The sequence below is a fragment of the Ptychodera flava genome, chromosome 17, assembly GCF_041260155.1.
Source record: "Ptychodera flava strain L36383 chromosome 17, AS_Pfla_20210202, whole genome shotgun sequence".
In the NCBI taxonomy this organism is placed as follows: domain Eukaryota; kingdom Metazoa; phylum Hemichordata; class Enteropneusta; family Ptychoderidae; genus Ptychodera; species Ptychodera flava.
Genome location: NC_091944.1, coordinates 21,124,422 through 21,189,173, shown reverse-complemented (window position 1 = coordinate 21,189,173; position 64,752 = coordinate 21,124,422). Strand labels below are relative to the sequence as shown.

Sequence of the window (64,752 nt, the reverse complement as noted above, 5' to 3'; positions counted from 1 at the left end):
GAAAATACGTCCTTGTGTTATTATTTGCATCATAGCTTTCCTCTGTCACAATGTTCAAATAGTGATGAAAAAATCATTTTGTTTTTATGGGGAGAATCGGTCAGAATAAATGCGAGTTCAACAGTACAAAAATGTCCTGTCTTTTATCCAATTTAATGCTTATTAATATTTAATTTCTTTCTTTTCTGAATTCCATCAAAGCTTTTGGAAAAGCTTACATTTTTATGTTATCTCTGTTGATGTACAGTCTTGTATTACATCACATTCCTGTATATTTGAATCTAAGTATATTTTTCATGATGAAAAATTACAACGAATTCGACAAATATAATGTGCGGCACGAAATAGTATTTCTAAAAGATGAGATATTTACACACTTTTATCTACAATTTGTTTTAACAGAATAATTGACAGCTAATTCTTTTTACACCGACAGCTACCGAGCGCCATTTTTTGAAAAATTTTGCGCGCCTTAGCTATCGTCTATTTCAAATTTGTAAACGAATTTCACAAAAACTTGAAGAATTCTGTAAAACCATCATTAGCCCTACATGATCAAAAGTAAGGCAACGCAAGTGCAAGTCTGTCAAATTGTTATTAAAAAATTTGAGATTCCAAATATCTGTTCCCTGGGGCGCAATTTAATCGAGCAGAATTAGAGCGACACCTGGGTTTCCCATAAATTACTTTCAAAGACAAAAGAAATAGGACCTGCAGAATGCCCTCAGTTGATTGACATGTTTAATTGTCCCTGTGGGATTGGAATTGTTGGATTTCTTTAGATGGGAATTATAACAGGCGTGTTTGGAGATTGTTCCCCAAGGTTATCGCCACATAACTGTATGTACAATGTGTTAATGATATTGTGTTAAGTTAATATTTTAAAAAGTCATGCAAACTTTGGCACCAGTCCAATACACTTAATACCAATGATGTCAAAGTAGGCCATATGTTCCCCGGATCAACAAAAAATGACAAAATGCCAGTGTATAGGCGTGCTGTGGCTAATGACAAGACGATTATGTCGTGCTATGAATTGAAACTTTCTAAGCTGGTACTTCACTTCAGAGCAACGCGAGTGAACTCTGTGTCTTAAGTCAACTCAAAATTGTGACAGGTATTAAACAAAGTGACGTGGGATGAAAACACAATTAGGCCTACAGACAGTCTAACGGAAATTCGAATTGTTTTTATGTGAACGTTTTCCCGTAGTACTCACTGAATGCACATTTCATTTACAGTGGGAATATGTGTGTGTGTTGCCAGGGTAAATAGACCATTTATCAGTCACCTTGACCTCGTACCAATCAACATTTGCGTCTCTTCTATCAATTTCAAATTTCTTTGTTATTTTAATTTGCCGAACATTGCCAATTAAGGGAATTTATGCAACATGTTTTTGTGTTTTTTACCGGTTTAGTAAAATAGCTAGCAGCCATTTTAAATTTAAACTTCGGTAAATTTTAGGTAACTCGTTTCTCTAAAACCAAACTTTGTGATCCCGATTCTTTGCTAGAATATGAAAAAGAATAGTTTTCAGGTTCCTTTAGAAATAATAAAAAAAATGTTTACAGCGTAATACCTTGAAATTAAAACTTTACTTGCAATAATGTAGAACATCTCTCCTTCAGGAAATGCACTCTCAGAATAGAATGCTACTCGGCGACAGATATTCTGACTCTCAAAATTTTGCAATACTTTAAAATTTTGCAATACTGATCTAACCACTTGGTGGGAGGGGGTGGCTCAAAATAAGCTCTTGGAGTAATTTCACTGGCTTATTTTTTTGTGAAAATCGAAAATTTATTTTTCCCTATAGAGTTAATACAGGCAACTATATTGAATTTCGTGTGTCTGTAAATATCGGGTTTATTTGTTTCTCTAGAACCAAATTTTGCCCGGTAACCGCTGATTTTGATTTTTGATTTCGGAAAGGGAATTGTTTAAAGTTTAATTCCTGCGAAAATTTTGAGGAAAAGTTCAATTCTTTTAATTTCGAGAAGCGCATTATAAATGAAGGCTCTACAACTCTTTCCCTAAAGTTACAACTCGATGACACAATCTACTTGCGACACCGATACCAATAACTAGTTAAAGGCGAGTAGATCAGACAAAACAGTAGACTATCGACAGTCCCTTATTTCTTTTCTTTTCTATTATTGGTATAGTCCCTCGCAAATACGGGGGTGGGAGGATTCGCACGTATAGCGCCGAAGGCGCGAGCGGGGATTGCCGCAGGCATAACCGCGAGTGCCGAGGGCACGAGGCCTTCGGCACTCGTGGTCATGCCTGCGGCATTCTCAGCTCAGTTATGCATACATCCTCAGTTATTTTTTATTTATTTACACTTTTACTGAGCGGCCGAGTTACTGAAATAGTAATTTTCATCGGGGCTCATACAATTTTCGAAAAATTAAAGGAAAAAAAATACATCTGTCAATACAAGAAAGCAAAAGTATACTAAAGGGAACATTTCTTTTAACATATTCTTTCAGTTTACATTTGAATGTGTACAGACTAGTCAAATTTTTCACTTCACTCGGTAATGAATTCCAAACTTTCGTGGCACGGAAATGAAAACTACGTTGTCCAGTGCCTAAAACACATCTTACGAACCCCCTCCCCACTAAATGTGCGAGAGACTATACCAATAATAGAAAAGAAAAAGCACAAGGAACTTTCGACAGTCTGACAAACCAGCAAAGTTGTCAAAAGCTTGTTTCAGATATTAGTCTTGTAACTCCCGCCCGCAAACAAAATCTCTCGCAGATTATTACAACTGCTGGATGGCGATATCACGCGCGAGCAAATACTCAGAGGCTGTTTCTGCCTAGATACAGGTGCCTATAGGTCACAGGTCATCTTCGTGTTCACGACTCACTGTGCAAATAATCAGCTGGTAAACAGTAACGGCACCAGATGTAAATCAGTCTTTTGGCCAAAAGAGCGACCGTTTCTGGTCACCGCGCGCGTCATTTCAGAACATGCGCGCTGTGGCTTTTTTTGGGGGGGGGATACTCATCAGTACAGCTACCCTTGATATCCCTGTTTGCATGTCCGAAAATGCTAAAAAGAAAAATGAATTATTATGCAGCCACTGATAAAAGACAATAACTGCTGTATCAATAGTGCCAGACCAGCATTGTTAGGAATGAAAAAGGAAGGAAAATAAGAAAAAAAGAAAAAAGAAAACCGCGTCGCCGCTTCACTTTTGCTGAATGTAAAGGGAGAGAAACAATTTTTTAACCCTTAGCTTTCAATTTTTGTACGAGTGTTTTTTGTGTTGCAAAGTTGAGTTTTAGACGCTAACAAAGCTTGCCAAGTAGAACGAGGAGAAGCCTTCTGAACAACGTGTGCGAGTGATTCGTGATCAACCAAAGTGGCCACTTACAACGAAGAATAATAACACTTCACATTGGTTTGACTCTCACGGCAGAAATACATTTTAAGGCTAGGTTTTTACATTTCTGAGCGTTTCGCCTATTTTCTTGGCGGAATTCACTGGCAAACATATGTATACTTTCAAATCTCCGGTTAGTTTACTGAAATAAAGTTAAGCGTTACTTGGTCGATATGATCGAACCCCTCTGAGCTCACGTTTCGCTACCACAGCGAACGACAGGTTTTCTCCCCGTAAAGACTTGAATGAAACCGTTCGATTTAAGTTAGAATGCGGCTTGGGGACAGATATTTGGACTCTCAAACTTTTACAATTCTTTTCTGATCTACCACTTTTGGGGATTCATTTTAAAGCTCCTCGTGTAAGAAAATTTTCCACAGTCTTAGTTTTTCGTTCTCTATAGAGTTAACATGGGAGTTGGCGGTTATTTTGAATTTCAAATATAGGTAAATCTTCGGTAATTTGTTGCTCTACTTCAAAAATTTACACGATGACCCCCAATTTTTATTCGTGATTTTGAAAGAGGAAAGTTTGAACAAAAGTTTAAGTCTTTAATTTTCGAGGCGCATGCTACTCAACATAAAATGCACAAAGCCAATGAAGTCATAAACGCCCAGAAGAAGATATGCATACACAAAACCGTGGCTTTCTCGTAGGTATTTGCATGATGAATTTTGATATCATGCACGTACATATCTCATATTTCGTAGAGTTTTAAAGTTATATCTTTGTTCTACATTTAGTGCCGTGTCTTGATATTTTGTGAATGCTGATCACGAAATATCGAGAGGCTAGAACGATTATGAGTAGTTTAAGCGGTCCGTTCTCTTCTAATTCAACCAACGCCATACAATGAGCTGGCTAGTCTCGGTTACCCAGACTTCTCTGCACTTCCGCTGTAGCACAGCGGAAGTGCTGAAGAGTCTGGGTAACCGAGACTATGAGCTGGCATATTTGAACGAATCATTAACATTCATGTTACTCCTGGCCAATCAGCGATCTGTACACATACGCCATACATGATGATGAAAAAAAAATAACTTTAAGATCATTTGTCCTTAGATCTGCAAATCGGTAACTTGTAACAGTGATGTCAGATCCGGTCCTTGCAGGAAACATGTGATAAAAGATGGATATTTTATTTAGAGGCAAACAAATGCAAAACAATCATCATCACGTGGCTAAGTAAAAAGAGTGCTTCACACACAGCGATATTTGAACGGTCGACTAGGACTGATCAAATCAGACCTAAGAGTCCGTGACCTCTGACCTCTTAAACACTAAACACTGCCACAATCTGAAATCTACAGACAAAGATAGAAAAAATCCGTCTTGGGTTGTGTGTACATTACTTTCTCTACACTTATCAGCAAACTGAAGTACGCCTCTTCAAGTACACCTCAGAGTCTACACAGTGTGTAATACAAAGCAGAATCAATACAATCGTTACTTATAGTACTGAATGTTTTTCTTCACGTACGGTATTCATGTAGAATGCACCTCGGGAACAGGCATTCGGACCCTAAAACTTTTGAAATATGCTTTAGGCCTACCACTTGTGAGGGATTTGTTTTGAAGCTTATGGTGTTAATACACTTTTCATGGTCTCAGTTTTCTGAAAATTGGGAATTTCATTTTCCTCTAATAGAGATAACTAACACAGGGATGGCGGCCATTTTGAATTTCAAATCTCGAAAATATTGGGTAATTTGTTTCTCTAATACAAAAGTTTGCAAGGTGACCCCCGACTTTTGTTCTTGATGCTGAAAAAGAACAGTTGAAAGTTTGCTTGAGGAAAGTTTAAGCGAAAATTTGAGTTTTCATTTTCGAGGTGCGAACTACCTTAACCATTCGTAAAACACGTTTGGAACTAATTTGGGAGAATTGGATTTTTGTGGGGTTTTTTTTCAAATTTCTCAAAAGTGTTGGGTGCCCTATAGCTGAGTGTTGCAATATTACAAATTACTCATAAAAACAAATGCATTACTTAAAGAGAAAAGTACATTTGCAGATTAAACCTAAATTGGTTCACTATCCAATCGTGTTGTAAGCAGTCTAACTTATACATTACTATTTTCTAATGTACATAAGTGGAAAAATTAAGAACCAAAGTTAAAACTTTCTGAAGTATATAAACTGAAGATGTTAAACTTTCATGAAAAACGTCGATCTGTGGATGCGGTGCGCAAACTTATTGCACTGTGACACATATGATTAAAGGTATACTGTCACCTGTTCCAATTTTGCCACAGTTACCATGGAAAGAGAAAATCTAACCAATCACAGATTTTAAGCGGGTGGCCGCTTTTAAAAACAGCGCCCTCACATGGGCATTTTTGAATACCAAGGAACGCCCCTTTGACCATATATGGGCACATTTAGATTACAGGTGACTGTATACCTTTAAATACTGGTTCACTTCGTGATTGACTTCGTCATGAACATGAACCTAAAAGGTCAAAGGCCCCATTTTTGTCTGAAATCAATAGAGAGTGATTTTGAATTACAAAAACTTACACATCAAAACACCTCCCTCGGATGCGGAGAGTGTGCTCTAACGTTGCTAGACTAGGTCACAAACAAATATAGACAAACTTGAAACGCAGCATGCCTTTTGTTCCATGGTCGTCTCGCTAGACTATTGGCTTTTCATATTAAAATGAGCTTCAAAGGTGTTAAACTTTTTGGAGGCTTTGTTTGTGGTTGATAATTACACGAGATTATGCGAAAAATACGACGAGATGGCATCGTACTGCCAGTCGCATAGCAACCATAGTTACTTTATGAGCTCTCAGGCCAGAAACACCGCTTCACGCCAATCAAAATATAACACGCCAGCAGTTTCATAAACATGTCCTATCTTGACGCACGTGTAAAAGACGGTATGACTGACCGTAAACCATTGAGTAAAAACAGACAGTATCGATAAAAGACTTTCAAATTTGGTTCAAACACACTCATTATATATTCATAAAAATATGAGAGGATTTTTAAAACGGTAAAACTCACTTTCCTGAAGCTCAAAACACTCCCGTTTTCGCCAGCTCATCAATTCCGCTCAGCACCACACGACAACAACAACACAAACTTTACCGAACATACTTTCGTTTAACAATTGGCGAAAATCCGAAAATTACCGAAGGATGCATGGTCGGCACTCTTCGGAAAAGAGAGGCGAGAGCAACCTGAGGCGAGGCCAACATGGATGGGTTACGTAACCGCTTTACGCCTTAAACAATACCCGTTGCGAGTCTGTCTGTCTGAGTAGGTGTATAAAAAGTATCTGACTTTGCAAAACGCATTCATAACTCGATGAAGTACAGTTTACTCACAAAACGGTGTTCCGAATCTACGAAATGATTCTCAATGTAAGTGCTGCATGCAGTATATCTTTTGTGAATAATAAATTTTCAGAAAAGTCGTAAAGTGAAGTCGTAAAATTGCCATTGTATATATTTTGCAACTCGGCGTGCATGGATATCTGCTGTTTTCAGCAAAATACTAGTAACATGTCGGTAAACGGTGCCAGTGAAAACTTTTGGCAGATAAGTAATAGTAGATGTTGCGGACCGACCATGAAAGGTGTTGTCGGTGAACGGCGGCAGCGTGACACCCGAGTGATGTCACGAGAACACTGTCAATGCAGCCACATATGTTCATCCGCAACGAAACAGTTAGTGGTGCCATACAGACAAGAACCTCTGTCGTCAAAATGCAAACATATTAATGGACTACATGATGTGCTTGATCAATTTGCGAAGAGATAATATCGGAAACAGTGGTCCTTATTCCAACGATGGAAGCGTTACAAATTGCAAAGTAGTACAATGATGTATGTATGTATGTATGTATGTATGTATGTATGTATGTATGTATGTATGTATGTATGTATGTATGTATGTATGTATGTATGTATGTATGTATGTATGTATGTATGTATGTATGCATGCATGCATGCATGCATGCATGCATGCATGTATGTATGTATATATGTATGTATATATGTATGTATGTATGTGTATATGCATGTTTGTATGTGTGCATGTATTTCTGTGTTTTATATACAGTAAGCTTAGTAGTCCCTCCTGAGCGGCAGATGAGGATATCACATACGTACATACATGTACATATAAACTAGTCACGACGTTGGTTCAAGCAAAGTAAACATTTAACCTATCGCTGCTTGTCAAATTCTCAATGTTCTTTGTTTCTTAAAGTGACGCATCGTCACTACTATCTATTCTTCTAATTTCTTGAATCAGTTTTTTTGCTATTAGGTATATTACACCGGGGTTGAATCAAAATGACCTCTTTGACGAGCTAGTCAAGCTTCGCAAGCTGTATGTGGTTGACCGTGTCCTTGTGGTCGAGGGGCCTTCCCTGACGACACCCGTGCCAAGCCGCTTCAGGCAAGATAATTTGAGTCGTCTGATTTCCAACTGTAAAAAAATACAAAAATGTGAATTATTTCGACGCACTAAGAATTGTCCTTTTCGGCATTTATAAATCTGGAGATTGAAGATGCACTCAAGGGATTGTTAAATTTTCTCGACCGTTTTCAAGTTTTGGAACTTCTTTATCCTCAAACTCTAGAATATGAAGCTGACTTTTCTTGTTAGGCACTTTAAATAAAATTCTATATTTGTCGTCCGTGTGCTGGTAGGTTTTCAGAGAAAATTAAGAAAACAAACACAATATTAACACTATTACAAATAAAAATGTTATTTTTACAAAAGAAACCAACTAAAAAATTAGCTTATATTAATACACTTGTTTTTTGTCCATGTTTGGTTTTTACCCGGACTGGCTGGTAGATTTTTCAAAAATCCAAGCACGGCAAACAAAGAATTTTCTTCAAATGGCCTCATTGCAAAAGTCACTGGTGACAAACCTTCAGTTGTTTTCGTCTGAACTGTCCAGGGTACACTTAGACTACTAAAAGAAAATTCTTTGTTTGCCGTCTTTGGATTTTTGAAAAACCTACAAGTCAGCCAGGAAAAAAAAACACATAGACAAAAAACACGAGTGTATGAACATGAGATCAATTTTAATTTGGTTTCTTTTCGAAAAATAATATTTTTATTAGTGTATTAGTGTTAACATGGTGTTTGTTTTCTTAATTTTCTCTGAAAACCCTTCCGCACGTAGACGGCAAACACATAATTTTATTTAAAGCGCCTTATCTTGTGTGTGTGCTTAAACAGACAGAATCGTATTCCCACAAAAGCTACTCACGGCAAAACTCTCGCTAAGAAACATGTAGACGATGGGGTTGACCAGAGCGTCGGTTAAAACGACCCAAATATACAGACAGGCCCGAAGAGTCATGGTGAGGTCTTGGTGATTTAACAGGTAGTGTTGATTGTAGGTGATCACCACCAGATTGTACAAGTTGCCGGGGAGCCAGCACACTGCAAACAGGATGACAACGGAAACCAGGGTTCGGAAAGCCTGTCAATGCAGACGCAGAATAACAATGTCAATCTTCATAAATTACATTGCTCGCGTTTGGTTTCATCACAGAAGCTTAAGACTTTGCTTTTTGGTTTTACCGATTTATCGCTTAAGGTAAAACGCGCCTCGGGGACTGATAGTCAGACTCTCAAACTTTTACGATTCCTTTCTGATCTACTACTTGTGGGGGTTCATTTTAAAGCTCTTAGAGAAAGGAAAAACTTTCACCGGCTTAGTTTTTTTGAAAATCAAAAATTTAATTTTCCCCCGGTAGAGTTAACACAGGATATACGATCATTTTGAATTTTAAATATCGCAAAATGTTTGGTGATCTGTTTCGCTAGTTCCAAACTATGCATGGTGACCCCCAATTTTTATTGTTGATTAATTTTGGTAAGAGAATGGTGGAAAGTTTCATTCGGGAAAGTTTGAGCAAAAGTTTAAGTCTTTCACTTTCGAGGCGCATACTACCTTATAGAAGCTATAACTAATTCAAAACACCGCCGACGTCGACTACACGTCTACCATATGATGTAATTTATGCTACTACTGATTGGCTAATCAACGGCCAAAACGAAGGTCATTGCAAGACGTCACTGGTGAAGTATAGTTGAACCAATCAGAAGTGGAACAAATTACGTCATATGGTAGAATCGTTCTGCAGGCCGCATTTCATCGCGCTTTGTCTCAAAACACGGCCGATTTCTTCAAGATGACGCGAGTAACATGTTCATCGGCGTGATTTTCGAGGAGACGGTTAAATTTGTGATCCTACTTGGTATATGGGAGTGTAGTTCCGAATGTTTTGTGTGAGCGCACGGCCAGTTGACAAATCGGGTAGTGTGTTTTTTTGAGAGATTCTGTTGCACACCTTGTGAGTATTTAGGTTGCAGTGGCGGGCATATCGACTACGGGATCAATAGATCGATCCGAAAATCAATCTAATTAGCAGAATACCCAACTAAGGAGCGCCTGTGTTGTGAGTGTTCATTTTTAAAGCTCTAGGTAAAAGAAAACTTTTCACTGGCTTAGTTTTTCGAAATTCGAAAAATTTTATTTTCCTCCATTGCGTTAACACGATGGCGGCCATTTTGAATATTAAATATCGGTAAATCTTGGGTTATTTGTTTCTCTAGTACCAAAATTTGCACGGTGACCCTCCGATTTTTTTCATGATTTTAAAGAGAACAGTTGGAAAATCCCTTTAGGAAAATATGAGCAAAAGTTTAAGTCTTTCACTTTGGAGGCGCAAACTACCTTAACCTTCGTACTTCTGGTCGGACCCTGCGGTCTACTTCCGAAGGTGCGCTCAGTTTACACAAGCCAATAGGCAATACGTCATTTTATGGTTGCACGTCTTTTTCTATTTGTGCCTTACAGCTATGGAATAGGCTTTTAGAGATCTTTTCATATGATCGTTGTTACTTTATGAATGTGCATGTATTGAGATGTATTGAGATTACATGGAAGGCTTTTTTTTAAATAAATATTATTATTATAACATTAGACACTGAACCCTTTTGTACCGTGTGTTCTACTGTGTCAGGGGCAGCCAACATGCAATTTTCACGCCAAAAGCTTTGGGTAGGAGCAAGTTTTTTTGAGGGGATGGGCGGGATTTTTGTTTCTGCAGCTGTATAACCAAGAAGTGAGCATTTTTCCATATTGGCCGGTGGACAACGGATGGGCGGGCAGTTTTTTCTTATTAGCAGCCGAGGAAATTTCTACTACTGTGTGTGCAGTGGGCAATATGATCATGGTCCATCGGGACTGAAGTAAATATGAAACCTGTTGCTTTTGAGAGTTCTTCTTATTCGCGGGGGGGGGGGGTATGTGGCAAACAGATGGAATTTTTGTAGTTGGGAGAGAGTGTGGGATTTTTTCGGTAGGCATAGGGGTAAAGGGGAGATTTTCCAGTGGGATGGGGAAATGTTGCGGAAGAAAGGGAAAATTTTTCAAGTAGTAAGGGGATGCATACACTTTTACAAAATCGGTAGGTTAGCTCCTCGGCTGTGAATATTGTGTTGTATACTATTAAGTCAATGGGTCGTGACTTCATTTGTCAAGTGCCGACGGCGACCCAAAATCTAGACAGTTTATAGCACAGTCCCTGCCTGTCTCTGATTGTAAGAGGTGTACAATAAAAGCTCTACATTTAAATGAGTATAATGATGCTTCTGTTTCTTACCGACAAACAGTAGCATCGGAGCACACAAAGGCAAAAAGTGACCTACTTGACTTTGTCGACACGTTTTATGACCACACGACGAGTGTGAGTGTACCCGCAGTGCAGCTGGTACAGACAGTACATTGACCAATCTCGTGTTACAGAAACTTTATAAAACCTCAACAATAAACAGCATGCATTTCACGGCTGTTGTCGCCACGCTTTCGACACACACGAACATAGCCCAAAGCGTACTAAGTGAATTCGACAGAAATATAACGCTGCACAAGTCGTAAATCTATGAGCGGAAAAAAATGAACAGAAATGTTGCTTCACACATTGATCCATGTACGTGTATTCTTTTCCCGTGTTGTCGGCTAATGAATAACAGTATTACATGTCGAAATTTGTAACTACAACAGCGAATTTTATAAAAAGTGGTTGTCTGATTGATTATATGAAAATCAGTGAGGCTAAAAAATATGTGTTTGTTTCCGCCTACTTCTCTTCAGGATATACGGTAAGTAGGTCGAGATATTTTTAAAAGTCTCTATTTTAAATCGGGTTTCTACCATCAGAAAAAAAACAAAAATTTCACAAAATGATGCTGATTTTTAAATATAAGAAAATAATTATGGTCGGATGGTTGATATGGTAGTTCACCGAAAATACGGATGCATAGCGATGAACTTGTAAAGGTCTCAAAAAAGCATCATCTTCCTTCCACAAGCATTTGTACAATCTTCATTTCATCTCACCTGGAAAATTTTAATCGCAGTTTTGAAAATATAAATACCAGTCAAGACCTAGTAACTAAGTTTCCTTTTGTTATTATTCAAGAATCGAAATTTTGTTCGTCAATATAAAGATGTCTTGTCACTATTTTCGTGAGGATTTGAGTTGTCACTCACGATCCTTTTAAAGACTCCGTGCTTCGAGTCCTGGACGTTACTGCCTTTTACACAAAGCATGCTTAGCAAAATAAGAGTACACGAGAATCCTCTCTCAAAAACAAAAAACTCCCTGTAGACCTACAATACTTAATATGTAAATTTTGATATATTTTCTGATATTTCTGGATCTCTTTGCAAAATGCAAATTTTTGATTTCAAGAGGTTATCTGCTTGTAAAACTGATACTCAAGAGTAGAACGCGCCCAAGGGACAGATATTTGAACTTTCAAACTTTGACAATTCTTTTCTGATAAATCACTTGTGGGAGCTCAGTTTTAAAGCTCTTGGTGTAAGATCACCTGCTTAGTTTTCGAAATTCGAAAATTTTATACTTCTCCATAGAGATGACACGGGATGACGGCCATTTTGAATTTAAAATATCGGCAAATCTTGGATTATTGGTTTCTCTAGTTGCCAAATTTTGCAAGGTGACCCCCATTTTTATTCTTGATTTTGGAAGAGAAAGGTTAAAAGATTCCTTAAGGAAAGTTTGAGCAAAAATTTAAGTCTTTCACTTTCAAGGCGCACACTACCTTAACTGACTTCATAGCATTTCGTTCATTTCAGCGAGACAATGCATAAGGCCAATGATAATATATGCTTTAAGGTAAAATGCGTATCGGGACAGATATTTGGACTTTCATTTTTTTCAAAAACTTCTCTGATCTACCGCTTATTTGGGGTTTATTTTAATTCTTTCTGAATAAGAAATATTTTTATCTTCTTAGTTGTTTGAGAATCGAAAATTTTACACCACTCCGCAGAGTTAATACGAGGATGGCGGCCATTTTGAAAATCAAATATATGTAAATGTCACGTGATTTGTCACTCCGGTACCAAACTTTGCACAGTGACCCTGATTTTTATTCTTGATTTGGCAAGAGAATAGTTGAAAGTTTCGCTGAGGAAAGTTTGAGCAAAAGTTTAAGGCTTTCACTTTCGAGGCGCATACCACCTAAAGTCGACCGAGCTCCTCCATCCGCCAGAAGATTTTTCATCGGCGTGTGTACTGCGGCCTTTTGTAATACGACGCATTTTGTAATAACTTACGCAAAATGTAATAAGGGTATCAGCATTTTGTAATAAAATGGTCTACGCATTTTGTAATAAGGGTATCAGCATTTTGTAATAAAATATTGTTTACGCGATTTGTAATAAGGGTATCAGCGTTTTGTAATAAAACGCGTTTTGTAACATAAGTTAACGCATTTTGTAATAATTATAAACATCCGCTGATATTGTATGTATTCAAAATGCTTTGTGGTTTCTGAATACGCAAAAAATGTAATAGCATATAATGATGTCGATATTATATCTCACTACCGAGGCTAGGTTATCATATAACGCCATATTAGGGGGTTTGAGTTGATAGTCAAAATGCAATTGAAGACAGAATGAGATTTATTGTATGCGATTTACAATTGAGAAAACAAACCGAAAAAGTTTTAGTAGGTTTTACATACAGTACTGTACTTTGAAAAGACAATATACTGCAAACCGTTCTGCATTTTTTTCTCTTCAATGTTACTGTGGTGGATGGAAAGAGAAAGGCTTGGAGATGACATGCAGAGCTCAGAATATGATAAAAGACAGCGACTTCATCAACATTGACAGTGTTGTGTTCTAAGACCTAATTTTGTTATACTAATGATGTACATGCCACAAAACCCACCTTATCCAGAAATGGTTCCCTTGTGACATTTTGAGGGTTTTGGTCTGATTTTTCGGGCGTTGCTACATTATTTTTTTTTTTTTACTAAAGATAAACGATAATATTGTTTTTTGGTTACAATAAAATTGTGTATTCTTATGTTTTTGCATGTATATTGGATGAAGTTTGCAAAACTCGAATAATCAAATTCTGAGTTTTGCAAAATGATCGTAATGTTAGTGTACACTGTGATTTGAACGAAGCTTTTATTGAGTTCATAAAAATTTTCCTGGAACCATCAGTTGTAGACAACAGAATCTAATATACATTTAGACATAATTGAGAAATGGGAAGTGATAATTCTTTAGAATGTCGTCAGAAAGAGAAGCAATATGTGAAAATCATTGTAAATTTAGAATACTGGTGGCCATTCTGAATATTTAATGAGGTCATGTGACCAGTATTTGCATATTTTGGGGGCAATTGTAATACTACAATTCAAAAAATATCTTGTAAATATGGACAAAGTTTGATACATTCAATAGTCAGAAGATACAAAATAGGATACCTTGACCTGTCTGACCCCTATTCAAGGGCGCTGTGTGTAATTCTTGACTTATGAGTGAAGACAAGAAAATCTGTGTAAGGTTTATCAAATCTGTGTAAAGTTTATCATAATGTATAAAGTTTACATCAAAGTTCATGGTAATGGCACTACAAAATGTGATTTAGCATTGGAATATGATAAAATAATCGATTATCTTTTACTGGAAAACTGGAAAACATGTAAAGATAATGATAAATTTATATTGTTTGCGGCCATTTTGAATACCTAATTAGGTCACATGACCAGTATTAGCATATTTTGGGACAAATGTGTCATTTGCATTCAAAATATACATACATACTGTGAGAAATATTTCATAATATTAGGTGCTGGATGTTATGTTACATTATGCTTTGACAGACCTAACACTTATACAGAGCCTTTGTTTACATTACACTTAGCAGGTCAAAATGATACAAAATATCAGTGTTTTTTTTTTTCAAACTTTTTGTCACAATTTCATTTCAGTCCATGCTGACGTGATAGAAAATAGGTTTGGTGATGAAAAATGATGAATTAATGAGGAATTCCCATGAAAATAAAGAAATATGTTAAAAAAATACAATATTTTATATATTGGCGGCCATTTTGAATACTTAATGAGGTCACATGACCATAATTTGCATATTTTTGGGACAAAGTATTTTATGGTGATTCCAAAAATATAATGGTATGGGGGACAGTCTTTGTTAATTTAAGAAGTCAGACGTCATGCTAGATGGTACTTCCAAATGTCAACTCCACCCCAGGGCCTTAGGGTGCAAAGGGTTAAAGTGGAAAATAAATGTACGAAAGGTTGCAGTATTCTAAGCAACTTCTATACGTATGATATGCGTTTCTCTAAAGTTGATTGTCGATAATTTACGGTAATAAGATGGGAGGGGCACGTTAATATGTCAATGCTGACAGCTGATATTTATCAAAATATACTGATAAACACTGACGTGAAGCAGTCAATTAAAATACTGAATGATAATTTATTTTAATCATCCCATAGACAAGGACAAAATAAAGCTCTATCGACAGACCAGCCACTTTTCCTTGTATGTAAAAGGTGACAATTCATATACTGAGCCATGGTTTTGTTTTCTCAGATCTATTCTTTCCTGTTGTGTTCCTCCTTTGAATCTACGCTATCGCCCAATGGTGAAATTTGTCTAGCCAACGAGCTAGGATAAGCTGCCCTGCAATACTATGATTAAGCTACATTTGATTCGTATCCTACTGGTTATACCTGCCAAATATCTGCCATTATCATTAAATGATAACAGCCATAGAAAGATAGATAGACAGACAGACAGACAGACAGACAGACAGACAGACAGATAGATAGATAGATAGATAGATAGATAAATAGATAGACTCAGGCACTCTTTCCTCCCTTCCTCCCTTCCCCCTCCCTACCACATAGAGCAGCATAACATAGATACATACATACATACATACATACATACATACATACATACATACATACATACATACATACATACATACATACATACATACATACATACATACATACATACATACATACATACATACATACATACATACATACATACATACATACATACATACATACATACATACATACATACATACTCAACAGGTCAGATATACTTCTGCTTTAGTAGCTAAACAAGTCAAATCACTAAAACATCAGATTATTCTGACTATTTTAGTTTCGTTTAGTTTAGTTTAGTTTAGTTTTAGTTTTGTTTACGTTAGATTACTTCAGTATAGTTAAGGTTATTACGAAAATAACGCAAAGAATGTATAAAGACACATACATGTAGTCATTAGCGCGCGTTAGCGCGTCGGGCGATGCGTTGCACTAATGTCTGAGTGCTTACTTTGCGGTATTTTCGTAATAATTATTATCATACATCTCCTTTTTTATCAAGAATAAATGCACCCGTCGTTTCCGATGCATTATTCCATACAATTTAGAGGCATATTCTGCATCGCCCTCTTAACTGCGAGCGGGTTAAGGGTAAGCGCCATCTTTGTTTACATCGCGCGCTCACCCAACATTCGATGTACGAGCCGAGCAGCGATGCCATGCCATATTGTACAGTGCGGTCTTGGTGAATGCGGTCTTGGTGAACTTCGTTATTACCTCATAATATTTTTCACCTTCAAACAGTCGTAATACATTACTTCTGTTTCTTTAATCAGAAGTTATTTTCAAAGTACAGTATGGAGTTTCAGTATGGAGCCATTCAATGACGCACTGGTTTATCATCAAATATGAAAGTAAAGGGGTTATTGCATGCCCGTTACGTGCCCGTTTTTAAGAAAGCTCGATTGTATTGTTTGCGAAGGCAGATGTATAATAATTTATTTTATGTTATTATATTTATTTTATCTGTGTATCTACCTGTTGATTGCTGGTTGTCTGCAATACATCAGAAAAAATGTCGTTATCCTCTATTTAATAAATCAACTGACTGTGTATACCAATGATTCTCTCAAATATATAATAATAAACTAGTCAAAATCTAGTAGTTACCTGCCTCAGATGATCAGTTGGTAAAAATACTGATTGACAGCTATCTAAAATTAAGTCTTTCTAATTTGAAATGGAAGTCAGGGAGCGATCAATTTTTGTACTTACTTAACGAGTAAACCCACACTTTGTAATATCATTCCAAAGTCAATAAAATATCTGTTAATGCTTTAAAACTGGGGAAAGTTTTAAATTATTACAAAATGCGTTAACTGTTATTACAAAGTGCGAATTATTACAAAATGCTGATACCCTTGTTACATTTTGCGTAGACAATTTTTTATTACAAAATGCTGATACCCTTGTTACAAAACGCGTAGACTGGTTTATTACAAAATACTGCAGACGTTATTACAAAATGCTTCAGTTATTACAAAATGCTGATACCCCTTATTACATTTTGCGTAAGTTATTACAAAACACGTCAGTATTACAAAATGCCGCAGCACAGCGTGAATAGATTTGCAAAAGAGTTAATTTTGCAATGACCCTTAGTCACCAGAATGTGGAATCAAGTGCCCGGACGCCATGGTGTAGGAAGCAAAATACAAAAATATTTTGTATTCAGGCGAACAGAAATATTCGCCACATACCTTTCTTTTGGCTCTGTTTTGCAAGCTGTTTAATCCTGTGTCGAAGTTGCCCGGTATTCTGTCTCTCAGCAACTTACAGCCGGTTCTGATGTAGCAGACTAGCAGGGTCACCATAGGTAGCATATACGTCAGGGTGAAGAGACCCCAGACGTATACCACCTTGAGGTCAGGGTCGTGCGTTTCAGGCCATCGTTCACCGCAGAGCTCTATTTCTCTCCCGTCGATGAGATACCTCACGGTCGACATAAATTTCAACTTCGGGAAGGAGATCAGCAGGGCCGCTAACCAGATGAAAGCGACGGCGCAGGTTTTCTTCGCAGTGGTGATGGGTGGAAGCAGCGGGTGCACCACTGCTCTGTATCGTTCTATCCCGATCGCAGTCAAAGTGAAGATACTGCTGAGCTGTGAAACCTGAGAGAAAAACATGTAATATCAGTCAGAAAAATTATACGATGACAAATGGCTCTTTTGTTTGTTTTCTATCATAATAGGCCTACATGTTTTCGGTCGGATTGCGACGTTTTACTAAATAAGGGAGTTAGGCTGCCTACGAAGCCTGTTTGCCAAAATAACTTGAATATTCGCAGGCGGGTTTCGTGCCGTTTTTCATCTTTCTTGTCTATTGTCCTTTTGCGCTCATATCTGTGTGTGGAAACGATCGGACAGGCAATTTCAACAACGGGGGTACTTGTAAAACTTTACCGTTGCGGTCAGCGGGCAAAATTGAAAAGGGGAAACGGGCGCGTTGTATAGAATTCGATATAAGTAGTAAAGTAAACGTGGTCAACTGGGATTAAGTAAGAATTTTACACCCATTTTATTCATTTATCTACATGAAGCGAAGGAAAAATTAACCATCCATGTAACTAAAGTGTGACCCTGACCTATATACGAACTCACGCACGCGCAGCAGTGCATTGTCCTGAACTAAGCGGGAAATTCCCTGCTGAGCATGTTTATACATGTACGGGAAATTCCGTGTGAGTCATCACCATCAAACTAGCCTATATAAAGGACCCCGTTGTCAGTCCGGCCGGCCGGTCGCGGAGTCTAGCTGATGTTGAACACGAAGTTCCTATCGGTGCGAACTTGTTCACCTGATAGATAAAATTTTAGTAATTTCCTCTGAACTTAAAATGTGACGGAAGACCATTACTTCAAATAATATGAGACGTTTCAGATGAATGGTACTGATATCTAAAGTGTTCACTCTTTTATCTCTACGTACAAATGTAGTTCCTAAGTCGTTCTCTATTCTATTCCCACCAACAAAACATTCAATACTCATTTCCCCTCCCCGATCTTTATCAATACTTATGATAATATCACAAGTTGTTCTGTTATCTGTTTTCATAGCATAATATCCAACCAAATCGTCAAATTCATCTCCCGTAGCTAACTTTACACATCTAATGAGAACTGTACCATGTTGAAGTATTTCATATTATCAGTCATCTGTTGATTTACAGTCTGTAAAGTTAATTCAGCTGCCTCATCACCGACACTTTTAAGACCCAGTTTCTTTAAAGTTGTGTCCCAAAATAATCTAACTGGAACTCCGCTAGCTGTATACGAGCAATAATTCTCCCCCTCGTTTATCCACCTTCTTAGTGTATTATCTGCCTTCATTATTGTATTAAGAGACTAATTTTAAGATGAATTGGTATACCAAGAAGTGCAATGTATGGATTCGTAGGAGTAAGCCAACTACGAAAATCTAACAATTTATATTTGTTTACATTGCTATCAAAATAAATCACATTCGAGTTCCTGGTGGTTCAGCAACACCTCCTGCAATTTCACTATCCAATATATCTAAGATGTTACGCGGCACATTATAAGGCATGAATTTCTGACTATCCCCATCCCATGTCAGAGCAAAAGGAGTAGGATCATTCGAAGCCTTTGTGGCGTCAATTACAGTTTCATCAATGTCTTTAAGTTCGGAAAATTCTACAGCATGTTCGTGGGGTGGCGCCGCGGCATTGGCTAAAAACGAAATATTTTTCGCGGTCTTTATAACGAAGGACGTAATCCTTATTATGATTAGCAGCCATTTTAGTATTATTGTTAACTTTAACATCACTCAGATCTTCAAGCTCAAGATTTTGCATACGAATTGTACCTAGACCGAAGCCACTTGGATCAGACATACTCCGTAGGGACCTATATACAGTGAAAATTAAAATAATACCTTGTAATATACAATACACAGTCATGGCTTCAGCTATAGGAATGACAGTTCTCGGTGCTGTATTAAATGCAACGGCATTCACAGGAGGAAATATTATCGGACAAAAGCTTTCTGGGAATGGTGAGGCTCTTATTGAAGAGAAAGTCCGACATGATAAAGCATTAGAAAAATTTGAACATGATCGCAACGTCTGGTCAGAAAAAAGATTACTACAGGCTGACTGGGAAAGAGAAATCAAGCAAAGGACGCACATGCTGCAGCTGAGTTAAGAGATACAGATGCAGAAATCCTTGAAGAAGCAGAGCGGCGCGCAAAGCCGTTCCGAAGGCGAAGCAGTTCAATTCTCAGATTATTATCAACCCAGTCCTGAGCAAAAGAAATATGAAATGATATATTGCTGGAGGATTGGTCGTGGGATGGTTTATCTTCCGATAGGGTTACACCGGTAGGGGCCCGCTTCGGGACTACAATAATTCAATACAAAAGCTAATTGGCCAGTTATTGAAATCGATCATGTTCCCATCCTGATCTGTTATCCAGATACGCATTGAATTCATGTAATCTCCCCTTTTCTCAATGGCATAGAAATTGCTCCGTTTTTAAAATCGTAAGTAACCTTTTCACTTATTTCTCTCGTATCCCGGATGGGAAGTATTTGTAAACAGTTCGATACTTTCCCCTGTATGTATCCTCCGGAGGCACCCGAACCAAATGAAACATAATTTCCAGTAACATCGACTACATCTGAATGAACTATATATTTAGTGACTGTTAAGAAATCCACTTTCTTCGGACTCATAGTACTTTTTATAACTGGGTTGTTCTCAGGTTTATCTGAAAAGCCGACGACGTTGGCGAAGCTACCTGTGGCATTGAAATAGACTTTAATATCTTTAGCCAAAGTTAGATAAACATGGTTTGTCGGCAGATGTTTTTCAAAATTAATTTTTTGCTTCAACCCGATTGCTTTGTTTAACGTATCGATATTGTAGTTACCTGGACGTATTGATTTAGTCTTCTTCGGTTGGTCACCTTCTTGATATTTTATTACATTATTCGTCGATGTTATGTTATGCCATGAATTATATAGTCCGCACTCTAGCAGTCTTATCTTCGTAAACTGTGTCGTGTCAATGCAAGGGTAAAAATTAACAGTGACTGGTTCACCTGTTTGGCTTTCAATCCAAATGATCATTGTTGTACGTTGTATGTATATATTACTAAGTATAAATGTTCGATGAATATTATTATTATTCCGAAGGTGCCCATTACGAAGTATAAGGTTCTGCAGGAATAATATTTTTCTGTTCAAGGAATCTTTGGTCGCAACCGCGGCAGCAGTCGCACCGCCTAATTTTGCCAATCGAGTCAAATTTGGTCGACTTGGATCGCCAACCTCTATTTTCAGAAATTTGCTGGAGATCATAAGATATCCCATCGCAAGTCCTGCGATTACATACCATCGTACATTGTGTTTACAACTGTTTTAATATCCATGATTGCTGACTAGTATATAAAATAAAAATAAAAATAAAAAATATGGGGAGTTAATCCATCTCATACAATGTAGAGGAGCTGGGTCCTCCCTCCCCTCCCCCTCCACTGTCGGAACTGTTCCGGAGGGAGCTGCTACGTGCTCTGTTTTTTTCGCTTTCTGGGGAGGATCTTTCCGAACGTTACAGGGGGTATGCCGAGCACGCCCCCAATATAGCCCTAATGCAGTCAATGAAACTCCCACAATTCCTAAAACAAGATAACATTTATTATACCAGCGTGAATTATTATCACACTGTTCTTTCATTGTAGGCGGTAGGTCTGCTTCAGTCGCTACCGCATCGCTCCCCCCCATTCCCCTCATTGCTTTAGTTTCTTCCCCTGTTTTGCCTGTTCCATTCCGCTAGTCGCTTCCCTGAAGCAACTCTCCCTGGATGCTTCGGCGGTAACGTCACTTTCTCTATGTTGCGCTGTGTCGGAGTCGTTTCCGTTTGCGGTGGGGGGTCGTCGGCGGGGCTTCTGACGGAGTCGTTTGCTGAGTCGGCGAAGTTGAATCCATTTATTTCAGGTACTATATTAAACCCGATTTTTTTAAAATTTAAATGTTTACCCGTAATTAAACCGGTGGAAATTAGAGCAATCAGGGGCCCCCACGTGTACGCTATCCGTCCTGATAATCGTTTTATTTCACTGTTTAGAATAAAATCCTTTTTAAGATCAGTGGCATAGTTATCTCGATCATCGATTGGAACTACCTGACTTATTGCCGGGCTCCTAGATCTATGAAACTTTGAGTGATGGTATCACTTATAAGAGAACTGTATTTCGCTTCGTACATTTTGAAGGCTTTAACCACCGTTTCATCTTTCCATTTTTCTACGTCAGCAACTGAAATCTCCTTACAAAAAATAACTTACTTTGACCACTTGCGATGACACAGAGTATTTTTTCACGTTTTGTCTCTATTATGGATTGATTATTGTCCGAAGGCGCCGAAGGTGCCGAAGCCCCTTCGGAATGCGCTGTCGTATTTGCCGCTGCCGATGACTTTATTAATTCTCCATTGTTTGCAGTATGTTATCTATTCTTAGTAAAAAATAAAAATTCGTTTAAACCTGAATCCGAAATAAAGTATTAACATAGTCTGGAATGTTAGTACCCCTAACGTTCCGACAGGGATTCCGAGAAAATTCTCCTCCATTTAAATCTATCTGTATATAGAAACACGAATAATGAGTACAGACCTATTCCCAGTTGCTTTTCAATTGAATAAGACGAGCGTACCGACAGTACAGCATGCTGATATTCCTTCCAAACCGAATGGGGGAATAAAACCTATTCTCATGGACTTAGAAATATATGTAACGCCGACAGAAAAATTTACTTTTCATCCACGGGATGTGTTCAAAGATAACGTAATCACTCATCGATCAGCGAAAGAAAGTAATGTCTGGCTGGGCAGTCCAAAGATGAAATACTGGGACCAGCAACTGAATTTCGCTGTATGGTGCAGCACGACTGGTTGTGGTATATCATTCACCCATCTCTTCGATAAGAAATTTCCTCCGCAAATACGATCATTCTGCCGTTTCCATGTATATTTTACAATACGTCGTATTCTTCATGAAATGGGCGTTGCACTTCCAGACGATACCCCCACCTTCAAAGCCGGCGACAATCCATACAATCTCGTCCAATATGAACTTCTATGTACAGAATTTGGAAATATAAGTCCAACGAAGTCCGACTTTCGCTATCGAAAGGTCAAAATAAAGGTCTTGGTTATGGTTATGAATATTACACTAATCGTGGGCCCGTTAGACAGCCAAAAGCGATATACAACGGTCATGACTTTTTCCTCTCCGCCGACGGAGGCGTTTTCTATACACATACCATTTTTGGAAAGAAAAAACATGTACTGCCCGACAAAGACAGACCACACTATTATTTCTTCCGAAATGATGGATCGGAGGGACAATACAATAGTTTCATTCCTCTGAAGGGAGACTCGGGACTAACAAAGGCCGGTCTCGCCCGCCTCAATGAAAGCCTTGAAGCCTACGTATATTGCATACTTGGCGCACAAGCAAATATTCGTAGTACCATAGTGGGCGATACTGGCAGTGCACAGCAAGTCCGAAAAGAATTCGGTGTTCTCCTCGAAGATGAAATTCGTAATACCGACAAAGTAATTAGTTATAGGCGATATCAAGACACAATAATGAATACTGGTGTCAAACTTGATATGCAGTTTCACCCAATTTACTTCTCTTACCGTCTGAAATGGTCATTCTTTCGGGCCCGGCAATCTCGGGTTATAATAATGAATTGCAATACGCAACAGAATCTATGTCCTTCGGGGTGAACGGTGATATAAACACGGAAGTTCGAGAAAGTGCTGTACACGAGATGGAAGGAGGGGAGGAGGGGAGGGATCCTGTGAAGTGGCAGGACGAGCCCGAGAGTCACCACCACCTCACAATGACACGACTCGGGGGCCTCCCCTCCCCTCCCCGGAACGGGCAGCATCTGCAGACCCTATTCACGAATATGGTAAAATTGGTTTGTTATCTTTAGCAATATTCATTACTATTGTAGGTACTGGAATAAAGTCACTAAATATATAGATCCAGAGGAAATGTCAATATACGTAACCCCACCATTCAACATGATTATAACTGGACCGACATATTCTGGCAAAACAGAATTTATGTTGGACCTCCTCACCGGTCCGTACTTAAGGAAATTCGAATATGTGATATTCATTTGCCCAACATTCATGAATAATAAAGCGTATAATAGAAGATTCATTTTCACCGATGATAATGTGTTTATATTTCCAGTCGGACTCGATGCAGTGGATGATACATTAACCTACGTGCATAAAGAATGGGCCGGCACGAACACTTTAATAATCCTCGATGACTGCGCCTCGTCCAAAGATATGAAGAAGCGCAGTAACGTTTTAGTCCAACTTGGTTTCAGCGCAAGACACTGACGGATTATCTGTCTGGGTTCTGACTCAACAATATACTAGTATTAGTAAACCATTCAGGGAAAACTACAGATGTTAGTACTATTTTACACACCGAACAAGATAGACAACAAAACTATTATAAAAGAATATGGAATGGAGGTGTCAGAACAGGAAGCCGTGGGCCTAATCAAGCAATTGAAAAGTAGACCATTCAGTAAACTAGTATTTCGTTTACGGAATCCGTACGGCATAAAATTTTTCGTATAATATAGCAATTATGGAAGCTGAAGCCGAAGTACTCTTAGAGAATTATATTACAACCCGAAAACTGGTTTTGGAGGTGTACAAAAATTGTATGACGCAGCACGGGCCAGCGGACTGAAAGTGACCAAGAAAGAGGTGCAGGAGTGGTTAAAAACTCAGCTAACTTATAATCTACATAAACCGGTACCTCGTACTCGTGGCGCGTTCCGGAGGGGCCGACGCGTTTTTGTAACATCGATAGACTCACAGTGGCAAGCAGACCTTGTGGAATTCCCTGCAGCATTCGCAAAAGAGAATCATAACATTCGATACATGCTAACAGTAATCGATGTACTCAGTAAATATGCCTGGGCTAGGCCAATACAGTCAAAAACGGCCGATGACACTCTGAAGGCACTACAAGATGTGATTAAGAAATCTGGGAGAAGACCCGACAAACTTCAGACAGATGAGGGGCGGGAATTTACTAATCAGAAAATGCAGGGGTGGCTCCAGGAGTCAGGCATTCATTGGTTTCACACCTACAGTGACAAAAAAGCTAGCGTCGTTGAACGTTTTAATCGGACCCTCAAGACGATGATGTGGAAATACTTTACATATAAACAGACACGAGAATGGCTTTCTATTCTACCAGAACTTCTTGAGAATTACAACAACACCGTTCACGGAAGTATCAAAATGAAACCCAGGGACGTAACAGAGGACAACGATTGGCAGGCATTTTATACACTATTCGGTCCTGAGTTGGCAGCCGGGGGAGTTAACCCTGAATTCAAGCTGGGAGAAAGGGTCCGAATTACAAAATATAAGACCACTTTCAGGAAAGGATATTTACCAAATTGGACAGAGGAGATTTTCGTAGTTTCAAAAGTTGTGTACGCAGCTGGCTTGGGAACGCCACCAGTTTACAAAATAAAAGATCTGAATGGAGAGGAAATACTCGGCACTTTCTATTCTGATGAACTTCAGAGCGCACCTTCAGAACGCGACGAGCTGTACAGAGTAGAACGAATTTTGAAGACGAAAAAAATTAGAGGAAAGAAATATTATATGATAAAATGGAAAGGTTATCCAGAAAGTTTCAATAGTTGGGAGCCGGAGGAAATGTTATTAGAACTTCGTAAGTTCCTGTGCTGGTACTACGTAAGTACTTCGTAAGTTCCTGTCCATGGTACTTGTCAAGTACTACGTAAGTACTAACGTAAGTATTTACGAAAGTTATTCAATAAGTACCATGGAAAAAGTCTTAATTTCTTGAAAGCCGAAAGTGTCAGTTTACCACCCCACTTCCACCCCCCACCTGGCCAAGTATTTATCATGTACTGTCGTAAGTAATGTTCACTTACTGCATCTTTTTCGGCCGTATGTGGATGAGGTGGTACCCCCTCAGTTCCTGAACATATTAAGTTTGCAAGATCTTCAAAACGACTTCTCATGTTACCACAGTCCGTTCTTTCGAGTCCCCCTTGTTCAGCTTTATCGATAAGTTCTGGTTGAAGTATAATGTACACAACTGACATAAGCCATAGACAAGTAACTTCAAAGTCCCCCCCTTTCATAATGTCAAGTGCTCGTAGGTCAAACGAAGCATTATAAGCACACACAGATTCACAAGCGTTAAGAAGTTTGTGTAGGTTCTTTAGTGAGACTCGAGGTTGTTCTAGTTGTTCTTGACCAGGTGGGAAGTACCTTTTTCAAGTTCCTCCTCCTTGAAACCGTCTATTAAAAATCCCTGGCTGCCGCCGCTCCATGCAATTCCAAAGTCAAAAGCTCGTGGATATTCTACTGGTCCGACTGTCTCGGTATCAATTGTTGGATTAAGTATATTCTTGAGAACGAGGGGGGTAAGAGCGTTCCGAATTACCAAACATGGAAGTCTGTAGTCGTGGCAAATTTCTAAGAAAGTCTGTTTGAACTTATTGTGAATCTCTTCTAGTTCTTCTAAGGCGGCTATTTCGTACGACCTGGCTCGAGTCAACACATTCCGCCTGCAATAATCCCAAGGCATATCTTTGAATATGATAATGAAACTGGGTAAATGGTCAAATGCTCTAGAAACAATCTTTTTTTCTTCCCACTCCGTGGAAACGCCCCGGATTCGAGAAAAAGTCAGATGTTGAATTATGGAAGAGTCACAAATAATGTATTGTTCTGAAGGGAGGGGGGTTTCCTCCCTCCTCCTCCCAGCCTGACATTGTAAACTAAGCGTATGTTCTATAAACTGGTTCTGAAAATCGGCAATCGAAACGTGGGTGACACGCCCATTATAAAAGTCGGCAATGTTGCTGGAAAAACTAGTGTCAAATTCTGGTACGTGATACGGATCCAAATTTACTGCATCGTAACTCTTACCACTTCCAGTTGGTCCATTTATGAATATGTATGACATTTTTGGGATACTATATCATAGAAATTTTTTTAAATTTTTTTTTATTAAGATATATACGATAAGACAATGACAATCCTTTCTATTTCAGATGCAATAAAAATACTTGAAACCGGAGAAAACATCAAAATTGATGATGGAGGCAAATTAGTATTTGGTGAATATGTAGATCCTTTCATATACGTAGACAGTGAGCTAGAAGTAGTTTTCAACATCGGACCTAAATATGGTTCTAAAGATCCAGCTACATGTGATGGGGTGTGTGTCCGTTGGCAACCGAGTCTTCAAAAGTTTACTGATTTAATAATATTCCGTACCCTAGGTGAAAGTTTCGATGCAAGCACTGCTAAAAGTTATGCTGCAAGCCTGGCCGCTCACTCCAAGAATAATTCCTGCGGATTTTACAATCCATCTAAAGTGTATCAGAAGCGAGGGAGCGGGGGCGCAGCCAGTGGCGTATTTTAAATTTCAGTTAAAAGAGGGAGAGGGAGAAATCACGATTTCGCTACATGTATTGATATGGTTCAAGAAATTGACTGCGGTTTTAAAACAGTGAGTCCATTGCCAGTCCGAGAAAATCCTGCTATTGTACCTCGTAATATCAGGAAAGGTAGTAAGATAGAATTCTTAGCATTTAAACCGCGCTTAAATAAACGTGCTCTTCTTTCACTGTTGAGAGATTAATATTTTGTGCTGCGCCTAATAAACCAGAAATTCAAGATGCGGAAGAACTAGTCGACTTAGAAAGATTAGGTGAGATATATAAACAAATAAATGCTGACAAAAATATTATAGTGGATTTTGATGACCTATCATAGAATAATTATTTTTTCATTTTAAAATTTTTAGGATAGTATATATCATAAAGATGGCCAGTTTACATACAGCATTCAAGGGAGCAGTTTTACAAAAAAAATTTCCTGAAGTCAAGCGAGTCAAGGATATCGGGGAGCTGGTGGATATTGAAGGTATGGTTAAAGAAACGGAACGAAAGATGTACTCTGTTTATACCGAAATGAAAGTCAAATTATCGGATCCGAAAACTGGTAATACACAATCGCGTTCATTGTATGTTAAATTAAATGATACATACACAAAAGATGTAAGAGGGGCGGGATGTGGGGCAACAATTAATAGATCGCTACGATCGTATGCTTGATACAATTGAAAATGTTGAGGGTTCTGGTCTCGTTCTCGAGGAGATACTTAATTTTGAAGTAATAGTAATTCTAGTAGAAGTTTTACTCGGGGCTGGCCGGGGGCTGGCGCAGTCCAACTTCCGGATGGTTAAAAAATAAGCATTGTGTTAGCGATCTGGTGCTACCTTCGGGCAGCGAGAACTGTTTTCAATACGCCATCGTAGCAAGTTTAAAGTTGACCGACCCCGAGTTTCGTGAAAAGAGGGTGGTCAGGTAAGGAGAAACTGGAAGACGTACGCCCCATTTATTGCTGACTACTGTTGGGAAGGTATTCCCTTTCCTACGCCCGCCGATCTGACTGTATTCAGGCGCTTCGAGCAGCAAAATCCAGGCATCAAACTTCAAGTATTTCAGATCTACGAGAATGATCCCGATCCGTCCGGCATAAATGTGTTATATAGTAGCTGTAGCGGAGCCGAAGCGGAGCCATTCCGAAGGTGAAGCCGATAGGAATCAAATAGCAAATATCTTACTGATAGTTGGCGAAGACGGCGGCCGTTCTCACTTCGTACCAATTACTGCGGAAAATCGCCTTCGTAATTCTCGTACTAATCGAAAGAATGAGCGCAGACGGAAGTGTATTTGCCCGGTTTGTAAAAGAGGTTTTAAGTCAACAGAAGAATTAGAAAAACATCAGGTATACTGTGGAACAGACACTGCCCAGCCAGATTTTCCTAAGGAAGTGTGTCAATTTGAAGGACATCGGAAGAAGGTTCCTTCTCCCTACGTCGTCTATGCAGATACTGAGGCAATTATTGAGAAGGGGACCGGTCGACACATTCCAATTTGTCTTTCGTATGTTATGGTGGAACGGGGGTGGGGAAGTTCCCCTTCGGAACGAGGCCCGGGCCGACCCACTGTTTATGGTAAAAGAACATTCACAGGTCTCTCCTGTGTTACAGACTTTCTGAAGGATATGAAAGAACGGGCCGAGTATTATTCGAAATCGTATTATTGGAAAATAATACCGATGAGGGATCCTTCTAATTACCGGCGCGACGGATGTGATCCAGTCTGTATTGCATGTGGAGAGCCGGCAGGATACCGAGTAGTGAAGGAGGAGGCGACCTTCTATTGCGAAGGATGCCGGCCGTCGAGAACCATTCCTATCTACTTTCACAACCTCAAGGGATACGATGGTTCTTTTATTTTGAAAGAATTACATGAAATCGTTACCGAAGGAGATGATGGGGGTTCCGGACCAGAGCCTAAAATCATAGCTAAGACGAGCAATGGAGGAATTATGGGTCTCTCGAAAACATTTATTTTTCACGCCTCAATTGTTGTTGCCGGAGGGAAGAGGGAGATAAAGAGACGTTTCTTTTCTATAAAGTTTATGGACAGTGCTCAGTTGATGATGGGGTCATTGGCGAAGTTGGCAAAAACTGTGCCGGAGGATGGGTGGACGGCGGCGCCACTTTCGTATCCGAACATTCAAGGGCGAAAGGTTTCTTCCCGTACGAATATTTAGACTCGGTTGACAACTGGAAGAGAACCAGCTCCCGGAGAGGGGGGAATTTTATAGCGAATTGACGGAAGAGGGGATTTCTGAGTCTGATATGAACATGCTTTGCGAGTATGGGACGAAGTTGGATGTAAGACGATTCGTGATTATATGGAATTCTATTGTGAGACGGATGTTCTCCTTCTTGCTAAATATTCGAAAATTTTCGCGACACATGTTTAGAAGCATATAAGTTAGATCCGGCCCATTACATGTCAGCGCCCGGCTTGACATGGGATGCTATGTTACTTTACACGGGTAATAAATTTAAACTCATTCAAGATGCTGAGCAGATGACTTTCGTACAACGGGGAATTCGAGGCGCATCAGCCAGTGTAATATTCATTATTTACAGACAAATCATCCTGCTTACGCTGGCCCCGCCGGCGGGAATACTTACGTTAGTTACGATCCAGAGAAGCCGGTGACCGAAATAAAATATCTCGATGCAAACAATCTCTACGGCTGGGCAATGAGTCAGGCAATGCCTACGGGCGGACTTCATTGGATGACGATGGAAGAGTGGGAGGAATGGGCCGCCGAGGGGGGAGCGGGGGGCGGAGCCGGAGCGTGGGGACCTGGCGCCACCTTTCCACCAAGTTTTCTAGAAGTAGACTTAGAATATCCCCCCGAATTACATGAAGAACACAGCGATTTGCCATTAGCGCCGCATCACTATGAATTTCCGAGGCAGGGCGGTCGACTGATTACAAGTGTGATGGATAGAGAGTCCTATGTCTTACACTACAAGTTGCTGGAATTCTATCTTCGGATGGGAATGAGATTGAAAAAGATTTATCGGGTGCTTGCTTTCGATGAGGCTCCATGTCTCGCGAAATATATTGACTTTAACACTAAAATGAGGGCAAAGGGGAGGACAGATTTTGAAAAGAATTTCTATAAGCTGATGAATAATGCAATGTTCGGTAAGACAATAGAAGATGTTCGAAAGTACAGAGACTTTAAATTTGTTTCGGACTGGAACGGCACGGATAGTGGACGTAAAAAGATTCAGAAGTATAATCCAAAGATGAAACATATAACTTTCATAACTTCCGAAGAGGATGGCGATTCCTGCGACAGTGCCCTACTGGAACTGAAAACGGATGAGCATAGATATGTAAAACCAGTTTTCATCGGCGCCGCAGTACTGGAACTTTCTAAGCTGCTTATGTATGAGACGCATTACAATTACTTTCGGGTCAAGTTCCCTGGAATACGATTAGCCTACATGGATACTGACAGTTTTGTTTACAGTGTGCCAATACCCCCCGGACCCGGACGCTCACGCGTCAGCACTTTCAATGATATAGTCCGAGAAGATGTTGAAAAGAATGGTGAGAAGTCTATATATGATACTAGTGGGATGAGCTCCGCAATAGGCCCCAACTTTCCGAAGATTAATAAAAAAGTGATAGGTAAATTTAAAGATGAGTTGAATGGTGAACCTATTCTTGATTTTGTCGGCATACGCTCGAAAGTGTATGCTTTTCGAACTCCAACTTCGGAGACGAAAAAAATAAAGGGGTGAAAGATGTTTGTGTTAGAAAACATTTGAACTTTGAAGATTATAAAGATCTATTTGAAACTGGGAAGAAGCCGGAGCCGGCACAGTTTGTACAGTTTGTACGGAAAAAGGCTGGAGAAATCCGTAGTGAAAAGCGTAGTAAAATCATGATGGCGCCAAATGATATCAAACGTGTGCAGTTATATAATCCAGACACGGGCGAATGGCTGGCAGAAACATGGCCGATAGGACGGACGACGGGTCATGGTTATGGTTAATATTGTAAAGACTTTAATCTACTATTTTCAACAGTGACCTGGGCATCACTGATAACATAAATGTGGGCAAATATATTATCATTGTGAGCGTCATCGCCACCCCACTCAGTATCTTTCTTCAGAATTTCAAGTTGAATTCCGTCCTTTGTGTTCATTACTTTAAACCATTTCCATGAAACTCAATATCTTTAAAACTACGCAGATCGATAAACAGACAGAATTTATTCTTCAAATAATCGGCCTCATCTATATCAATTTCACACCAATCTTTATCTTCAGCAAAATACCGTCGCACCTCTCGCCAAAATTGTCTTGGTATCATCTTCTGAGCGTACACTTATTTTGCAATGCCTTCGATTGATACAGACACAGATTCAATGGATGGGTTAAAGAAAAGTTCACTGTTCAGTTCTGCCTGATTCTGATTTTTAGTGAAGAGTATAGCGATACCTCTAATGCTACGTCGTGGTACATTTATATTTTCATTGATAACCGTGTCCGATTCTTTGAATGGGATTGTTCTAAAATAATGTATATGCTCGTAAAGGTAACTTTTTCCACCGTTGTAATAACCAGCAGTTGACCCGCGAGTTTGAGGTCAGAAATTGTCTCGTATTCCATTTGAATGTTTTTTAATTTATAATTGGCTGTAACAACCTGATTACTGACAAGTAATTGGGAGGCGGGTGCCAACGTAATTTCCCATTCAATATGACTCCCTAACGCTTTTGGGTATGCAACTCCATGACCTGTTATTAGGGGGTGAGTGAGACGAATAGCATATTTTGTTCTATATGTGTTGAGAAGTAAAATATCACCCACGACGGCGGCATCTGCATCTTTCGCAACACTTCTCAATTTTCTTAGATTTTCGTTCTGAATTCCGTACAGTGTCATGTTCGTTCTCTCCTTTTTATGTTTGAAGAGATCGCGATAACATTCAATAGGTTATATTTATTCAAATCGAAAGTGTCTGACCCTCAAATGTGAGTTTCATACGCTCCACCAAATTTTTGCAACATTTTGTACTACTCGGTTATATTCATCTCCCATTACTTCGAGATCAAAAACCAGGTCGAAAGTATCTGGAACTAAGACTACTCCGCTTTCTAACTTCGGACATCGTATGATAAGTGTCTGGCCTGGATCTGCCTCACTTGGATTATGAGCAATCACATGATGAGTTCTTTCTGACTTCGTTCCATTCGGTATTCGGTTGGTGAAAGTCGGTGATAATGTTCTATCGTACCCCATTTTTCGTGTAATGTATATAGTAGAAGAAAAAAAGAAATTACATGTTAAAAAGAAAATTAAGTTTCACTTTGTGTATATATGACTTAGAAGAAAAAAAATCACATCTTACATAAATATTTCCGTCTGACTGAAAGATAAATCGATTGCCTGTGTCGCGAATCAATCGAAGAACCCAATATTCTTGGAGATGATGAGCCTCTTGGTCATCCTCAGTATCCTGGAATACAGCTATGAATTCTAGTCGCTTAAAGAAGTTAGTCTTCTGACATTCCTTAACGAAAGCTAATATGTTATGATATAGATTATCATCTTTGAGTCGGACACCTGGATTTGCTCGAAGTATATGTCGATTTACTCGTCGGAGTTTGCACCATTCCAATTCGACAGAGAAACCAAACAGGTCTTTATTTTTAGAAAGAAACTTTGCAATATTCTTTTCACCAAACATGTTGATGCCATATTAATACATAATTTTATTTATAATTACTAATGTTAAACCAGTTAAAAATATCCATAGCTGTTCTCCAACAAATCCGACCACCGATCCTGCTGTTTTTAATAGAAAACTGACAAGGGAGCCGATTAAACCGGGTATTGCAGCAGCACTTTTTGCGGCCAAGGTTTTTAACCATTCGCCAAATTGCTTTACAATTTCTTTCGCTTTTGTATATACTTTGGGCGGACCTGAACCTCCTGCGTTTGCGCCAGTTCCTGCTCCTGCTCCCCCTGCTCCCCCTACTCCTCTAGTCACAGCCAGGGCAATTGTTGATATTGTCATTCCAAGGGCAGTCAGTATTGCAGCGATTGTTATACCATTTCGTTTAAATAATTCTGTCAGCTTCAGTCTCAGTGACAATCTGGATCAGAAATTACATCACGAAGAGACCTAGTCGTAGCCAGTCTTTCATGTGCCCCACTGATCATATCAAGTTGTACTTCAATTCGATCATCAATTTTAGCTAGTCTTGTTCTGAGTTCGGGTGTAAGTTCTGTCTGCTCTAACAGATTTTCTCTTTCACTGTAAAGCTCATCAAGACGCATATTTGCTATCTTTAATTCATCAACAAAAGCTCTATATTCTGGGTTTAGATTGTTCCATTGTTCGATTTTATTTTCAAAAGCTTGTATTTTGTCTGCATTACCAGAAGCATCTTGCCGTAACTCTGTCAGTTTATCTTTGTATATACCCATGTCTTTTGGTGACATCTTCTCAGCCGGTATTTTATCGGTTATCACATCTTCAGAATGTAATTCACGACTCACATTTTCGGGCTCTGCGCTAGAGCGGCCCCCTAATACTTCTCTCATAAATTCATGTCCTCCTTTTTCTCTCATTAATGTGGTGAGCTTATAAAATCCACCTCCTCTATCTTTAGACAGCTTGAGGTTTTTATAATACAGCTTTCCATCCCTAACCTCAGATTCCATAGACAATACACTTAATGCATCCGGATCAGTAATTTTATTCTCCTTTAAGAATTTTTTAACCATTCTTAATTTTTCATCTGCTCTAAGTTCAGTCAAACGATCGACCTGCGGGCTCCGCGCGCTTGAGCTAGCAAGGAAAGGATCAGCTTCTGCAAGGGCATTATCATCGTCTATGAAGTATGTTTCAGCAGTAGCGTCATCATCATCATTCAAATTTGCATCATCGAAATCCTGGAGTGGTATATCTTCTCCTCCTTCTGCCATATTGTATTTCTATATTACTACAATTATTTTTTATCCCCCTTACATATACAGTAAAAAATGCACATCTCAGTTGTTGAAAGCGTTGAACAATTGGCTGATTACATAGAAAGAACAAGTGCTGCATATCGACGAAGTTATAAATTAATGGGTCGAATTGATATGGCTCTTAATATTACTAAGGAATTCTTGTAAGCTCTGCTGTAATAGCGGCAATTCCAACAGTTCCGTACTGTTAGCCTTAACTCCTATACCTGGCGTCGTTATTGATGTGATACAAGGGAAAACTGGTGTAGCAAAGAGACGAGAGAAATATAAACATTATTATGTTCAATATAAACAGCTGCTTACACAAATACAAGAAAAAGCTGCAACCCTTCGGAACGAGGAGCTCCGGGGTCAGAACTTATTCAGACATATTTCATCAGGCGCTAGAAATTCAAAAACAAGAAGGATTTAGTCCACCTCTGGAAAGATATTTAAGACATTATGGATTGAATGGATATGAAATTTAGTTCGCACCGATAGGAACTCCGAGTTCAACATCAGCTAGACTCCGCGACCGGCCGGACTGACAACACAGCTCCTTTATATAGGCTAGTTTGATGGTGATGACTCACACGGAATTTCCCACCTTCCCACCTTCGGAACGTGTATAAACATGCTCAGCAGGCCCGCTTAGTTCAGGACAATGCACTGCTGCGCCAAACCCCTGTTGCGCATGCGTGAGTTCATATATAGGTCAGGGTCACACTTTAGTTACATGGATGGTTAATTTTTCCTTCGCTTCATGTAGATAAATGAATAAAATGGGTGTAAAAATTCTTACTTCATCCCAGTTGACCACGTTTACTTTACTACTGATATATTGTTTCAGGGTTTTCGGGATCCAATGGATATAACAACATCGTGTTGTGATGAATGTTGTTGTGATGAAAGGACCGGGGATTTTTATGATGGGGAGCAGCCCAAAGGAAATTTTCTTAGCGGGTGTTTGGTGAAATGGAAAACAATTTTACAGCAAGAATTTTTTTAATTGTAGCTAAAGGATATTTGCGAACAAACTTCTCTTAACCTCCATATTTCAATGTTTCGAAATATGTCAGACTGGTAATTACATGCAAAACACTCCGGATTACAATTTCTAGAAATCAGCCACGGCTTGTTGATATTGGTCGAGATGAACATGGAATACCGCCGTAACTGTCGTAAAAATACCGGCTATATCATCGATGATGAATGTGGCGGATAGGACATATCAACAAACCTGAAGCTTGTACATGTCGTTCATTGAATTACAGGTGAAGATACAGACTGAAAAGAAATTACATGATCTAAAATATCATTAAGATAGAATGCAGGGGCCTTGAAACATATATTCGGACTCTCAAAGTTTTAAAAATCTTTTCTGATCTGCCACTTGTTAAGGCTCATTTCAAAGCTCTTGGGATAAGAAAAATTTTCACACTCTTAGTTTTTCGAAAAGCGAAAATTTAATTTTCCTCATAGAGTTAAAGCAGAGGTGGTGGCCTTTTTGAATGTCAAATATTGGTAAATCTTGGGTACTTTGTTCCTCTAGTTCCAAACTTTGCACAGTGACGCCTGATTTGTATTCTGGACTTAGTGAGAGAATGGTTGAAAGTTTCATTGGGGAAAGTTGAGCTAAAGTAAGTATTTCGCTTTCAAGGCGCATACTACCATTAAGTGACGTTTTGACAATCATCTGTTATCAACCATTTCATTTTGTTTTCAAGGGGTCCAGTGAAAAACCTAGTTCTAATATAGTACGCCGTGCGAGTTAGCGACATCAAGACTATAGTTGCTGGCTTTACTTTCTTAAAGCATTCGTCATATTCCTCTTCACTAGGACATTCTCAGAAACAAGTACACGTGATACTTTACGGAAGACTAATTCCTTAAGGAAAGCGGTTATTTCCCGGTGGTGGGGATCTTGTTTCAAAATCCAATAGGAGCAGGAAAGCAAAACATGAGTTTCTTTCCTTTCAAACTTTCCAAAGAAAAATTCCAATGATCAACAGCGGTATATACGCCTTTAAATTTGAAATCATAAAAGCGTTCAGATGCACCTGAGCGTGACTGCAATTATAAAAGTGGCCCAGTAAGGTTTTAATATTTCCATATCACAGTTTAAATAATAGCTGTCCTGCTATGGGAACTTAAAAGAGTAAAAACCGACAATAATAACAACGATATCATTGGTTACAAAGAATTAACATTTAGAAAAACGAGAAACATACTACGCTATTCATATAGTACACGTTTAAAATTCAGGGTATTTCTTTGATTTTATGTGACACGTGTTCTAAATCATACTTTTTCTAATCTTGCTTCCCAAAACAAGCTAGTAAGTAATTTTTCCATTTCTGAGTATGGTTTCTGGCAATGGTTTGGTACAATACACTTGCTATTAAAAGAACAGGACTGACTAATGCCATACAATATTTCTCTTTTCAAAAATGTTCATCTGTCAACTTTGACACTCTGCAATGAAGATTGATTTAATCCCTCGAAATTACACGTAACTGTAAACCGTCTGTATTATCTCGGGTCTATGTACAAACGGTGTATTGCATGGAATGGTTTGGCCTGAAAAAATATTAAAATCTGCACCTTAATATCTGCAAGCTATTTTTAAATATTGGACTGGGTTCGTTTCTAAATTTCTCATCAATAAACCGAAAATGCGGGTTTTTTTCACAAAGCGTAGCACGATTCGAATTAAATGTTGCTGTATCAAATTTATGAGTGTCGAGCAGTAATGAGAAACTACAGCATTTTAAAGTCGTAGTCACTTTGACCGATTGCGACGCGAACATCTTTGAAAGAACTTACGTCTGTAACTTTGGATGATAATTTCACTGTTTTGCTTTCATTGTCGACTATAGTTTCTTGTTCTACCTAAAAAAGGATGTGGAGATAAAAAGTGCTCAGCTGTACTGTGTAAACTGCACTGTTATCGTTGACGAGAGAATTCTGGTCCGGACGAGTATTCAAACGTAAACAATAACAGTGCATTTTACACGTCGTATAGTTGTTGATAAGCTCTATCGTAGGTGTTTTAACGTGCCTTGGGAAGTGAGCAAACAAACTATTGTTGACATTTTCAAAAAGTGCTACTAAATCATCATCACTGGCCCTTAACATGTGTCGTTCTATTTCAATAACAGACCCACATATTCTATATTAACACAACCAAGGTAGATGTAAGAGAGAAAATGTATCGCTTATCCCTTTTTAGCTCGTGCACGTGTTCACACACGTGAGCTAATGCCTTAGCGATGTCTGTCTGTCTGTTCGTGTGTCTGTGTGTGTGAGTGAGTGTGTCTGTGAGTGTGTCTGTCTGTCTGTCTGTCTGTCTGTTTACAGGATAACTCAAAAACGCCTAAACAGATTCAAGTCAGATTTGGTAGACAGGTACCATATGCTACTTGCAAGAACTGATTAGATTTTAGTTAGTTTGGCTTGCATATTAATGAAGTTATGACATATCTTTTTTTTTCATATAATGGTTTCCCTAAGGAGACAGTAATGACAGTGTCGACATATAGCAAGAAATACTGCACAAAATTTCATGAAACAGTCTCAGAACATTATGATGATACTGTAAGTGTCATGTCAATTATCTGCTCATTTGCATATTTTAAAGAACGTTTGTAATTAGTGACATGACTCTGAAATTCCTGCACCAAATTTGATGATACATGCAGCAAATATTGATCTGATATATATCTAACTGTACTTAGAAGCAATCGGCAGTGTCAAGTTAATACATAGTGATTTGCATATTTTATGAAGTTTTGTAATTAGTCATATAACTCAGAAATAACTGCGCCAAATTTGATGAAATCTGCTGCAGATACTGATCCGACAGATATCTAACTTTGTTGTAAAGCATTTAGTAGTGTGAAGTTAATTAAGGGTTCATTTGTATATTTAATACACTTTGTAATTAGGTATATAACTCTGAAATCACGGAACCAAATTCGATGAAACCTGCTACAGATATTGATCTAATAAATATCTAATTGTACTATGAAACATTGAGCAGTGTCAAGTTAATTAAGGGTTCATTTGCATATTTAATGAACTTTATAATTAATGATATTACTCCAAAATTACAGCATTAAATTTGATGAAACGTGCTACAAATGTTGATCTGATGGATATCTAATTGTCCCATGAAGCATTGAGCAGTGTCAAGTTAATAAATAGCTCATTTGCATATTAAATAAAGTTTTGTAATCAGTGATTTAACTCTGAGAGTACTGTGCGAAAGCTGATAAAACCTGCTTCATATAATGATGTAACAAATATCCGATTGTTCTATGAAGCGTACTACTATTGATGAACCTGTTGTGAAACACGCGAGCACATTCAGTTCACATCTGGTTAAAGGTATACTGTCACCTGTTCCAATTTTGCCACAGTTACCATGGAAAGAGAAAATCTAACCAATCACAGATTTTAAGCGGGTGGCCGCTTTTTAAAAACAGCGCCCTCAAATGGGCATTTTGAATACCAAGGAACGCCCCTTTGACCATATATGGGCATATTTAGATACAGGTGACTGTATACCTGGTCAAATCATGTAGGATGCATTGCAGTTACGTTAACTGCTGCCTCTCATACGACCAACGACAGATTTTCGCTCTATTGCATATCCCTCGAGTAATGAGATGACGCCGTCGACTGAAAATTGTTTATGAGAATATGATGGCATTTTGGCAATCGTTCTCAACAACTCAGCAGGGTCTGAAATTTGACATTATATTACTGACATTTTTATGATCACAATATTGCTTTCATGGTACAGTTATATTAAACTCTAACTGAAATAGGCGACAAACTTTATGGGCTTCATTAATCTTTTAAAACCTCCTCGGGTATTTGAATACATACATACATACATACATACATACATACATACATACATACATACATACATACATACATACATACATACATACATACATACATATATATATATATATATATATATATATATATGAAAATACATACATACTAATATATATATATATATATATATATATATATATATATATATATATATATATATATATATATATATATATATATATATATATAGATATATAGATATATGAAAAAATGAAACCATAACAAATTTTTGATATAAATATCGGAGCGGCTTGTAATGCTCAGAGGTTAAGTTGGGTTTCATTTGACTTCGTGATGAACATCATACGTGACGTCAGAAGTCTACGTTTTGAAAAAGTTACTGACGGTATTTTTCGTCTGCTATTGATATCACCTGCACGAGGAGATAGATTTATTGCATTAAGGTATAGAATGCGCCTCGGGGACAGATATTCGGACTCTCAAACTTTTTCAATTCTTTTCTGATCTACCACTTGTGGGGGTTCATTTTGAAGCTCTTGGTGTAAGAAAACTTTTTTACACCAAGTTTAGTTTTTTGAAAGTCGAAAATCGAAAATTTTATTTTTTCTCCGCGAGAGTCAATACAGGGATGGCGTCTACTTTTAATGTCAAATACCGATAAATCTTGAGTAATTTGTTTCTCTAATACCAAAATTTGCACGGTGACCCCGATTTTTATTCTTAGCTTTGAAAGAGAATGGTTGAGAGATTCCTGAGGAAAGTTTGAGCAAAAGTTAGAGTCTTTCATTTTCGAGGCGCATACTACATTAACCATAGACCCTGGAGTCTCGCTCCAGGGTCAATGCATGAAGGTAGAAAGTGCCTCTCAAACTTTTACAATGATTCTTTTTATACTACCACTTGTTGAAGGTTTTGGAGTAATTAAAATTTTCACCGTCCTATTTTTGTGTAAACCGTAAATTTAATTTTTCCAATAGAGTAAAAAACAGGGGTGACGGCCCTGTTGAATTTCAAATATCGGTAAATTTATTATAATCTGTAATTCTTATACAAAATTTTGCACGGTGACCCCCTGACTTTTATTCATGATGTTGAAAGAAAATAGTTGAAAATTTTCTTGGGTAAAGCTTGAGTGAAAATTCAAGTGTTTCACTTTCGAATGCATGTTACATAGATAAAAAATACCTTCAAATGCATTATCTTGTATGATAATCTTTTCATCATTAGGAAATATAATGACGTCATCCATATGTTTGATGATCGAAATTAATATTTGCTCAAACTGTTTTATGTACACTATATACGCGTTTTACCGTGAACAGATAAAGAATTGGAATGAAAAGGGCATCCGAATAACTGTATTCATTGGGTACTCCATACTCCTGGTAAGTGCCCCCCCCCCCCCCCCCCCCCCCCCCCACCCCCCCCCCCCGCCACTGTGGGCACAACTACTACTTCTCTACTGCAACTACGTTGTTTTCGACAAAACTGGGCGCAGAAAGGCCAGTGGAAACCACCCTAGGTTGAACGCAGGTATATGGCATGCATGTTCGCATATAGAGGGGAAGTCTGCGGTAATTATTCTCTGTTGGTTCATAGACTTGAATTTATGGTTCGTGTTTTGCCTTGTTGCCTTTACTTGCAAAAATACTGACGGACAGTCTGTGATTATGCAAAAACACGTCACCAGTGATAATTGCGAATTCAAAAAACGTTCGATGCCTCGCACTCAATCAGTGCTCCTTACAAACTTACAGAGTTCTGCCTTTCAAAGTTCGTCGACAGAGAGAAGTTATTAGCCCTCTGAGAGAATCACAGTTTTCTAATTGTCACGTTCGTCTCACACTCGTAACCGAGCCGAATAGTAAAGTTGCCCCATCCTAGTCACAAAGCATGGCACTGTTACAACTGAAGCACATTGCGGCGTTCAATCAAAATAATTCCGTCATGACAGATAACTGATGAGAACAGTCATGACTCGGTTCTGTAAATACAGACCACCATGTATCATTTCAACTCGTGATAGAACCAGTTGGAAAAATAGCTATTCAAACAAAAGTGAAAGTGGGGAAAAAAGAATTTTACGATAACAACAAGAAAACATGAAAATGTAAACATAACTTTAACTAAAATTCTAATGGCGGATTTTACAAAATTCCACATCGTCAGTCTGCTTTTGCAGCGTACACTGAAGGAAAGCATTGACCAGCTGAAAGATACATTGTTTTGTCAAAGCGCAACATCAATAAATTCTTACAACTGAGTATACCTTTTTATTGCACACACAAAAAAACCAGACTTCATGATCGAGCTTTTTCGATTGCTATTTTATGAGGAAACGGACGCCCTTGGCGTATTTGTAAAAAATGAAGCTGAAAGCCATCCTTGAAACTAAATATTTCTTTACGTGAACGAGATACAAGTATGATTTTATTGCTGCAAATCGAGCGGTGTGTCTGCAGCTGCTTGTAATAAAACTACTTTCTGCGAGTGGCCTAAGGGAGTGGTCATTATTTACGGCCGGGGGTCGGAGGAATTTCATCGGAAGCTCTGAAATTTCGATTACCCCGCCCCCTGCCAACCATGATGAATTTGAGGAACCCCCCTCTCTGACACAGGAATTTTGAAAGACCCCCCTGACTAAGAAAAGTTAAATAAAAATACCTGCATTAGTAAAATTACAAAATACAGCAATAGTAAAGACCATTCAAATCCTGGTGTAGTCCGCTAGATTATCATTGGTTATCTCATGACGATTGAAAAAGGTAAAAGGTGAAACAATAGAATGAAATTCAAAGTTACAACAAAAATAGCTATAAAAGCTCACGCCATACCCAGTATCCAACCATAGAGTATTGTTTATTTGGATGGGTATTATGACTGGTTTTTCACAAGCATATCTGACTGGGGAAGTTAAAAGTACAGGAGAAGAGAGGCTAAGGGAAAGTGTTAGAAAAAGGTGTCCCCTCTTTTTCGTGAGAAATTTTCAGAAAGTGATTTGTGTGATGGTGCAGTCTTGTGCAATCTGAGAGGTGTTTTCAATGTGTTTTTTTACTTAGTAAAACTGTTAGAACACCCGAAGGGGGGAAAGCACGAGTGGGGGTTCGAAAAGTTTGATAAATTGATGTGTGCAATCTGAGAGGTGTTTCAATTTATTTTGCAGCGAAAATTGAGTAATCCCCCTCTTTCTCTCCACTTTTCGAGCAACCCCCTTCTGGCTTTCAATTTTTGGAATGACCTCCCCTTTCAGATTCCTCCGCACCCTCTCCGGCCGTAAATAATGACGGCTCCCTAACGAAATTTTACCTTCAGAGGTTTGGAATTCTTTTGAGTCGGATATGCATCCCAATTATGAGAAGACTAAGTCTCTTCTGATAACAACACTGTGAACCATTGGAACGTCACTGTTTGTCGCCAAACACAATGTACCAAAACAATAAGATAAATGCCGCCCTCAAACCTTTGACTCGACATATTTCTGCCAGAGTATTCTAAAATCAAGTTCGTCTCCATTGTGCATTGACCTGGCAATGCATATCACAATTATTAGAAGCCAGTTTCTACTTTTGAGAGTCAATAGTGTTGCCGCGAAGTCCAAGTTTTAATATGGCGTAAAAATCTGCGGCATTTATTTACTCAAGGGGGACCGCAAACCATGATGTTTTTAGATTAGCTCACTTATACCGCTTTGCGCTTATCTGTGCTTACAAAACGATCGGAAACTGTATTAGTCGTCTGAACCTATTCTTTCAATGAACAGCTGTATTTCTTTCGCTTCGCGAGTTCTCATTTTGTGTTCGTTCTGCAAGAGGGCAGTACAGGGACATAATAGCGTGCAGTTGTTTCGCCAGCACGCCTCTTATACGCGACCATTCTACTGTCATCATGGAAGAGTTTGTTGAATGTTGCTTCCTTCAGTTTATTAACTCTATAAGTCCATCGTTTCGGGAAAGTGGTAGGGAGAGGCGTTTTCGTATTGGGAAAAGACAGTTGTTAGAGTTTTTTATCCTATCGGAAATAGGGTTTAACTTGGCGAACATATTGTAGGGTGGAAAATCCGGTGCTGTCCTCCTTTCAAACAAACAAGGAGGGCAGGTGAGATTTGTGAACATCTCTCAAATTTCATTTTTTGTTCAAAATATCTCAGAATGTCTTACTTACATAAAAACACATCTGGTCATGATTTCTCAAAATCTACTGATTGGCTGCCCCTGTGGGTATTTCTCGTAGAAGAATCACTGAACAAGGGCAATACCCGTTGCTACTCACCCGGGCTTGATACATGTACACCAACATATCCAATCGCCTCTTAGATATGTTACTGTGACGATTGCCCTTTGGGAAATCCCTGATCAATAAATAAATTAATGACAAAGTATCATAGTATTTCAGTAGAGCTTTTGCAAGAAGATCATCTATCCTTTCAGGGGAGCCTTACCTTTAATATCAACGGCACGGCGGTGCACATTTTACTTCCAAATTTCCACTCCGCTGCCATAGTTGCGTGGAACAAAAACGGCAGGGAGATCGTGCTGAGAGTCCAGTCGGAAATTGCCAAATTCAAAAGGAACACGTTGAAAGTGTTTTTCTTGCGGTTGCCCGTGATCAGCACAAGTGCGACCATGATGTTGCTCCCGGCGGACAGAAGCACGCTCAGTCCGAAAATGACGCTCAGGGTGACCATAGTGTTGGATGGTAAGGTCTCCACAAAATACTCTCCGCTGAAGTTACCTGTGTAATTCTGATCAAGATGTGCCCACTCGCTCGTCTCGTTGGAGGCCATCTCTTCAAGCCCAAGCCAGGAAAGCGAACGCGAGATGTATCTAGCGACCAGTTCTAAGGTTACTGTGCGTCGGTCTGGGACTGCGATCCTTAAAATAGCGCTTGGCAAAAACACTTGAGCGAGCGTAGGCGTATCTGCACACTCGCAAAGAATCATGGGAGTCATTAAATTCGGAAAAAAAAGATCCATTTTATTGTTATGGTCTCCAGAACAATATTTCAATTTGTAAATCGAGATAATTTATTTCATTGCTGTGCAATTAGCTTATCGAGCAAATTAAGTCAACAAAACAGTATTCAACCATACGTCGTTATTCATGTAATTATCAGAAACAGACCTTTAGGTAAGAAACGCGATTTCACGAGTCCAGGGAAACTCATATGTTGTGAATGTTTAGTTGAAGGCGTCTGGATACTTTGATAGGCGGAGACCTTCCCCAAGCAAGACATTTTCCCTCCGGATTCAGGTTATTATAATTGATTATGAGGCCCACGTCAGATTCAGTTGATTGAACGTCAAGAAACCTATGTGTCTGCGGCTGTCCGAGATCCCGTGTATCTAAACAAAATGTGTGTGATCTCGTGCGATTGACTCAACATCGATCCGTACACCTATAAGTACTCCTCCATCCATCCCTCTTCCCATCCATCAAAAAGAGCTATTGATCTAGGATCCACCAAGGATGGATTTGTTATTAATCTAGAATTTGTTAACTCTGGCCAAAACGTCATCGACTTTCTTGTTTACAAACAATGTATTTCACGCACTGTATATAGATGCATCATGTCAAAATAGCTTTAAGATGTACATTATGACAAACATGTTTTAACTTTAATCTATCGCCAAAGTACCTTTGATACTGTGTTTATGTCTGTCGTAGGACTCCCCAGCGACCTGAGCGCAGTTCCGACAACCGCCTCCATCCAACCATAGACCCTCGAGAAAAAAACCCGTAGGCTTCAAAATTAATTCACACAAGTGCATATCGGAAAAGTAATGATTTTTAGCGCCCAAAACACTTTCGCCTATAGATGCATCCATTCACAGGGATCAATATTGAGGTATTCTGAACATTATGGCGATGGCGCTGGCATGTCATTTGAGATCGATTTGAATTCAATGCTTGAAGATCATGGAGAAAGTAAAGCTTTCACCGCATTATTTCTTGGAAGTCGAAAATTTACTTTTCCCCATAGAGTTAAAAGGGGGATGGCTGCCATTTTGAGTTTCAAGTAACCTTGAATATTGGGTAATTTGTTTCTGTGGTACCAAAGTTTGAACGCTGACCCGTGATTTTTATTCTTGATTTTCAAGGGGAACGGTTTAAAATTTCAGTATGGAAAGTTTGAGCAAAAGCTCGTCTTTATTTCTTCTTATACCCTACACTCTGTCCGTCTGGTTCTATTCGTCTCCATATCTGTCCCTCTCATCGAAAGATTTGATTGGACTACGAGTGAAATCTGTTAAGCATTTCCGCAAGACTTTTCAAACTTGGATTATTCTATCAAAAAAGCAAAAAAATGTTACGATGTAACGGAGCGAATAACCACTTTGCCATTACGACTTGTTTTTACTCAGTATCTAGAGGCAATAATTCGTCGCTGTTCCCGCTGCTTTCAGCAATATCGGAAACTCGAATTTATTTGAAATCACCGTGTAAAACGTAGCTGACTTGTGGTACCTGTATAAAGCTTTAAACTAGCTATTTACACATTAATGGCTCCGATCTGTGATTGAAATATTCCTGTAGACTGTTGTATAAATTTTCTTACGAAATGCCTTCGAGAAAGAGGTGACTGCGAGCCAAAATATCTGACTATAGGCCAACGACTGCGATCGTGACTTTGACCTCAAGTGGCACTCTTCGACACTAAAATGTAATCTTGGTTTCCAGAAACGATTGTGGCTATGGTCGGGTGTTTGAGGAGAAGGAAAGCTTTTGATTATGAACAGTAGGGCTACACCAATGGGAACAGTGAAATTTCACAACGCTTCATACAAGTCTCATCGCTAACATTAACTTTAACGAATTTGCCCAAATGAAACATTAAACAGAACCCAAGCTGACATTGATCAAACACCTGTCAACAGAAGTCGTGCCGCTGCATGTTTTAAAAATAGACAAATTTAGCTCAACACTACTGTCGTGCCCTGTAGGAGATTAATTATACCTCTCTTGAGCCGTTTGATACGGAGCGAACAAAAAGAAGCCCTTTCGTTCCGCAGTGGACGAAAAATGTGAGATGGTGGACCACGCATCGATTCAGGGACCATCAGAGACACCAGTCATTAATGTGTTGGACTATGAACTAAAATCTAGCATGAAATGTGAACTCTTGGGGTTTTATTAAAAAACAAAGAAAAAAAAACATTTTATGTCAAAATGTTTTGCAGTGCTCAAACATTTTTTGTGCTCATAGATCTGACGGTAACTTTCTATTTTTTCTTTCTTTCTGTATTTATTATTTATTTATTTTTATTCATTTATTTAGTTATTTACTATTTTTCTCTCTGTGAACGAAAGAAATACTGAAAAATATAAATCCATGCTATATTTTTAATATGCGAGAAAGGATTCAGAGTTGGGAATTAAAAAAATCGAAAATATCATATGGTTTGGAAAAACATTTTTTCTTGGACTTCATCGCATAGCTACAATATCAATCCTCCATGATTCAGTATGTGGTTGACTTTCATCTTCCAGAACCGCATTAGCAGAAATTGTGTCAGCCATTGTATGCATCATCTATACTAAAATGGTAAATATTTGGATTGGGATACTAATTTTCCTCTTCAAGGTCGCTGTTTTTTACATTTCTTTGACGTCAAGTAAAATAAATGATACTGTATTTATTTCGTAAAGCTGGATCGGCAGCATGGCTGGTGCAGAATACTAACCCGCTGGACTGTACGCCATGGGCTGTTGTTTGACGGCGGCAGTCATAATCCTACAAAGTGGCGCAAAATTATAATTTCACGCTCACGATGCATTGGCGTCCTTGGACGCGATAAGTCAAGCTGCAATTCCCACTCGATTTGGATTCTAACAATGCTGGCGCCACGAAATGCCAGCATGGTATCGACAACATGGTCTAACTCGTTTACACATTTAAAAATTCACCCAGTTACGTATCCCTCATTTAGGTATTCAGCCTACTAGTACCTCCATGTTCTATTGTATTTCAAACACTTGTAATATTGAGCTGTTTTTATCGTTTTAATTTATTGATGGCGTGGGTTTTAAACAATATTGTATAGTATGCCACGCACAGACAATTGATAACGTATACTTTTTTATCTTTTCTTAAGTCGGTAGAAATCAAAGTATTGTATGTCATCTTATTGTATTCTTTATGGCGTATCCGACGTAGCCAAGATACTGTATAATGCGCGCGCACACACAGACACACAGAGACACATACACTTTCTGGAGACCGACTCAAGCAGCCACACACTCACAGGCAGATTCACAGACTGATCTACCAGTGGTTGGGCCGTGAGGCCTAGCCATGGTTCCGTATTCAATAATCAAGTTCAAGTTCTACATCATCACTCGTCGTCAGTTCCAGCTTTTTTCGATTATATGACATTGTGGAGATACCAAACCCGGTGCGATGACTGACTTTTGGTTGTCAGTCGCCTCTCATCATCAAGCGAGATGCTCTCCGACTATTTCCCTGAAGCACGAAAGTAACTGTCTATCTTTCTGGTCGTTACTAGATATTGCCGCGGTTTCCTTTTCGGCTCTGTTCGTGAACGAGGTCAAAAATGAGCTTTTGGACTCAGTAAATTGTCTCTTTAAATGCCGATGGAATTGAATCCACTGTCCTTCAAAAGTAATAAACCTAAACTTCAGTCTCTCAAACTGCGATAATCTATTGCAAGGTCTAAAATAACAGTATTTCCGTTTCGTCATAGCCATAAATTTTGTCTTAATTCTGTTTAAAGCTATACCTGCAACTGCGAGTGACATCGTTCGTGGCCGCCTAAAAACCAATTAATCTGTTGCTACGACTTTCTAGAGAAACCGCAAAAGAAGCGATTCCGTTAGTATGCAACTTTTATTTCCGTTGCAGCTTTCAGTTGAATCCTTACTAGCAGCAATTAATTTTGTTTGAATTTTAGGGACTGAACAGAAATTAAAGGAGGGGGAGGGCCGTTGTTTTTCAAATGACAAAGTGACAATTCAAAAGCAAACGCGAGAAAATAAATGACCCTCCCCAATTTTCATGTGCGAAAACCAGTGAAACCCCCTGCGTGTCAGTCCATATCAGTATTATTATAAATGACTTATGATTTCTCATTTGACCTTCAAACTTATTATAAAGAATACTTTTTAACCTTTTCTAATAATCGCTTTTATGCAAGGTTTCAAGTAATTTAAAGAAAAAAGACCACATTTCACAATTACTTGTAAGAACTCTATAAACTACTTAAAGTAGAATTGTCCATACAAAATTAAAAGGGACAATAGCTGTAATGTTTACCTCAATTTATAGTTTGGCTTGCAGAGAGCATTATTTTTGCTTGTCAAGAAACAGCCTAAACGTCAAGATTTAGATTTAAAAACATTGATATAAATGCACAGATATAGCAAGTTTTGCACCGGAAAAACATGCAATAGTTTACCTCTAGACTACCATGATAAGTAAAATAATATTTTTCGGTGAAATTCTAATATCATATTTATTGTTCACATAATAAATGCACAGATATTGCTAGTTTTGTATTGGAAAAAATATTCATATTTTCTTCATAGACTTCCATACATAGTGGCTCAACATTTTTGATGAAATTTCAAAATCAAATTTTTTGTACAAATATACACTTGTAACCAGCCCATTCTAATCAAGTACATTGCATGTATATCAATCATCAAATATCTATAGATGCACAGACATTGCTAGTTTTATATTGGAAAAAAATGTTCATAGTCTTCTAAAAGACTTCGATGCATAGTGGATCAACATTTTCAGTGAATTTCCAAAATCAAATTTCTTGTACACATATGCACTTGTAACCACCCTATTCTAACCAGGTACATTTTGATCATTTATAAATTATATTATAAATGCACAATATTACTGTTTTTAATCGGAAAAGAATTGTTCGTTGTTTTCTCATAGACTGCGATGTATAGTGAATCAACATTATTGATGAAATCCAAAAACCAAATTCCTTGTAGTAGTACCTACGCATGCACTTTTTCCTCCAACTTCAAGCAAAGTACATTTACATCAATTATCAAACATATATAAATTCATAGATATAGCTTGTTTTTGTGGGAAAAATGTAAATACTTTGCCAAATAGACTCTCATGTATTGTGATTTGATTTTTGTGTCTCTTACCTTCTTATAGTTGAGCAGAAATGGTGACCCCAAACGCATGTGTGAAATATCTTGACCCTTGCTCTCCCCATGTAATTTCTTTCCACTTGAAATCAAAACGAGTTTCATTAGTTCAGTCTCACTAAGATCAACATGTTGATAGCTATTCTAAAAGTACGACTGAACAACAGTGTTTTAAATAATTTGGTATGTCTGCTGCCTGTTTTGACACATCCGCCATGCTCAGGAAACATTTTGTCGATAAATTTCAGTGTTCTGATATAAAATGAGATAAATGCAAGCGTTAAAAACAATTGTAGAATGTGATAACCTGAAAGCGCTTTCTCTTCAAACTTTTTAAATATTACTGTAGAAAGAGATTGGCACCAAACATGTTCTAAACGTAACTGTGCTATTATTCATTTACATACATACATACATACATACATACATACATACATACATACATACATACATACATACATACATACATACATACATACATACATACATACATACATACATACATACATACATACATACATACATACATACATACATACATACATACATACATACATACATACATACATACATACATACATACATACATACATACATACATACATTTCAAATACGTCGGACTCCATACAATTGATCTTATACAGTCAAGACATTTGCATGCAAAACGGTTCGCCTACTAACGCAATACACTTCTACATGCATCTACTATGATTAGTTGTCAAGTTTTATTAGGTAGACGGAGGGCGCTATAAATTATGAACATTTCCAAAGGTGAACACGAAGCCCCTCAGCATGGCTTAATCCTGAGGCTTTGCGACTTTTTACGGATATGCTGAGGTGGCCTTCATTATGTGATAGGGCCGTTGGAATATGAGAAACGTAAAAGTTGACCCCCTCCTCCAAGTATTCATATTAAAATATGAATCATTCTCCACTCAATTTGTAAACTGTAACCCCACGATCTAAATTTTGACCTGATGGTATTAAAGGAAACATAAAGTAGCCATGATATATCATCAAGATGTGGTGCTGGAATTTAACATCACGATCATGTAACTTTGCACTATGGACACTGTTCGTAACTTTGGGCTATGTTTTTCAAAATTTTGCTCAGTTTAGTTAACCCATGGCCAGGTTTCTTGTTCTACATTCACAACCGGCACTGTTGCTGATAGAACCTTTTTGTATTGTTTTCAGACTTCATGCAAAATGAACCATATTCTGTTGGGTTTTTTTTAATTTTCGGTTCTATTTTGGATATGCCTTGACTCCATACAAATCCTTTGTGAAACATAACCCCTCAAACCATCTATTGTAAAGTTTGAAAACCCTCCCCTCCATAACCCTTAGGTAAAACTCAACCCCTCCTGATTTCAGTCGGCCCTCTCAGCTTAAGGGAAGTTTCTCTTCCTGCTGTTTAAATATACTAGCCTAGGAGGGCCATGAGTCGATATTTTTCAAGTTATAAGTAAAATGATCAAATTTTTTCTCTTGTGCAATATTTTAAGAGGCTTTGATTACCATGGCTGATGTTTCGTAGGTCTAACAAAAATAATTCGCAAAACCTTCGTCAGTAGAAGAATCGTATTTGCCCGTGTTTGTGTTAATACGGGGGTGTGTTTATCCGAAGAAAACATATATTTTATGGTACGGAAAAGGTCGCGTGGTGGAACGGTGCCGATATGAAGACACTACCCCGGTGAGATCTGATTCGCGAGAGAATGCGGTTGTCGTCGGTCATGACAAAAAAAGCTATGATTTATCGCTCAGGGTCAATTGCATCGACCCACAAACCCCTGGCATTTATTCAATACCCCTTGCAATCAGCCACTACAACCACAGTGATATTTAGCGGTTCATTGAAGGCAATTTGAATAGTGCACTAAATGATAAAAATTATCTTGGAAATTAACATGAAAGATTGGTTAATAAACCGCGATCAATTATTACGTCAAGCCATTCATACATCTGTGTGTGTACATAAATCCTTCAAACTTCAAAAACCGAAGATCGAAATCAAGTCTTACGACGTAAATTTGAAATAGAAACACTGTATTGACATGTAATCATAGAGAGAAATATACAGGGTATTATGACGTCATTCCCCTGTAGGTTCCTAGAATAGCATGTCGTTATTTCCTGTTTACAGCCTTAACCTTCCGGGCAAATAAAACAATTCAGCCATCTAGGAAACATGACTTCGTATACTATTATTTTTCAAGAATCTAAAGTAATTTCAGCATCCCCACGCAAGTTGAAAAGTTCTTGGAATATTTATTAGATCTGGGCGCACTGTCGATTATTTAGCTATTTCTTCGTTCGGTCGATGAAATCTCGAGGAACTACTTTCGGTTGGATGAAGCTCGATTGGCAAACGTTGATTTTTTTTACAGGAATCTGGAATCCTTTGAAGGCGATTTGCTAATTTCTCTTGCAGGAAACAGTTTTTGAATTAAGAAAGCTACTAATATTCTCCTCAAGGCTTTCTTTTATTACTTCTCATCTCCGTTTTCGCATATTACAACGTGATTTTCGATGGGTGGTTATAACTTTGCCGCAAGAAAGTACACATGTCCTATTTTCTCAATACCTTAGCGATAAAGGAAAGTAGAGGTGCGAGCAACACAGAATGAAATTAATCCCCGCAGCATGCACTCAACAACAAGTTAAACCCGGAATTCGAATGAACCACGGCTGGAAAAAAGCCATATTCATAAACGCGCACAAAAATGCGTTCCTTTCTTTTCACACGCGTTTGTACTGTCTGTTTGTTTGTACTGCGATCACGTGATCTCCTGGGCGTACTGAACGCCTTGGCGGACTGCAGTCCGTAGAACACACCGCGTCCCAGTTTTCCCTGAGTAGAGCCATTATTGTACAAGGTCGACGCAAAATATGGCCCAATTTCGATTACACCACGATGCCTTTAAGGGGTGTTCACATTCTACAGCGTTTTTGGTTAGGTGTTTTAGTTTGTGAATTTTTTTTTCTTTTCTTCTGTTTTTGTTTTTGTTTTTCATTTTAACCCAATATCACTTTTATGCAAAAATATCATCGCATTTCTAGCACTTCGACGATTCCAGATCGACATACTGGTAAGGTTTACTTTTCCCGTGTGCCAAGCAGATATAAGTTGGAAGAAGCTTAAAGTTATTAGTGTACGCAAATCACTAGAATTCTCGGTGTTTTTTTCACCTATTTTAAACACTTCACAAGAATACTATTTTACCATGATTTAAATTTGTTTACATTTGATCCTAAAAATTCTAAACAGTCTGGCCGTATAAGAATGAGAGTAGATAACGCTGAACAAAAATGCCGTTTTTTGTTTCTATATAAACTCTACTTTCGAATGAGATATTAAATTTCATGAAGTCGCTTTAAGTTTTTTACTTAAACTAATCGCTATCAGTAACATAAAAATTGAGCGATGCTTACACTGAGTGTGTATGATGCTCTTCGAGCAAACAATTGCTCCCCAACTAAACTTGAGATTCACTGATTTTTGATAATGTACTGTATCGTTAGTTTCTATGTCATTTTTAGTGAGAAATATTTCTTTGAAAAAAGTATGTTGGTTACCTGCAACGCTACGTTGAGGGAGTAAAAATATACATCACCACCGTTGAGGGTACCACTCCTCGAGTACACTACTTTAGCTCACATCTTATCACTGTCAGCCCATCTAATGCGTGTCTTTTTCTCTGTTGCGATGTCTGCAGAACTGCTCATCTGACACATGAAAACATGTGTGTCGGTAACATTCAACGCTGCCTTGGCGGTACAAAAATAAATGCGGACATAATATGTACCAAGCCTCTGGGAACAACAAGAACTAACTAGTGTTTGTGGCCGTGGCATACTTTTAATCGTCAGAGTACGTCGTGTAAAATTATTTAATGTTGTTGCAATCTAAAATGATTTCTTCAAGCTTTCTTGGTAGTGTTATCCTGCCTCACAGCAGGAGTTTCCACCTAGCTCCGTGGAAATCTTTTTTTTATTTATTTATCTTATTTGTTTATTTATTATTTTATTACTCATCCAACAGTGGGACCCAATTACAGGATGAGATACCCATAACCCACTACCCAATGGAGCAATGAGGAGTAAAGTGCCTTGCTCAGGGGCACAACATCGTACTGGCGTCTAGAGACTCACATCCATCCTGTGACAGTGATTCCGTTACTCTTGACGTTACACTGGACCTACCGGGTCTCGAACTCTCCATCCTCCAACAGTGAGTCCGGTACCCGGTCAACCACTTCCCCACGGTGCCTCCCTTTCAAGTGCGCTTGCAAACATCAAACGAAGGACGCACCCAGGTCAGGAAAAGCCCTTTTGGAATATATTTTGTTTTCCAAAATGCAATAATTTCAATAAAGTTGCAAGTCATTATCAAGGTAATTGCGTCATGACACAAACAGTTATCCAGTCATCGTCACCGTTCCCAAAGCCATTGCCACCTTCATTCCAAACACAAACATCAGCATGAGCAGCATATTCGATTTCAAGGTCGTCATCATCATCATCATCATCATCATCATCATCAACATTATCAACATAATCATCATCACCGCATCGACATCATCACCACCACCACCATCATCATCATCATCATCATCATCATCATCAACAACAACAACAACAATAACAACAACAATGACGACGACGAAGACGTTGTGGTTGTCCGTTTGCCAAGCTCTTCTCATTTCAGATTGTTTCTTTATTAAGTAAGCATTATTGGTAATTTTATCCAATGATCATCGTACGGTTGCCGCGTATATTGGTTGTTTTAAAGCAACAATCGCCAAACCTTGTGTCGAAGTGTAAAACGAGGCAATATTAACCTTTATGAACGAATCCGATCGCAAAATATGAAAGATGTACTATATATTTTACATGATATACTTTGGGATAATTGGATCTTCGTATTTTTCAAATTTCCCAAAACTGTTAGGTGTTCTATAGCTGAATGTTGCAATATAACAAATTACTCATAAAAACAAGTGTGTAACTTAAAAAGAAAAACAGATAAGCTTACATTTGCAGATTAAACCGACAGTACTTCACAATCCAATTATCCCAAATTAGTTCCAATCGTGTTAATTTCGAATTTTGAACAAAATATTTCGCTTTTAACAAATAACATCGGCTTTAGGCTGACAAATGAAACCGCTTCAGTTTAATCTTCTAAATTTTGATCGTAGCAGGGTGATTGCAAATGATTGCAAACGATTGAATCAGTAATTTAAGCAAAATTTTAGGCTGTTATCGGCAAGTTAAAGCCCTAATAGCTGCGAATGTGTAATACACCGATCTCAAAATATCCCCAGAGTTTTTCTTGAATAAGACCCATTAGAGACTGAAAAAGTGTATATCACTGTAATAAGTGTCGTAAGTGGCATATAAAATGAACGTTTTAACATCAAAAACTGATCATGTGACATAAAAAATAAAGATTACAACACTAAAATGTTGGCCATCGTGTGTTGTGCATTCAAATAAATGGCATCATCGCTAGTTTCTTGTATTATCACAATGTGTACGTCCAGGAAATACTGCATTTTTGTACTTTTCCGTGGGGACGCCATTTTATGGGTGCGGCACCCGTTTATTATATAACCTGTTAAAACGCGTAGGCATGGTTCAAATCAGCGAGCAGTGATGATACTTCTAGACCTGTCTTTCAGTTAGCACATTTACATAAACCAACTTTGGTTTGAAAATAAAATAATGAACAACTTGCATAAAATTCTCAGCTATTTGGGCTTTAATGGTACGATGAGACATCATAAAATTATGTCAATGACTCGCCTAGTATCGTCCGTTTGTTGTTTTTTTTTCTGTCTTTACTCAAAACTAATACGTCAGCTCAGTACAATCAAAGACAAAGCGACCGAGAAGGTTATGAGGTGCGCTGACGGAGTTTATTATGGCACAAAATATTCAGTCAGCCGGCAAGCAAATATACACGAGTACAGCATTAACCGATTCTGAGTGTTTAAACTCTCACCTTTTTGATCGTTTTAGGCTTAATGATCCGTCGATGGGGCGCTAAGGCTCCTGTCGAATCGCTTGTCATTGCAAGAGTTCCTTCCTTTTTCGCCTTTCATTTATTTCCATTTTTCTTCGCGAAAGAGGTAAATCATTCCATGCATGGACCATGGCAGCCAACAGAGTTGTTCGCGCGAAAAGGCTTTAGTAAGCCCTTTCTTGAAGCTTGGCGGGTGAGAAATTTTGTGTACGAAATAGGCGAGGAACAGCCGCGCTGACTTATTGTGAGCGGACTACGGCAGTTGAAAGGCCTGCATTAGGGCAGAAATAGGATTCTGTCTTTTTAGGAGGAGCGTGCCAAGGGGAGGGCAAAGTTTTGTTACAGAGAGATAACAGATATCTTGTGTCGGAGGGAGGGGTGGATGGGGAGTTTTCAAGTGAAATGAAGTGAAAAGACTATGGGGTACATTTTCAAATTGTTGGTTGCGTTGGTGAACAGTGTCCAATATCTCTTACAAAATCGATATGGCTAGTACGTATAAATGTAAAACAATTTTCCTCACACAACGATGACATCAGCGAGGTCGCAGCCCATGGTTGGCGACGTGCATTCTACCGATGAAAAAAAAACAGTGCAGCCGTTGGAGATTTTGACAATACAAACCTCTGAAGTATTCGCTTTTTCAGTTATTTTATTACTTGTATTGAGTAATGACCAATTCGAAGTGAGAAATGCATAAACCATTTACACCTCGGAAAAGATAATTTGAGCCTCTCCGATCTTGGAAGAACTTGCAATTGTCACAGGAAATAAGAACAATTTATTGACAAGACTTGACTAGTATGCTAACACTTTGATAACATGATTTTTTCAAGGGTTAAACAGAGTTTAATTTTAAACGCTCCACAAACAATTAATGAGGCAGAACGTTACTTGTGGCAATATTTTTCTACTAGACGCTTTAAAGTCTTATGATTCTCTGCTAACTCACAGGATGTGTGAACTCATCATGTTACTGGAGGCGAAACTAACTTCTAGCCATTCCGTTTGTAATGAATGAAAATTTATTTTCCAAGTTAACACCGAGGGTGGACGCAATTTTGAATTTCATGCGTTGATGTGACGCCGGTCGATTCATGATCACCAAACGAGTACAATTCAGAAAACCCTTGAAAGGACTGTGAATAAAAGTGTGAAAGACTTTCAATTTTCAAGGTGCACCCACCTTCATCGCGGTCGTGCGTCGCTAACGCGTAACGCAAAGCACTGAGTTAAAGTGAAACTTGACGTCAGCAAAAGATATAGCCGACATACTTTCAGGCGCCAAGGGAATTTGTGAACGAATATGTTGCAGATGAGGTACCGCGTCCTTAACGTGTAATTTGCGATACGATCTCCGCCTTCAAAAGACCCGATGCTGTAAAATTTACGGTAATACGAGGAAAGAATGATATGGACTGTTCACTGATATGTGCAATGCGTAACAATAGTGGACACGCAGTTAATGGTGGTGAATAAAAAACCGTGCAGATTGTGACCGGCCCGTGGCTGAATTACATCTTAATGTATTTCTTATAAAGCTGCGCCAACTCGTTATTGGCGCCTTTATGTAATTGCATTTATTATTTTTCACGATTTGTAATCGTTATCAACACCTTGTTTGTGTTTCATACCACAGTGTGAATTGCCATCTTTCTCAGTTTTGTTCCTTATTTTTATGGGTGGCAAGACTTAATATATTCTTATTGACTTTACAGGGCCAGTATAGCTGCAACTTTTGATGAAAGTTTCTCTATTTTTGTCGTTTTCAATGTCAACCACAGTTTCACGTTCTTCTTTACAGGGCATGTTGAGATACACAGTATTCAGCGTGTCAACTCAGTCTGTACATGTGTAGACTTTGTTGTTATTGTTGACAAGTGGATTCTGGTCCGGACTAGAATTCAGATGGAAACAGTAACAGTGCATTTAACAGCATTTAACACATATTCCACTAGACGCTGTGTTCAAAATCTAAAGGGTGGGTGTTTCAGCATGCTTCGGGGAGTAGAACAAAAACTCGCCATCGACTTACAAAACAGAAGTAGCGAAAGAATGATCAAAGTCACGGGTACTAGCCTCTCATGTGTTCCGCCAAAGCCCAGCATACAGCTTTTTGACCTTTAACCTTGCTTGTAGATTTAGAAAATGAAGATTAAGAGGACGTCAATAAGTGACCATGATCACTTCATTGCAGTTACAGTATATCTGAGAGTTGGGAGTATAAAAAGGTTTCCGAACTTAGCTGGTACAAAAACAAAGCTTGGTTCGAAACAAGAATAATTACATCATAAGATACCTAACTTTATGCCTCTGATTAATTGCCTCACTGTATGTAATACAAGCCAAGAAACGCAATTTAACGATGTAAGCATCTTTAATCTTTTTATCAAAATATCAAAATTTTATTTGTAGTTTTTCTCGTTGACTTTTTACCTGCAATGGTAAAAATAATGAGATTATTCTTTTCCATTAAAAAATGTTCTTGCCACACTCTATGTGATACTTTGTCTAGCCATTGCATTAACTGCAGTCAAATGCTCACATTGCAATGATGATTTACACTTGATGAGGAGAGATCGCGTAACTCTAATCCTTCGATAAATCTCTCTATCTGTGAAGAGATCGCGTAACTCTAATCCTTCTCTGAATCTCTCTATCTGTGAAGAGATCGTGTACTCTAATCCTTCCATAAATCTCTTTCTGACAGTATTTCGCCTTTTGGCTATTTTGCTAGACAATTTCGTGTGAAGTCTCTCCAGTTTGGAAATCTGACGGTGTACTTTATCTGCGAGACTAATATTCATATTATCAACAAGACTTCACAGGCACCGGTGTACGCAGTACTTCAAGCTGGGCGGCTGCAATAGTCAACTATTTTCTCAAAAAAAAATTATTATGTGAACTGTAGAAGTGGGATATGAGTTCGTCCGTGCTTTATTGCCATTATTCCAAGAAATAATAGAAGATGGACCATAGTGCGTTCAAAAGAACGATCATTGCCGTTGGTGGCGCGCCGTAAATCGAGATTTTGCAGTTCTTGTGTCAGTTAGGCGTGTTTCAAGATGGTGTCCCTTTATATTTTTCCGACTTTATTTGTCAAGAGAAGATGGTCTGGTCATCGAAGTCCATTGGTGAGTGGGTTTTTTATGATTACAAACGATTCTGGTTCTATGTAATCAATGAAAAATGCCAGCACATACGTATATATGTGGAAGTACTGTCTTTTCGATATTTTGGTGTGTATTCTTCAATATAAATCACGTGATATAGACATGTCACCCACGACATTGTCCTTACCAAGCGACGGGCACAGCAACGTTGTCGTCTGCACAGTCCAGTGCACGTTGTACCTTCAAGTTACGGGCACGTCCCGTCAGCTGGAAATTTGAATGCGCACATGACCGGATATGACATCATTTGATAACAATGAATAAGTTTCATTCCACTCTGTAGGCAATACCGTATGCCATTATCTATCATTCGCATTTGCTGCGCGAGCTGCCTTTGGCGCTCTCGTGGTGCTTGCCATTTCGGCTGTTACTAAGGGACTGGTCAGTTTCTTCGGCCTGGGGGCGGTGGATTCATGGGGGTGGGGTCAACCTGTTTTTGACTTAGGTGATACGGGGTCACCATGTTTTTGAAATGCCCAATAGGGGTCAGTGTGTTTTTTAATTTCGATACGGGATCATACTTGCCTAAAATGCATCGTGCCAGCCACAAAATTTAATCATTCGGTTGCATTTTTCGGCGCGCCCTTCGGGCGCATAACTTTAATAATAATAAGACATATTTTTCAGAGCCGAAAAATTTAAAACATACAGCGCGAAACTTTAATATATCAGACATATGTGTATCAGAGATATCTGCTTATCGGGGAGGCCACTTGACGTCGTAACTGCTTGATTCCTTCCAATTCTGTAATTTACTAAAAATTCTCCTAGATTAAAATATTTCGCATCGACGACCCCTATTTTAGGAAAACATAGGGTGCAAGTCACGAGGGCACTGCTATACGTATATGTACCGCGTTCTTGAACGCCGCCCCATATAGACTTTTGACAAAGAAAATGTTGATAAAATACAGACTTTTGACCCTTTTTTTTATCTTGAGCACGATTTTGTCCGTTATTATGGAGCAATGTAGAATTTTGACACCAGTGTTAACGGACTAAAGTATAGACTGTTGATCTCCGTTAATAAAAAAATATAGAATTTGTGCTTTATGGATGGGACTGTCAAACACATACCTAGACCAAAACCGGGATGAGTGCGCCCCCATCCCCGGGAGCGCTAGTCTTTAACTGATGCGAACGATAACCAGAAACGGGTCTGAGACGGTTTTTGGCCGGAGGCAAAAGATATAAAAATATTGTAATTCTCTTCATAATTGCGTATTTTGTAGGCGGTTATGAGTAGACAAGAAATGTGAGAAAAAATTTGCGTTCTCGCTCTCAGATTTTGGGATGCATCATATAGATATATACTATAACCCTTACTTTCATGCAGCTCGACTTCGCTTTACAAAATTTTTCAGTCTCCAAAGAAGTAGCGAGCTCATATCTTCTAAAATAGTGTTGTTCCATTTCAGTGTAGATTTCTAAAACATAAATAACTTTCAAATACTATGAAGACGTAAATGACTCGCTAACTTTGTAAGAATACGCATGCTCAATGCTATTCTTATCAAAGGCATCGAGATGAACCGCCGAATCAGCATACAGGGCTCGAAATTAGCGGTATTCCCGCGTCCGCAGACTACCAATGCAACTTTTTCCTGGGGCTACCAAAGTCCACGAAATGGTAGCCCACTCGGACTACCAAAGCGTGGGACATGAAATACTTGGCGTGCGATGTCCGTCACTTTCGGACGAGCAAAATGCAGTCAACATGCAGTTTCATTTGTTTGAAGCAATTATCTTTTCATCTGTGAAGAGTTTTTTTCTGGTGACTATTACAATTTTCACAGCTATTTTGTTGTTTTCACAAGATGCAGAGCGTTTGATACGAGAACGTTGAGTTGTTTTTCCGTGTGCAGTCTTTGCATGCCAGTTCACACTATGCTGTTGATCGGCAGTTTTGATGCTGAAATTTCACAAAACTGTCACTTCTCTATCAAGAGATTGTGTAACCAGTTTGATTTGAAATAGTAAAATAAAACACTGTCTTGGCTGAGCTTTGCTGTCTTGTATCTATGGTTGTCGATCAGTATCAATGTAGAACGTTTTGTATAGAGACTCGGGTGTAACAAGGCATGCCAGTTCATAAAGATCATGAGAATATTTTTTTTTCTGTTTTTCTTTACTCAAGTTACCATTTCTTTGGATGTGTAAGCCGATTTGAAAGTGATAGAAAGTGTTAAAATGTACATAAATTAGCATAAATTAAGCGTTCGTGACATATAACATGGGGTTTCTCGAGTTGAAGCCCCTAGTTTTACTGCTATTTTGTGTTGCTGAACCGGGGCTTATACTCGGACGAGTACAGTATTCCTAAACTAAAATATTTATGGACTCCAGCCACTGTCACTGGGCTACCAACTTCAGAAGTAGCCCAAGTGGACTACCAGGTAAAAAGTTAATTTCGAGCCCTGGCATATTTTCGATAGTTCTTTCGGTAAGACAGAACGTTGCCATTTTATTTCGAAATTTAGAATGACGACAATACTGTTTGAATGTATTTCTTTTTCAAAATGGCCCTTTTGTAGAGTCTTTTGTGGAAGTTTCAAGAAAACGGCGGTCTCGCAATTACATTTCAACTCAACCCCCTATACTGCGTGAAAATCAGTTGAATTGGCTGACACTGCACGGCCCATGCATGCATGGTCTACTACCTATCATAAAATTCGAGCGATACAGAACATTCATATTTCAAAATGTTTGAAAAATAGCTTCCAAGGTTAAATGCAGTTTTTCGTCGTATATTCCGTATAACTTCTTCATCGTAAATGCCCTGTAACTTCTACTACAATGATAGAGAGATCAATAATTCAACTTAACGGTTTAGGTCATTTATTATTTCATTCTTTCTCTTGATTGAGGAGAGGAATAAGCTTTCTGCTTTCGCCTTGGCGTATTCCTACTTCATTATTCAGTCAGCTTTTTCACACTGAGTTTACGTCCGTTTTCTTAATGATGAATGATGCCTTTCTCAAGGTTTTGTACATTTGTCATGCACGTAAACATTATCTATTATTTGTATGTTACCTTCAAGAGTATGGAAAACATGCATAATTCATATTTGATTCCCCAGAATATGCGTATATGAGTCTCCTTTGCGATATATATGGTGCACAAATTAAAGAAAAGTGTTATAATGTTGCATATAGCTGGAATCAAGAAGCCCTGAACATATTTATTATTCTTAGCTTATATATCTTCTTTAATCTGTGAAGGTAGGGGTGATTGTAAGGTAGAACGCGCCTCGGGGACAGATATTCGGACTCTCAAACTTTTACAATTCTTGTCTGATATACCACTTGTGGTGGCTCATTTTAAAGCTCTTGGCGTAAGAAAATATTTTTCCGGCTTAGTTTTTCGAAATTCGGAAATGTCATTTTTCTCCATAAAAGTTAGCACAGGAATGGCGGCCATTTTGAATTTTACATATCGGTAAATCTTGGGTTATTTGTTTCTCTGGTACGAAAATTTGCTCTGTGATCCCCGATTTTTATTCTTGATTTAGTAAGAGAAAGATTCCTTAAGGAAAGATGGAGCAAAAGTTTTAGCCTTTCACTTTCGAGGAGCGTATATAGTACATTAAATAAAAGTAGTTCGCTCACAGTCCATCTAATCATTTGACCTATATGATGCATTTCCAGTGTTTGTGTGTTGACTGTACAACTATATAGTTTCTTGTTCGCTTGCAAAATTATGTCGAAATGTATCATGTAAAACTTATACACATAGCCTTTACACCCGTGGCCACTTTAGTGTTGATCAAGGCTACTTGATACAGACAGAAATTCTGCTTGTACAAAGGCAAAACTAGCTCTGTCTGGGGTTGTAAATGAGAGTTTACGATTGGCACCCTGTGTTCAAGATTAGATACAATGTAACATGACCATGCACTGGTCTGTGTACAAGTCTTGTTTATTTCAATTTCCCCAGACAGACTGTCTGCATGGGACATACAATTTTACTTGATGCTATAGCAGTGAGCTCATAAAAGTGTGTTGCCTCAATAAACTAATTATCGAGTAAAGACTTTCATGAATGGAAGTGGTATCTTGTGTCTCAATTTTTAACACAGGGTGCCAATCGTTAGCTCTCATTTACAACCCTTGGCAGGGCCTGTTTTGTCTTTATACAAGCAGAATTTCTGTCTGTATCAAGTAGCCTTGATCAACACTAAAGTGGCCACGGGTGTAATTGGGGGGTAGTGTTATATTTTAGCTCATGTGCTCACACACGTGAGCTAATGTCACAGCGATGTCTGTCTGTCTATCTGTCTGTCTGTCTGTCTGTCTGTCTGTCTCTTGGCCCGATATCTCAAGAACGGCTCATCAGATCAGAATCAAACTTTGTACAAAGATTTTGATTGAGAATTGCAAGAAATGATTAGTCTTTTGTGGTTGTAGCTTGCATAAATCATGCTCATTTGCACAATAAATTAATAATTTTAGAAAAAACAGACATACAATGAGAACGGCTGCACAGAATTGGATGAGATTTGCTACAAATGTTGATCACACAATCATTTATCTGACTAATGATAGACATAAAAGGTGTGACATTAAAGTTAATTGCTAATTTGCATATTTTATGAACTTTCGTAATTAGGGATATATCTGAATTGACTTAATCCAAATTGACGAAACTTGGTATGTATATTGAAGATACTATGATTTAACATTACTGAAAGTCATTTAGCATTTTGATTTCAGACAATTCCTAATTTGCATTTTTAATGAACTTTCCTAATTAGGGTTATATATCTCGATTGACTTGACCAAAGTTGATGAAACTTGCTATGTACATTGAAGATACTATGATACAGCATTATTGGAGTTATTTGCATATTTAATGAACTTTACTAATTAGGGATATATACGTGGATGAACTTGATCAAATTTGCCGTAACATGTTATGTATATTGAAGATACTAGGTTAAAACAATATTGAAGGCCATTTAGCATTTTGACTTCAGCCAATTCCTAATTTCCATATTAATGAACTTTCCTAATTAGGGTTATATATCTTGGTTGACTTGACCAAAGTTGATGAAAGTTGCCATGTAGATGGAAGATACTATGATACAACATTATTGAAAGTCATTAAGCATTTTTACTTCAACTGATCACTTATTTTCATATTGAATGAACTTTTGAAAATTAAGGAAAGTAAGGATATATATCTGGATTGGCATGATCAAAGTTGACGAAACTTACTATGCATATATTGGATACACTGATATAAGTTGTTTTAGCAGTTTTAGGTAAACTTGTTACTAATTTGCATATTTAACGAACTTTCCTAATTAGGAACATATCTGGATTGACATGGCTAGAGTTGACAAAACTAGCAATTTGCATATTTAACTAACTTTTCAACTTAGAGATATAAGACTGGAAGGACCCTGAAAAAAGTTTATGAAACTTGCTATGTATATTGATGAGTTAATTACGTTGTATAAGTGAAAGATATTTTGCATTTTCATGTCAGGTAGTTTATAATTTGTATATTTAATGACCTTTCATAGTTTGGTATATATAGTCTGAAGGACTAGACCAAAGGCAATTACACTTGCTATATAAAGTGTTAATACAATGACAGAGTCAAAGAAATTTAGTATTTTTATTTCAGCTAATTACATATTTATATACTTAATCTGTGGTGAATATTGGTGGCAAATGTTAAAATTCACAGTAAACTACAATTTATACAGATACACATGAACATTTTCAGGTCATATCTGGTTTATTGCTGGCAACTGAACCTCGGTCCCGGCTAGATTCTATTTGTCATTAATAACACTTTATATTAATTGTGCATATTCCAGTGTGCTCACGCGATCACAAGACCAGTGATGTGTATTTCAACACACTTTATACAGAAGAAAGATACACTAGTTTATCGTTATGATATATACATTGTCTCTTCGAATAAAAGTAGCTTGGAGGATTTATCGGAAGGAAATCTTCCTGAGACCCACTCACTTATCACTTGACCCGTGTCACTTGCGCGCGTAAACTCAAAATCCTACACTTTTACCGTAAACAAATTCGTCGGCCGGGTCATTCGGCCATTGTGCTCAGACTTGTTTGGACAAATGGGCCGTACTCGATTACACATGTGGTCTTTTACAGAGCAGCACGCAGGGGCAAGGTCAAGGCAGGGGAAACACGAGAGTGATAAAACAGCTAATGAGGGAAGAAGACACGAGGAAATGGAATTAAGAAACAACGGCGGCAATAATAGCCTTGTTAATAAGTACCTTTCACAGAATGCATTCAACTATAACATCTGTTTTCAAAATAAAAAAAAATAGCCATGGGAATTCACATCTATAGGCATGCAATTTTTCTGCAGATGTGTCTTGATTAGAATATAAAAACGTGCATGAATAAATAACTTTAGAACAATCAGCAGAGTTTGTCTAGTA

General features: G+C 38.3%; 1 protein-coding gene across 1 annotated transcript; it reads right to left on the bottom strand.

The window, feature by feature from the left end:
* Nucleotides 1–4,519: 4,519 nt before the first annotated feature.
* On the bottom strand, nt 4,520–43,824 carry LOC139116485 (tachykinin-like peptides receptor 86C). Its single transcript, XM_070679105.1, has 4 exons — nt 43,418–43,824; nt 17,335–17,745; nt 8,636–8,851; nt 4,520–7,839 (listed from the first exon to the last, which is right to left on the bottom strand). Exons 1-4 carry the CDS (start codon nt 43,760–43,762, stop codon nt 7,699–7,701), a joined length of 1,113 nt encoding a protein of 370 aa, XP_070535206.1. The 5' UTR covers nt 43,763–43,824; the 3' UTR covers nt 4,520–7,698.
* Nucleotides 43,825–64,752: the final 20,928 nt, after the last annotated feature.

What these genes read in the sequence shown, in the direction of transcription:
- LOC139116485 (XM_070679105.1), bottom strand. Translation starts at nt 43,762, where the DNA reads ATGGCCTCCAACGAGACGAGCGAGTGGGCACATCTTGATCAGAATTAC. An exon ending in CCGTGCCGTTGATATTAAAG is followed by an intron (nt 17,746 to 43,417) that starts GTAAGGCTCCCC and finishes TTTTTCTCTCAG; the next exon opens with GTTTCACAGCTCAGCAGTAT. An exon ending in AAAACAGAGCCAAAAGAAAG is followed by an intron (nt 8,852 to 17,334) that starts GTATGTGGCGAA and finishes CTGCATTGACAG; the next exon opens with GCTTTCCGAACCCTGGTTTC.